Raw genomic sequence first — 72,089 nt, 5'->3', positions numbered from 1 at the left:
AATAATTGAATTCAGATCTGAACTTTTCTTTTTTTGACCATCATACTTCACACGGTAAACTTGTTTTACCACCCTCTTCTTAGGTTGAGCTCCGGACCGATTTTGATCAAAACAGTCTTTATAATATGATGATTTCTCTGAGTATCTAGGAGCTGCATACTCTATGTATTATGGCCTAAAATATGGCGGAACATGTGCCTCTTGATCAAACCAGCCCCAAGATGAATAAGGATAAACATATGTGGGTCGTGGTCCATATGATGTGGGAATTGGCTGCTCAAAAGGAAAACATGTTGCTGCCGTGTGAGATCTATCTCCTTGCCAATTCCACTCTTGAGACTCATGCTTTGGAGGCAATCTTGATGATTGGACTTTCTTTGGCCGTTTGGCGACATTTGTTTCTGCTTCCTTCTTGTATTTAGCTAGATGTTCCTCGAAGCTGAGCGTCGACCCTCTACTCTTCTGCTTGTCACGACCTTTACCTTCAATAGCTATGTGAGCATCCTCTTTCCTTTTCCCATCTTGATAGACGCACTCCAAAGGAGGATCTTTAGCCGATTCCCCTTGCTCAATGGGATCAATCGGCCTTTGTTTTAGCCGAAGAGATTTCACCTGCCCCCAGTGTCTTCTAAAATTGGGATCACTTTGTTGTCCTCTGAAATATCTTTTATCTGCAATTCATGGACAACAATCTTGTCTTCACTTGAGGGCTCCACGTCTTTCTCTTGAACTTTGAGTGAATCGGCCAATGCAAGCCGATTCGAAACCTGTTTGCCATCAAAACCAATTGAATCCAATTGGTCTATTTGTTAAGCTTCAGAAAATATCAATCGTCGTTTATCAATGGCCAATTGGATCACTCGACGAAACATATTGCAATTAGAAGTATTATGATCAGATGAGTTATGCCACTTGCAATATGTAAACTCTTCTAAATTTTGAACAAATGGCAAAGCATTGTGGTCAATGATTCTAATAAAATTATTCTTGAGCAAGATATCAAAGACATGATAAAAAAAGTAAAGTCAAAGGTGTACTTTGATTTCTTGAGCCGATTTTGTTGTGGAGTCGCTATAAAGCTTGGCAAACGAAGGGATCAGATTTAATATCAATCCATTCGGCCACACCTTTGCAATTGCTTTTGAGAAACATTAATTTTGACAAACTACCACTATCGGCCTTGCCATATGGCACAATGTGCTGGCTGATAGAATCTGAATTTATTTTATCATCCACAAGTAAAATACCTTCCTCAATCGATCTTTTAAAACTACTAGAAAGAATATCGCTAATAGATGTAGCATTTGAAACAATATGACTAGATTGGAAATTTGGTAAACTACTTGTCCCTTGTGCCTTGCTGATCAGGCCGGAGAAGTGTATATCCTTGATTTGAATGACGTTGCTCTTCATCTCTAGAAACCAATCAACAAGAGGGGTCAAATCACCCGGAAGCACCTCGACAACTGCAGGAACAGCGGAAGTCGGCCTAGCCGACTCAGGGCAAGCGGCAGAGGCAGTCAGCCTGGCCGACTGGGAAGTCAGCCTAGCCAACTCAGAGCAGGCAGGAGTCGGCTCAGCCGATTCTGCACAGACAGGCAGCCCTCCTTTGTTGCTCATAGGGGCTTGATCTCCATCAATGATGCGGTAATCACTAGATAAGTATACAACCCCTTCAGCTCCTAAAAAATCAAGTCTAGCTGATTTCTGGCGCTTTCCATGCTTTTCAGTAGCAAGACTTATTTTTTGAAATGTGATTGATTCGGGAAGGATATTGTATTGTTCGGCTTTTGTAGCTAAACCTTTGCTTACAACCGAATCAATTCTGACTTTACTCAACATGCTAATGGGCGAAGCTTCTTTTTTCTTACTCATGGCTGATGACTCACATGTGATCGGCGTCTTGCTAATAATCCCAAAGTGGGTACAAAGCTTAGCATGACTTTCTTCTACACCTTTAACAGGTGTTCTCTGAAACTCTAAAATTGCTTCTTTCAATTCAGCAATGTCTAATTGGGAATATTTTGTTGAGTTCTTATTGATTTGGCTTCAGTTGGAAGTACTATATGAAGCCGAATTATGAGCAAGAACGTTTGCATATAGTGCTGAATTTTGAGAGCAATTGGCTAAATAATTAATATTGTCATAGCCAATTCTCTCATTCATCGGCATGTCTTGTGGTGGAACCACATATTGTGAACTTATAGCCGATGAATAAGGACTTGTATGTTGTATGTTGCTAGTATTATTAAAACTCGAAGCATGCATTGGCATCGGCTTTTGCATATAATAATCAGAATTATAACTTGCATGATGAGAACCAATGGTAGAATAAACATTAGCCAATGCAACATTCTCATTACCAATACGACTAGCAACATCAACATGAGAATTCATGGAACTTGCAAAATAATTATTAAAATCATTAGATGTATTTGCAAGTTGTACCTTGGGGTTAGTATAACAGGATGCCGAACTAGCCCTCTGATATGCCTCCAGATACGTATGTTCAGCAAATAAACTGTTGTACTTCACGTGATGATTCCGAGTGGAAATTGGCTTCGTGTGTGTGCTCCTTCCTTTGAATTTAATAATCTGATGTTGCCATGGGTAGAAGCACGGTGTAGCAGATTTCTTTTCCTCTCGTAGATGAAAATACACGCAGCAGAACCTTCAATTGTCCTCCACGTGATGACAAGCTGAGCTTTCCAGTCAAGGGTTGCTTCAATTCGGAATCTGAACTTGATGACCAATTTAAATATAGCAGATGAAAGAGATGATATGGTCAACTAGCAAGTCGTGGTAAGCCTGTCAAACACAATCGGCCTTATTAGGGCCTGATTTGTCGTCGGCTATCGGGAGAAAACGGATGCAGTCGGGCTTTCGGCCAGATTGTTTGGCGATCACGTAAAATAAATAGCTGATCAATTAAGAGTTGGCTAGGAAAAATAATTCGGCTGTAATCGGTAGCCGAATCAATCTCCCCAGCGGAGTCACTAAAAAGTGTGTTGATGTCGGAATAATCCTGGATCACACACCAGCTAGATCGCCCGGGTCATCTTGGACCGAAGAACGCAGCAGATAACCAACACACTTTCGTGGTGAAGAGTGGCGAGGTTTACAAGCAAACTACAAAAGGATAACCAACGTGCTTACGTGACGAAGAACTGGCTAGTTTTCAGGCAAACTAGCAAAGAAACCGTCGAAGCTCTCGTCCATGAGGCACCCCGTCGGGGCAAGGACGTCGCCGGGTTACCCTAGGTCGGCCGGCAAGTCTAGGACGCCATCCTTGGTCGTCGGATCAAGGGATGAACAGCATGAGGACTGAAAAAGAGAGTAAATAGGTTGAAGTAGAATAGTAGATTGATTTGTTTTTTAACGATTATATAATTGGAATATCTCCATCGTCCGTCACCCTTTATATTTATAAGGGTGGCTGGTCTTTCTGTAGAGAGGCCAAAATAGCCAAACTCAATCTAATCTGATTCGGTTAGCCGTCCGCCGCGTGAGCTGTCTTTCCACCTTTGGCTTCTAAGTAATCACGGCATTCATTGTAGAGTCCAAAATCAACTTGCTTACGTACTTGCCTTGTATATGCATAATCTTTCTATCTTTATCCCCCACGACATGCATGCTCACGCCTTACATGCATATCACTGCTACAAAAAGCATTTTTTGGGGTGGCTGGTAACCCTTTGTAGAGGCGGTTTGTCCAGCCGTCCCTACGCAAGGGTCTCTACAAATCATGTATTTGTAGGGACGGTTCCCAGGTCGCCCCTATAAATCGATTTGTAGGGACGACTGGTGTTAATATAATTATAAATCTAATATAATTACATGAAGCATACAAACACACCATGGTAAAGGAAAATTAATTAATGGCCCATTTATCCATAAATAATTAAAATACATATTTATTGATTACAATAAACAATTTCAAAGACAACAATTAGCAATAATTATACTTTACCCAATATCTTTCATACAAACCCTAGTCCAATTTCATCAAACATAAATTTACAACAACGAAATTAATAAAAAAACCAAATCCTAGATCTAGATCCACATGCACATGAAACATCTATAAAACTAACTAATGGTTCACTAAAATCAAGAAACATGGACCAAATAAGGGTATGATCTTGTTCCCCTCCCTAATTTATCCTAGTACATTTAAAACTTGGGTCTAATTTGCTTCATAAGTAGCTCAAGCACCATAGAAGAGAGAGAAAAATAAAACTCTAATTATTTACTAACCAACCATTAAAACTTCAAAAAAAAGTATGGAATAGCATTTTAATACCTTCTACAACCTCTCCACCAAAGGATTTGAGGTCAAAACCTTCCCCCTTAGTAGAGCAATTTTTGGGAGGTGCCCAAGGCCTCTCCATCTTTCTTTCACGGGTTGGAGTGAGTGACCCGAGGAGGAAAAAGATGTTGCATCTGTTTTATATGGGGGCATTTGTAGGGGCGGCTGGTGATTGAGCCGCCCCTACAAATCGGAGCTATAAATACGGGGCCATTTGTAGGGGCGACTCAATCACCAGCCGCCCCTACAAATAGCATTTCCAGGGGCGGCTGGTGATTGAGCCGCCCCTACAAATCAGACCCCATTTGTAGGGGCGGCTCGTAACACCAGCCGCCCCTGCTGTTCCATTTGTAGGGGCGGCTGGTGTCTGAGCACCCAAGCACGTCACTGTAGGGGCGGCTCCATCACCAGTCGCCCCTAAAAAAAATCGAACCGTTGTTAAAAATCGTTTTTTACGTAGTGTATGAATTGACTTTCCGTCTTTGTATCGTTTTTTGTAATCACACCATGCATGCTAAATACTCGCACATCGTGGGATCCGAATCAAAACCTGCTGCCTGCATGCACATGTAGTAACGTTTTCCAACTTTGTCGCCTCATCTTATTACACCTGCACGTGTTGATCGGCCGATGTCCGAGAAACTCCTGAGCAGGAAAGGTTCCATCATGCAGCAGCCTAGACATGTTTATACAGCAACCCTCTTCGTCGCCGTGTCTTAGGTTGCTTGCAGCTTCATGTCTTCACAAAATAACCAAGATATATCCATATGCATGTGGACAGCTCCACCGAGTAAAAATGCATACTCGGCTAACCAAGCCGCGAGTCACCATAATGCATTTGGACAAATTTGAGTGTGAACAGTGTGGCTGAAGGTTGGAGGTGATGGTGCGGCATTGCCATGACGGCTGGCCGCCGGGGTGTGGTCGTGCTGGACTGCTGGTGCCTGGGCGGAGCGCGGCTATACGACGTGGAAGTTGAGGTCCGGCGACCAGACAGGTCGCTGGTGCCAAGATTCATGCACGGAGGCTCTCTGCGAGGCTGATCTGTTCGTGTGTGGATCGTGGAGTATGAACAATGGCATGCAGGCAAGTGCCAGCTCCTTCTGCAGTTCTGCATCAGCAGGTTGGTTTGGGCAGACATACATGTCTGCCAACGTACAAGGTCTACAGCAGGTTTCTGTGCCTCATCAGTTCAGACACTTCTCGAGCAACATCCTTGCAGCATGAGTTATGTCCCCATTGGTTGTATCGTAGTTCCATCCATATGTAGCTATGTGATGCAGGACAATTTTATTTGTTGACTTGACTCTGCAGTTTTACGTGTTATAATAGTTTCTCTAGAAAATAGACATTTATGATTTCAGGATACTTTGGTAGATTTTTAGCCTTAGAAAGTAGCAACTCTAATGATCTGTGTTGGGGACAACGGATGCCTTGACGTCATAGTTCATAAGTGCATACATGATGGCGGACAATGCATATATATATGAAGGGCGGGCCTGATGGAAGCAGTAGAGTCTTACCGTCTGTGACCGAAAGGTCCCGGGTTCGAGTCGCGGTCTCCTCGCATTGCACAAGCGAGAGTAAGGCTTGTCACTGACACCCTTCCCTAGACCCCGCAGAGAGCGGGAGCTCTCTGCACTGGGTACGCCCTTATATATATATATATATATATATATATATATATATATATATATATATATATATATATATATGTGAGACATGGGTATATATATATATACCCATATCTCCTACTAATTTTATTTCTGTTTTTCATTCATACATAGTGTTGTTGTGGCAGCAAAAACAGCTTCGTTTAGCATCTTTTGATGCAAATTACCGATTAGTAGTTTTGATGTACAAATACAACCACGATTTATGCATTTATGACATTTTTCCAATTAATTTTTGTGCCCAAACATCCTTTAAATCATCAACCTTCTCTAGCAGTTTAGCAAAATATTATACCTACATTTCTATAACAAACATATATGTGCATGCAAGACTCAAAAAGTAGATGGAACTGAAGTTACCTGAGTCGCAGTTAAGTGGACTGTCTGGCTCTGGATGAGCCATCAATGCAATTATGGCCCTACAAACAGATTGGAGGGTCCATGCAGGGCTCCATGCATTCTTCAAGATATCCAAGCAAATTTCACCAGTCTAGATGAATAAATCATAACAAATATAACATATTATTATTAAAATCATCATTATTTGCATCCAAACAATATGTTACGATCAAAAAAATGTGAAGAGCACAGAGCAACTTGGGAACAGCAAAAAGGAATGTACTTCACAACTAAGTGCATTTTTTGGCACTTTAGAAAATAACCTTGAAATGCACGTTTGGGTGGAAAATTTGGTCAGAAATCGAACTTGGGGAGGTAGTAGAGGATATTGCTCTGGGGCAGCAAAGGCAAGCTGGAAGACACCACCTTCATAAGGAGTCTCTGAGGGTCCCTAATAACAAAAGAGATAGTTGATAGAAAATAATTCAAACAGTTCCTTCGTCGGGTTCTGTTTATGTCACCAAAAACTATACCTTGATGAGAGCAGTCCATTTGAATATGTTTGAATCATCACAAATCAATTGGATATCAGGATCAGCTGATTTCTCCCGCTGTACCTCCTTATACTCTTTGAAAAGCCTAGCCCTAGATGCCTATTAACATATTATTGTCATAGTCAAAGCTTCGTGTTAGAGATTGGCACCATTTGCTATTCCTAAAAACAAGAACTTCAATTCAATAAAGAAAATGCAGAACAAGATTGCAAAACAATGCAATTATTATATGTACATATGCTGATATGTTACCTTATTCATCCTACGATACTAACAAGTGCCTTTCATATCATTAAATGATAGCACCAAATTTCAAGATAAGAATGTGTTGGATTTATTATGGGCTAGGCCCATTTATATATTCAATAAATCAATAACTCTATGGCTTGTAATTGTGGGTATTATTATTTGTACCGGATTGGAAGTTAAAAGGACGTTGACTCAACTTAAATGATTGGAATTAATCCGTTTAATTTGAGAGGTTGAGAAACAGACAAAGGCGTGCCACACGCGTGCGCACGCCGCCGCCGCCGGCCGGGCCGTGGCGGGCGGGCGTGGTGTGGTGTGGTAATTTTTAGCACCCACTAACTCGACCTGACTCTTGATCTCCTGGAGTCTCTCAGTCTTCCCGGCGCATGCTTCTGTAGCCTCTTCGTTTTCCCGGCGAGTCTTCCAACTCCAGTTAAAATAGAGAACACACGTATTCCGGAAATCAGTTCAGTTGCTTGGCTTTCCTCATCTCGTAACTCTGCGCGCACGGAGGAGCGAGAGGGCAGGTGCCTCCGAAGCCCTTGTCGTTCGGGACCTTGCACGGGGGATCGGCAATTAGGTTTTTGGGGAGCGTCTACGTGACTGCCCAAGAGTCTTCGTCTCCGTACGTCATCTTCTTCTCGATCACCGGCGTCTCCTTCCTCGAGGAAACATTTTCTTCTCCTACAGCATGTCGAATGCTAGAACTTCGGGAGGGTATGATCGTTTCATCTTCTCTCTGTTTTACTTTCTACATGTTTCAGCAATTCATATGTGTTGTTCCATATGTTGCCATCAGTTTGTTTCATATGTCCAGTCTTGTCGTTTTATAAGATGTCTTATGTCTGTTTCTGCCAAATATATGCTCTGCGTATGTGTTTTATTTTTACAGTCATGTTGCTTCATATGTAGCCTTATGCTTGTTGCAAATATGAAATGTATATCATGCCAGTTTCTCTCTGTTATGATTCATGAATCAAGTTCACATGTTTTTTATCTTCATATGTTTCACATGATACATGATCTAGCATGTATTTTCACCATGGATATAATCGATATCATGATTTCAATGATTAATATTTCTTTATATGTCATCATCATGCTGTTAAATTATGGAATTAAAATGACTTGGAAATTGCCTATTATTCTAACAATCCAAAAACCTAATTTTAGGCATTTTTCTATCAGAGGTTTTGCTGCTGTGTTAAAGCCTGATCCTTTTGATGGTAAAAACTTCTTGGTTTGGAAAGCTAAGATGGAATTGTGGCTCATTGCAATGTCATGTTATCATATCTCTGATGGCAAACCTGCTAACTTGCCTCCTGAGGATGAGGCTAAGTTTAAGGCTGATGACAACCTCTTTCGAGGTGCAGTGATTAGCGCACTTGATCCAAAATTCTAGAAAAGCTATATCATCCTTCCTGCAGGGAAAGAGCTGTGGGATGCACTTGTGGGAAAGTTTGGAGTTATCGATGCTGGTAGCGAGCTGTATCTCATGGAGCAGGTGTATGACTACAAGATGGTTGAGAACCGATCTGTAGTGGAACAGGCTCATGAGATTCAGGCACTAGCTAAGGAACTTGAGCTCTTTCCATGTGTCTTACCTGACAAGTTTGTGGCTGGCGGTATAATCGCCAAGTTACCACCTTCTTGGAAGGACTTTGCTACCTCACTCAAACATAAGAGACATGAGTTCAATGTTGAAGAGCTTATTGGTACTCTTGATGTTGAGGAGAGAGCGAGAGCAAAAGACAATGGAAAGAGTGTTGAGACCTCTACTGCTAATGTGGTACAGAAGAGAAACTCTGGATTCCGCAAGTATAAAAAGAATAAAAACCAGAACAAGCAAGAGAACACAACTAATCCTGTTCAAACAGCACAGTTTAAAAAGAAGAACAACAACAAGAGAGATGGAGGCTGCTTTGTTTGTGGCAGTGAACATCACTGGGCAAGTGAGTGTCCTGAGCGCAAGTTCAAGCAGGAAAAGAAATTAGCAAATGTTGTCACTACTGATACTGGAGAAGGAGCAACTGGGTATGGTAATTCTTTACCATTTGTTCTTTCAGTATGTAATTCACCTGAGTGGTGGATGGATAGTGGTACAAACATTCATGTGTGTGCTGATGTTTCTCTGTTTTCTTCCTACCAGGTCGAGAGGTCTGGCGCCATGTTGATGGGAAATGGGTCGCGTGCTCATGTTCTTGGTGTTGGTACGGTCATTCTGAAGTTTACTTCGGGAAAGACGGTGCCATTGAAGAGCGTGCAGCATGTGCCCTCCATCAAGAAGAATCTTGTTAGTGCGTCTATGCTATGTCGAGATGGCTACAAAATTGTTCTAGAGTCGAATAAATGTGTTGTGTCGAAACATGGTTCTTTTGTTGGTAAAGGATATGATTGCGGAGGCTTGTTTCGCTTATCACTGCATGATGTGTGTAATAAAATGGTGAATTATGTTAATATTTCTGATGAGTCGAATTTATGGCATTCACGTTTCTGTCATGCAAGTTTTGGTTGTCTTATGCGGTTAGCAAATCTAAATTTAATTCCTAAATTCAATTTGGTCAAAAAGTCTAAGTGCCATGTATGTGTTGAATCAAAACAACCCCGCAAGCCTCACAAGGCTGCTGAGGCGAGGAATTTAGCACCTCTAGAACTTGTCCATTCTAATTTGTGCGAAATGAATGGAATTTTGACTAAAGGCAGTAAAAGATACTTCCTCACGTTTATAGATGACTCCACCAGGTTTTGCTATGTGTATCTCTTAAAAACAAAAGATGAAGCGTTTAATTATTTTAAGACCTATAAAGCTGAAGTTGAGAACCAACTTGAGAGGAAAATAAAGCGGTTAAGGTCTGATCGAGGTGGAGAATATTTCTCTAATGTCTTCAATGAGTTTTGTGTGGAACATGGTATTGTTCATGAGAGGACACCGCCATTCTCACCACAATCCAATGGGATTGCTGAAAGGAAAAACCGCACTCTAACAGAGTTAGTAAATGCCATGTTGAGTACAGTGGGATTATCTAAGGAATGGTGGGGTGAGGCGATTTTGACAGCATATCATGTCCTGAACAGAGTTCCAACAAAGAACAAAGAGATCACACCATTTGAGGAATGGGAAAAGAGAAGATTAAATCTCTCATATTTGCGCACTTGGGGTTGCTTGGCTAAAGTAAATGTGCCAATCAACAAAAAGCGTAAACTTGGGCCTAAAACTGTTGATTGTATTTTCCTTAGTTATGCATTCCACAGCGTTGGTTATAGGTTCTTAATTATAAAATCTGAAGTTCCTGATATGTATGTTGATACAATCATGGAATCTAGAGACGCTACATTCTTTGAGAATGAATTTCCAATGAAGAATATACCTAGTGAAACAAGTCATGAGACTATAATTCCCCATGAACACGAACTGTCTATTCCAACAGATCATGCTGAAGATTCTCATATGCATATCCCTGAGGAGAATGACACTATAGTCACTCGAAAGAGCAAGAGACAGAGGGTTGCAAAATCCTTTGGTGATGACTATTTAGTGTACCTTGTGGAAGACATACCAACCACCATTAGAGAGGCATATTCTTCTCCTGATGCTGACTTGTGGAAGGAAGTAGTAAGGAGTGAGATGGATTCTATTATGTCTAATGGAACTTGGGAGGTCGTTGACCGTCCTTATGGTTGTCAACCTATAGGTTGCAAATGGATTTTCAAGAAAAAGCTTAGGCCTGATGGTACAATTGAGAGGTACAAGGCAAGGCTTGTGGCCAAAGGATATACCCAAAAAGAGGGTGAAGATTTCTTTGACACCTATTCACCAGTTGCTCGATTGACTACAATTCGCACCTTAATTGCCGTGGCTGCCTCTTATGGTCTTATCATTCATCAGATGGATGTTAAGACAGCTTTCCTGAATGGAGAGTTAGAAGAGGAGATCTATATGGATCAGCCAGAAGGGTTCATTGCGGATGGTCAAGAGAACAAGGTGTGCAGGTTGTTAAAATCATTATATGGCCTAAAACAAGCACCTAAGCAATGGTATGAAAGGTTTGATAATACTTTAACATCTAACGGGTTCTCTATGAATGAAGTTGACACGTGTGTGTATTATCGATATGGTGGGGGTGAAGCTGTTATGCTGTGCCTATATGTTGATGACATCCTAATCTTTGGATCAAATCTCAATGTGATTAAGGAAGTAAAGAAACTTCTGTCAAGCAATTTTGAAATGAAAGATTTGGGAGAAGCTAATGTTATTTTAAACATCAAGCTTATTAGAGAAGGTGATGGTGAGGTAACTCTGTTACAGTCCCACTATGTGGAAAATGTATTAAGTCGCTTTGGTTTTAGTGACTGTGATCCTGCTCCCACGCCTTATGATCCTAGCGTGCTATTGAGGAAAAATTGAAGAATAGCAAGGGATCAACTGACATACTCCCAGATCATTGGCTCACTCATGTACCTTGCGAGTGCGACAAGGCCTGACATCTCATATGCTGTGAGCAAGCTGAGCCGGTTTGTGTCAAACCCGGGAGATGATCACTGGCGTGCTCTTGAGAGAGTGTTGCGTTATCTGAAAGGTACTATGACTTATGGTATTCATTATACTGGACATCCAAAAGTGTTGGAAGGCTATTATGATGCCAACTGGATTTCTGATGCTGATGAGCTGTATGCCACGAGCGGATATGTGTTTCTGCTTGCAGGTGGCGCTGTTTCCTGGAAGTCTTGCAAGCAGACTATCTTAACGAAGTCTACAATAGAAGTAGAACTCGCTGCATTGGACACTGCTGGAGCTAAGTCCGAGTGGCTTCGTGATTTCCTGTTGGATTTACCGGTAGTTGAAAAAACGATACCGACTATTTCAATGAACTGTGATAATCAGACTGTGATCACAAAGGTCAACAGTTCCAGGAATAACATGAAGTCCACAAGGCATGCTAAAAGAAGATTAAAGACTGTCAGAAAGTTGAAAACCTCTAGAGTTATAACGTTGGACTATGTTCACACGTCGAATAATCTGGCAAATCAATTCACTAAGGGACTGTCACGAAATGTGATAGAAAGTGCATCGAGAGAGATGGGTATGAGACCCACGTGAAAGTCTACTGTAGTGGTAACCTGCTCTATGTGATCGGAGATCCCGTGAAGTAGAGTGGTGAAACAAGCTATAAGTAGATTGAGAGGAAAGTTCCCTATGAACCTATCTCTGATGCATATCTTTCTTTCTGTAAGGCAGGATGGTGTTTACCTTAATGTATTTCGAGAGTCTTATAAAGATGAGATGTTGTCCTACAGAACATCTTCTGAGAAGTACACCTATATGAGTCAGACTGCTGGTCACAGTCTATGGGACTGGGTTATCCCTAAACACTCATGAAAGGCATAGAAGTGTGACTTATATGCTTCAAACAGCGGGGGATGCTTGTTGCAACCTAGTACCAGCGAAGGATTTGAGGGAATCTCACCTCACACAAAACTGTCAATTCAAGGCATAGTCCATTGTTCAGTTGTGACTGAGTGAAACTCTTGTTCTAGGTGGATGTTTAACTTAACAGTCTCCATCGAAACACTGGTATATCAAAGAATTGTGATTCTGGAATTATACAGTTACAAACCCTAGAGTTTGGTGGGGATTGTTGGATTTATTATGGGCTAGGCCCATTTATATATTCAATAAATCAATAACTCTATGGCTTGTAATTGTGGGTATTATTATTTGTACCGGATTGAAAGTTAAAAGGACGTTGACTCAACTTAAATGATTGGAATTAATCCGTTTAATTTGAGAGGTTGAGAAACAGACAAAGGCGTGCCACACGCGCGCGCGCGCCGCCGCCGCCGGCCGGGCCGGGCCGTGGCGGGCGGGCGGGCGTGGTGTGGTGTGGTGTGGTAATTTTTAGCACCCACTGACTCGACCTGACTCTTGATCTCCCGGAGTCTCTCAGTCTTCCCGGTGCATGCTTCTATAGCCTCTTCGTTTTCCTGGCGAGTCTTCCAACTCCAGTTAAAATAGAGAACACACGTATTCTGGAAATCAGTTCAGTTGCTTGGCTTTCCTCATCTCGTAACTCTGCGCGCACGGAGGAGCGAGAGGGCAGGTGCCTCCGAAGCCCTTGTCATTCGGGACCTTGCATGGGGGATCGGCAATTAGGTTTTTGAGGAGCGTCTACGCGACTGCCCAAGAGTCTTCGTCTCCGTACGTCGTCTTCTTCTCGATCACCGGCGTCTCCTTCCTTGAGGAAACATTTTCTTCTCCTACAGCGTGTCGAATGCTGGAACTTCGGGAGGGTATGATCGTTTCATCTTCTCTCTGTTTTACTTTCTACATGTTTCAGCAATTCATATGTGTTGTTCCATATGTTGCCATCAGTTTGTTTCATATGTCCAGTCTTGCCGTTTTATAAGATGTCTTATGTCTGTTTCTGTCAAATATATGCTCTGCGTATGTGTTTTATTTTTACAGTCATGTTGCTTCATATGTAGCCTTATGCTTGTTGCAAATATGAAATGTATATCATGCCAGTTTTTCTCTGTTATGATTCATGAATCAAGTTCACATGTTTTTGATCTTCATATGTTTCACATGATACATGATCTAGCATGTATTTTCACCATGGATATAATCGATATCATGATTTCAATGATTAATATTTCTTTATATGTCATCATCATGCTGTTAAATTATGAAATTAAAATGACTTGGAAATTGCCTATTATTCTAACAGAATGTAGCAGCATGAAGAAGTATGAAGAAGTGGCATAACTATTTTTTCAGGGGGCAAAACTTTGAAATCAACAATCATAGCACTATATTTTCAGGGGGCAAAACAGGGTTTCTTCCCCTTTTTCTTAAAGATATGCAGCTCTCCTGCATGTTTGAGGAAAAAAGAAAGATGGACAGCAAACAAAGAAGAGTTCTCGGACAGAAGTAATTAACTAATTATATAACCTGTGTCATACTTAGATAAAATATTTGTTCAGTGCACCACAGGAAAATCTATTATTTATCAATATTAGTTTTTAAAAGATGATAACCAAAAGTTCCACTCGCTACGGAAATGAAACAGGCAAAAAAGAGTTGGTAAGGGACAATTGCAACAGACCTGCATATTTCTTCTTCTTGAACAACAACAAACTTGATGATATCCCAAAGACGCTTACCGAAAACTGCAACTAACAGCACAGAATTAAGTCAGAACTAGGGACCTGATTGGTTTGCGACCAAAATTTGCCATGCCATGGATTTGGCAAGCCAAAGTTAGGTAAAAAAATTGCCATGGATTGTGAGAGGTTGACAAGTTTTGGTAGCATGGCAAATTTTGGCCGCAGACCAATCAGGCCCTAGATACAAAGTCTTGAATGTGCCCAATCAATGTTCAAAAAGGCGCTAGGTGCTCTCTAGACAGTGACCCACCGCCTAGAGCCTAAGTGAGCCTAGGTGAGCTTAGGCGTTTCAAGGCGTTTTTCTAAGCGATAGCTAATACATGTATATATACTTAAAAGAAAAGAAGAAAACAGAAGATTAGTGGTCATAGAATGGGGAGAAAGAGGAAAAGGCCCATTTAACAGCCCAACTTTCCCACCACAGCCCCCACCACGTCTTATGCCCTCCCCTGCTTTGTATAGCTCCCGAACTCTCTCCGCTCGCCCGCGCCGCCGGCAGCGCCCAAAGTTGCCTCCTTCGCCACCGGCCATCGCCGCCTCCGTCAACGTTACCTCCTCCCCCACCGTCGCCCGACGTCCGTGCCTCCCGACCACGCCCGCAGCCCGCCTTCCTCCCGGCCACGCCCCAGACTCCGCTTGTCCGCCCTCCTCTGGGCCATGCCCGCACCCGCCGGATGCCACTAGCCTCCTCCTGGCGCGCTCACCACGACCCGTCGTCCCTCCCACAGGCAACGTAGCCCTGGATCTGGGGGCACACCGCCTTTCCTCCACCTACCCCCTTAGGCGAGGCGGTGACCCTCCGCCTAGCGCATAAGCACGCGTAGGCGAGCGCCTAGGAGCGCCTTTTTGAACCGTGTGCCCAATAGTTGCTAAAGGAATAGAAAAGGCATAAGTTGACAGTTTGGTAGGGTTAAAATGAAGAAAAAACAAACAGGAAAATATGTGGATAGTGAAAGCAGTTGCCTGTTTTATCTATCAATTTCCATGAGGGAAAGGTACTCTCACTGAAACCTTTTTTTGTCCTTACTGGCAGTGGATGGTACAAAAGTACAAATAATAAATAGAAACAAGATTTCAAATGTAGGCCTTGTTCACTTTGCAAATTTTTTGAACCCGATGAATAGTACCACTTTCGTCTTATTTGGCAAATATTGTCCAATCGTGGACCAACTAGGCTCAAAAGATTCATCTCGTGATTTCCAATTAAACTGTGTAATTAGTTATTTTTTTTACCTATATTTAATACTCCATGCAAGCGGCTAAAAATTGATGTGATGGAGAGAGAGTGAAAAAACTTGGAATTTGGATGGCATCTAAACAAGGCCGTAGTTTCCATGTCTTTTTATGCAATCAATGAATTTCTTGTAGCTTACGCATTCCAAGAGACCTTAGATAAGTGCAAACACTAATGTTTGCAACAAAGTCATAATAAGTTATCCTAAAATATATGATATCTGAGCGATGCCCCTCATTAAAGCAGTCCACCAAGGGTCTGTTTGGTTGGGCAGATATGCTCCATCCTAGCCAAGTGAATCCATATAATCGGAGAAAGAGAAACAAGCCTATTTGGTTGCCTGTTAAGGGATGGCCCAATGGATACGCTCAAAAGTGGATGCTAAGTATATCGTGCTGGCCCACACATCATCCTCAAGCAAAGAGTCTATATCTGCCCATACAGGTAACCAAACATCTCCATATGGTTATGGCATGCACGGATGCAGGGTTACTGCATCTGCCCATGCAGCCAACCAAACAATATTTTCAGGTCACTGCATCCACTCAACATGCTTACAGTCAGCCAGAATACAGCGACAGGCAAGCAAGCAACACACCCCAATTGATTGGCACAATTTCAGAAGGCCACTTTGACTAACACAGGCCTTGAATGGATGGTACTAATCATGTTGCACAAGTTACCAAAAAAGAGATTAGTGCCAATAGTTATTGTTTTGTCAAAATAACCTCCTGTTAAGCTAGAAGTCTGCACATTTTGAGACAATTTTTAAATGCTAGAACCTTATATTACGGGATGGAGAATATTAGTTAAGCACATGAAGAATCTAAGGATCAGCTTACAACAAAGATTAGTAAAATCAAGTTCCATTCATCAAACAATTGTAGAAATGTTCCTTCCAATGACTATTTTTAGAAATAAACAAAACTTAATATTCAACTTAGTTTGGAAGTTGGAACTGCCCATTGGAAATTAATTTTACATCATGATTAAATTTCAACTAAAGCATTGAAAAAATGAACATTTCTATTGAAGGTGTAATGTAGACATATTAGAGCACTAACCATGCTCCAGCTTGTGATCAATCCCTACTCCCTAGTCCATTAGATACTGATCAAAAAATAAATAGATACTAAAAACGTGCATCCAAAAAGATCATTAACTAATTCCTTATCAAAAAGTGCATCCAGAAAGATCATTAATTCCTTATCAACACACCTGTATGATCAGAAAAAAGGAAGGGATTGTTACATTTTGCTGCATCATCTGGCTTGTATTCTTCATGCAGCACTCAGATTACCAAATTCTATATTTACATAAAAAGAAATCTTTCTTTTTTTTAGTTTTCTTAATCTTCTTATTCTTATCTATTCATTTCAATATGCAGTTCCTTAGGAAGGACTACAAGAGATATTTTGGAAACAGGAAAAGTGCTTGCATAAGTTACAAACTTACAGTTGAGTTTGGTTCAGTAGGTAGAATGCTGAGAAATATTTCATTTGTGCTAGGTGTATTTGCGACGGTTACACATGGAAACAAAACATCGTCCAAAGTTAATCTTTCATAAAAGTGTAAGAGTAACCATATCTTCCTAATCTGCTATCTCATCCAGGAGCGGACCCAGCAAAGGACATGGATGTACAAACGTACACCCGAGAATTTTTTTGCATAAGAACGAAATCAGGAGGCATAATAATACATGTATACACTTACAATTAGATCAGATCCGATTAAAAATAGCCAAAATAGGTAGATTAGGTTAAGCTTGGGGGTGCTCGTTTCGCACAGAAGGCAGGGAATACAAGGGGGCAAGCATACCTGGTGGGTGTTTGGAGAAGGGCCTGATGAAGACGCGGGAACCTGGCGTAGAGCGGTAGTCGTCGCGGAGAGCGAGCGAGCGAGAGAACACGCGGGCAAACGGTGGCCGAGGAGGAGACAGCGCACCCGCAGTCCCGCAGGGTGCCAGGTAATTAAGTTAGTAAATTAGTTAATCTACTTTAGGTAATTTAGTTAGTAAATTTTTTAGAATATTTAGCAAATTTAGTTAGCAAATTTATTTACATAGGTTGAAAGTTGGATGCTTATTTATTTAGTTATATTATATACTTAGGAATATATGTATGTAGCTTATTTAGTTAGATTAGATTGTTAGAGACATAATTAGGGAGTTAATTACCTATTGATTTAGTTAGCTAGTTAGTAAGTGTAGTTACCAAATCTATTATCTTGTTATATAGATAGTTAGATAGTTAGATACTTATTTGTTTAGGTCGATACTTAAGTAACTTAGTAAGCAAATATAGTTAGATATTATGAGTAGCTATCTTATAATAATATACCCATAATAACTTGGTTGATGTGCATATCAACTAGATGGACGACGTAGTCACCCTGTATCATGGAGGAAATGTGGAGGAAGATGAGTTTGGTAATGTCAATTTTATTGGAATGTAAAGGGTGCCAGTGATATTCGATGATCGGCCATTGTTTTGTGAGTTGTTTGGTAGGGCTCGTGATGAGCTTAAATGCAATTCAAATGAAGATGCCATCTTAGTTGAGGGGGTACTTCACCATGGGAGGTCAGGGATAATTTTGAGGTGGTTGGTCCCAATTGCATAAGAGGCTCAATGGGACAAATATGTCAAAACTGTCATGAAGAATGAGTTTCAATGTTTGGATTCGGTTGTGCGGAAGTTGTCCAATGATCCCACCCCTAATGGGTATTCACCCCCTCATGGGTTGTCGCCAGCACCAGAGAATCTGGCACCCTCTGAGCCTCTGTTACCCAACCGTGAGGTGGATGTGGAAGATGCGGTTGTGGTGCCCGATGCTCAATCCGCCCCCAATGAGGTTGGTGTATGTCCTGGTGTCTGTGCAGAATGTGGGCCTGATGATGTTATAGGTGCCCCTCAGGAGATTCCTTTGACCCAGAATCATCCTAGTAAGTGATTTAGTAACACTTTTGCTTTCCTTATTCTTTGTTCATTCCATTCCTTTGTCTCAGTGCTATCCATATTTATGCTTTAAATGCAGGAGACAATCCTGATAATGATGGTTGTGCTCCTATTCCTCCATCAACCAACATGGACCCAGGGTTTATGGCCTCTAACAGTGTAGATGTTGATATTGCGGATGATGAGGAGCCTTATGGCACAGCAAGGGCCGTTGATTCTGATGATGACCGCCCAGTTGCCGCTTTGAGCGAACAAGAAATGGAGCTCATCGGATGCTTGTGTCCTGATCGTGATCCACTGGTTCATGAATTCAGCGACCTTAGTCATTCTCAACATGCTTATGGAGAAGGAAGAGATGACGAGCTGCTAGAGGCTCCTGAGGCTGATGACAGCGTGGAAATTCAGTTGGGCATGGTCTTCAAGGACTTGCCCACCTTAAGAAGGTGGCTACAGGAATATTTTGTGAGGCGTAAGAGACCATTCAAGGTGAGGCACTCCCATGTGGAGCGCCGTTACACGGTGGTGTGCGAGATGGAAGATTGCAATTGGAGGGTCTGTGCTCGCAAACAGAAGGCCACATGGAATTTCAAGATGACCAAAATTATAGGTCCACACACTTGTGCCTAGACAGATCTAAAACAGAAGCATAGACAGTTGACCTCTACCCTCATTGCCAGAAAGTTATACACAACAGCCCAATTTGAAGATCAGGACAATTATGGAGATGACTAAGGAGATATTTAAGTATGACATAAAGTATGGGAAAGCATGGAGGGCAAAGCAACGGGTCTGGAAGATGATATATGGGGACTGAGAGGAGGGGTACGAGCAGTTGCCTGCAATGTTCAATGCAATGAAAGTAGCAAATCTAGGCATGTATTATGAGTATATCCCGAAACCAAATGAATGGAAGGACGGGAGGCATATATTCTTTCGTGCATTCGGGTGCTTTCCCTAGTGCGTCGAGGCCTTCAGGCATTGTCGTCCAGTGTTATCCATTGATGGTACTTTTTTGCTTGGCAAGTACATGGGCACACTTTTGGTAGCCATTTCGTGTGACGCAGACAACGCATTGGTTCCTTTGGCTTTCGCTTTGGTGGAGAGGGAGAACAAAGATAGCTGGGGATGGTTCTTGCGGCTTGTTAGGATCCATGTCGTTGGCCCTCATAGGGAGGTAGGTGTCATATCTGATAGACACCAGGGCATACTCAGTGCCGTACAGGAGCAGATTCCGGGGTATGCACCTTTGCACCACCGTTGGTGCACTCGACACCTTGCCAAGAATTTACTTCGAAAGGATGGTACAAAGGACAACTTTCCTCTATTCGAGGAGGTTCCTTGCATGCTTGTGGTGCCGTTCTTCGAGGAGAAGTTGGAGCAGCTAAAAACGACAACAAACACAGAGGGTAGGCAGTGGCTAAGAGGATTGATGAGAGAACCTGAGAAATGGACAAGAGCCTACAACGATGGTGGATGGAGGTATGAGTTTCAGACTAGCAACATGGCGGAGTCATTTAATAGTGTACTCAAGGGTATACGTGCCATACCCGTCAATGTCATTGTATCATTCACCTTTTATAGGCTAGTTGCATGGTTTAACGATAGACATGCTCAAGCAATGGCACTACAGAGTAATAATCAGAAATGGGCACCTAAACCTAAGAAGCATCTCGACAAGACAAAGGAAAGGGCTGTCACACATGACGTCGATTGCTTTGACCACAGCACCGACAAGTACCAGGTCACAGAAAGGGGTGGTACAACGTCTGATGGTGAGGTCTGGCCATCAAGGAGTTATATTGTGGTACTTAGTAATTTCTCATGCCGATGTGGGAAAACCAGGCAGTACCACTTCCCATGTTCTCATTATGTGGCAGCATCTCAGCATCGCAACTTTGCCTATGAGACCCAGATACCATCGGAGTTTAGTGTTGATAGCCTTGTATAGACTTGGTCTCCCTGTTTCGAGCCTTTCCTGGACGAGGGTCAGTGGCCACTTTACACTGGGCTAAAATACATTACGGATCCAGGTACCTGTTGGAACAAACATGGAACCCGAAAGAGGACGAGGCACAAGATGGTCATGGACCAGGTTTTTGGTAGAACAAGGCGAGGGAGAGCAACCCCCTTTCTTACTGACCCCGAGCAGAACCAATGTGGCAAATGTGGTAGAGTTGGGCATAATTCACGTACATGCCATTGGCCGCTTAGTCAGGTGTAAATAACTAATGTTTCACATGCATGTTTACTAGTACCAAAAAGTTATTTATTTGTTCATATAAAACTAATATGTACTTTGTCATTATATTTTGTAGGATGGAGCCGTTCCACCTGCTGGAGCCATACTACGAGGAGAACCACCGAGGATGACTCACCGCGGAGGGGGAGGTAACAACTTTACTTCTGCATGTTATTTTTCCTCTACACATGTACTTGTGTTCATGAATTAATATAATAATTTCTATTCTTTGCAAGAACTGAACCCTCTTCGTCCTCGTTCCCACGATAAGTTCGAGGACATGCGGTACGACGACAGGTACACTCCTCTCCTTGAGAGGGCTGGACTTGACGTTGTATCGTTCCAGGTTCGTCGTGGGGTGCCTGCCTTTAACCCCGCGGCGATCTCAGCTCTAGTCGACAGGTACCAAAATTATGAACAGACTCACTTCCATTTATATTTTTGGTTGTCGATGTGCATATAACCTCAGTACTTCTTTTTTGTTTTGTAGATGGAGGCCGGAGACCCACAGCTTCCACCTACCTTGCGGTGAGATGACCGTTACTCTTCAAGACACGCAGAAGTTCCTAGGTGTCCGTATAAGTGGGCGTCCTGTTATCGGCCACTGCACTGCTGCTGGTTGGAGAGGTAGAGTGGAGGTCTTCCTTGGAAGAGAGCTTCCTCCAGAGACACCGGGTGCCTGCTCCTCTGGAGTACTCATTAGTTGGCTGAGGCAGAACTTTGGTCAGTGTCCTAATTATGCAGACGAGCAGACAGTTACCTACTACTGCAGGGCATGGATCATGCATCTTTTTGGTTGTGTTATGTTCCCCGACGCGACGGGAGACACCGCGTCATGGATGTACCTGCCCTATCTTACTGACTGGGACACGGCGGGGGGCTACAACGGGGGTTCCGCAGTGCTGGGGTACTTGTACCGGCAGCTTTGCGAGGCTTGCCGCTGTAGTTCGGCGAACTCTTCATTAGGAGGATGTGTTTACCTGCTTCAGCTTTGGATGTGTCTCGTCTACCGGTTGGTCGGCCCCAAGTTGGTGATCCTCGTCCCTGGTTTGAGGTGCATGGCCTTCGACGTCGGCCGACGTATGCCTACCTTTGGGACCAGGTTAAGGGTCCCTTCGCCCGGAGTAAACGCGCCAACATCGAGTTCGCGAACGAGCTCGACGCACTCACGCCAGGGCTGGTGAGTTAGCTGCATTTCACATACTAATTTATTTTTCCGATGTAAGCACTACGTGACTGAAGAATCAAATGCAGATTACTTGGGAGCCGTACGACGATGAACAGTATGAGCACATTGGGTTCAACATCATGTGCAAGATGGATGAAGACCTGTACCTGATGCGGTGCCCGTTGATCTGTTTCTACGCGGTTGAGTTCCACCTGCCACACCGGGTTGCACGCCAGTTTGGGTTGAGGCAGGAGTGGCCCGTGGAGCCGTTCTCGACGTCAATAGACTTGCACAAGTAAGCGTCTTTGAACTGTTGTATACTTTATCAGTAAACATGCTCATTCATTACGACATGACATACAATTAGTTGTGCAGTGTTGGTGGCATTACAATAAGCTAGCTGTTTTTCTTGGATTTAATTATTTTGTGGCTCAACCCTAAATCAAACAATAAGCTAGCTTTTGTTATTTTTTTTGGCTTTGCTGCCGGCTGCCCAAATATTCAGTGCCTTTTTTTCGGCCAGAGGCCAGACCAAAGCAGCAGTGCTTCCACCAGTGATGACTGATGATGAGCCCTGGTGGCCGCTTCATTTCGCAAATACTTTATTTGGTGACCATCTGAGAAATGCTGCACGGCTGTGAAACTTCTGGAGCTTTTCGATAGAGTGCTAACTGTTGAGGATAGTATCCACTACCTGCATTGCATAACAAAAAAGAAAGCACAATCAAAATAAAGCCATATAACTACTTTAGATGATACATTTTACTTAATAACTTATAATCTACAGCTGTGGTACATTCTCAACGACATTTAAAACGGCAAAGCACTATAAAATTTTTACATGGTTGCTGTTAATAAAAATCTGCAGTTGTGAATGCAGCACGACTGTGTGCATATAGCATCTTGGTTAAAAAAAGCTTTCCCCACCTGTTACTTGATTAAAAAAATAAAAAAGCTTAAAGTTTGTGCCGACTAATATGTGAAGCTGTGTAGACTGCAATTTCATTTCTGTCACCTTATAGGATCGATCGTCGGAAACAAAAGAAGGAGATGGACTTTGAGACCTTGCACTGTGACTACATCGACCACTGGGATCACTTTCATGAGAACTTGTATGAGAATGACCGGCCCCACACGAACGAGAACTTCAGAGCGTACCTATCTTGGTACAGACGGGCAACAAGGACCAAGCTGAAGGTGCAATGGACCCAAACAGACTATGCCGACATCGAGTCCTCCGACAATGAACAAACGTCTTACGACCTTGCGACGAGGGCCGAGACACAGGTGGAGCCTGCGCCGATCCTGAACCGAGTGGTAATGTCAACTATAACCCCATCATTTAAATACCATTCATAGACTTAGTTCTTTTGGCATTTGACTTTCAGTTGAAAAGTGCCTTGGAATATCTCAAGTATTATACTTCACACAAAGCTAACTTGTACAGTTAAATTAAGTAGTTGCAAAGGTACCATAACAACTATTAGCTGCAGCAATCTTTCAAAAAAAATATTAGTTGTAGCAATATAGAACAGGCTTATAGCTAAGCAAGCTCTGAGATAATCGACACAGTCAAGCAGCATATATATAAAAAAACAATCTGAGCTCAGTCATGTAGCAGTGATCTTATTTTTCTTATTGTTGTCAACCAATACTAGCAGCAACCTCTTCTAGTGAATGATAACGAGAACAAAATGGTTAGGACTGAGAAGCGGATTATGTGGCTGAATGTGAGTCTGAAATGACAGTGTGAAATGTTACCTAATAGTGTGAGTCTGAATGTGAAATGGTATTTTTGCTTGTTTTCTACTAGTGAACTGAATGATGACAAGTGGTACCTGTACTTGTGCATTTCACTTGGTTTCTGTTTCGGCGTTGCACTAATTTTCTGAAAACTATGAACTACTAAGCATGTTAGTGTCATCCTGCTATGAACTACTAAGCATGCTGCTGCTGTGATCCTTTGCAAAAAAAATACCTGAATATTTACTGGATGCTGCTGCTGCAGCTTGTCTGAAAATTTGGACTGAATACTTGTGAATATTTTTTAGTCCTCCAAAGTTATCAGCTTTCACAGCAGATTGCCCTACCTGCTTAGAGTCCTCCCTGTCATGATTTGTTAGTGTAAGCAAACAAATTTATAAAATGTCACTTAATGCAAAAAACTTAATCCAAATTACATGGTACTTGATGTGTTATGGGGCCATGGGCTTAGGGCCATCGGCTACACGGCAAGGTAGAAGCAGCATACAGAAGCAGTGCACCAACCAAAAGCAGCTCGCGTCCAGGAACTAGCAAGCTGGATTAGCATGCACACATGATTTACATGATAGTTGGCTTCAATGCATGGTTAGCTAATTATAGTTCACCCTTCTTGTAGATGTACCTTGCCCAGTTGGCCATAGCTGAGTCGTTTGCTCTGACAATGATTTAAGCAAGTTGCTATTCGCTAATTAGCCGGCCACATTACAGCAGACCTGCTACTTAAAATATGTGGTGTCAACGTATGGATGATTTCTATTTGCTCTTCATTTTCATCGTTTGCAAAACTAAATCTCATACTGCATTATGCTACCTATTAGTTAGTACCTGTTCCATCATTAGATTCTGTGATTCCCATTCCTTTTTACCTAGAGGGTGTCAGACACCATACCTGGGCAGGTATACAACTGCTCCCTAGCTTGTATATATATGTATGCAATGTGCAATGCATAGAACAGCTTAACAAGTAGGCAAATTAGAAATATATTTACTGCTTCCCCTACTGTTTTCGCAAAAAAATAAACACGTAGGGCAATTAGCAATATATGTAAATGATGCACTGCTGCTTCTTGGCATTTTGAACAAGTAATTTCAATATCAAAATTTCAGTAAGTTTCTAATTTCAGATTTTAAGCGCATTAATATTTTTTTTTTGCAGGGCAACACGTTGAGGCAATCTGTTATTGAGATCGAACGGTTTTCAAGGACAGGCGTGGACGACCACACACTAAACAACTTTCTTGGAGTAAGTCGACACTGGCCCTCTTGGTGTTTTCTTGGAGTATGCACTCAACAGCTTACTAATTGCGTCTTTGTATGACAGAGGCTAGCACGTAGGCTACGGCGTGCTGCGGCTCGTTGTGGTTGTGGTACTAGCGCTGCGATGGACGTACACGGGTCACACGCACGACAATGGGACACACCTGTAGGCCTCGGTTTTTCTTCTCACGGAGTTACTAGCACTGCGACTGTGGACACTTTTCAAGGCCACGGAGACGAGGAAGATGACGAGGAGGCCAAGGAGCGTGGTTATGATGAGCTTGCCGAGTCTCAGCTCTAGGACGCTCCTTTGACTCACCCTACGCAGGTTGCAGGAAAGGGAAGACATCGTCCGCCTTGCAAGTACACTCCAGGCACCGACGCTCTTGGCCACAAGGGCAAGGGTAAGACTAGGAGGCATTGACGATGACTTGTAGGTTAAGACTATGGTAACAACTAAGATTCGATGCCACAAACTATTTGGGCTGCATGGACTTTGCTTATTTTGCATGTGTGGAGATTTGGAAAGTACGTAGTTACTTTCCTATAACTATTTGGGACTGTATGGATATTGTGTACTATTTGGACTATGCAGGACATGTTATGTTGATTGTGATGTTCGATGTGGTTGTATTGTGGTCTATGGACGATTAAATGTTTAGATTATATAATGATGTCTCTGCTTGTAACCGTGGATGCTCCAGAAACAAGGTAAACTTTTACGATTTTTTTTCGTGAATCATTAATTATACTACACTGCTAAAAATGCACAAATATAGTACACAAATTTAATGTAAATTCATTAGAACATGTATAGTCCAATCGTATCGTGCAGACGCTTTGCCGATGAATCTAGGCTTTGAATAACAGTGAACGAATCTAGACTTTTTAGACAATAGTACACCTATAGAAATGGCGGTTTGCTCAAGGTAGGAAGGCATGCAAGGAAGCACAACTCCACTCCATCTCCACCATCCATCTTATTACTGTTTGATCCAAGGGCTGAGGTGAAGAGGCACACGGATCGCTGACATGGCACATTGAGAGGCCTCTATTCCTCCTCTCAACCTATAAATAACCCATCACTCCCTCTCATTCACACACACAACAAGGAAGAAGTGCACTCCTTAGCATTTTTTTTCGTTGCAGTACCAATGGCTGGAGGGTCGTCCAGAGGGAGAGGAAAGGGAAAGGAAACTACCATTAGGTGGGAGGGTCCTCTTGGTCCCAATTTCTTTAAGGAAGCTCTTTTTGAGAGGTTCCCAGTTGAGAGCAAAAGTGATTTTACCAAAGAGGCGCCACTGAGAGGATACGATGAACGGAAAGAAGAGTGGCCAAAATGCATGCATGGTGAGGACTGCTTAGTGCAGATGTTCACCGAGGGAATAGACAGAGGTCATCGTTCCTTCAAATGCCCGCGAGCATGGGTAATTGCTATTACTATTTGCTTTCTCAATATGTTCCTCTTCTATACAACTTACATGATATACTTATTGCAATCTTTCTTGGCTGAAGAAAACTGTGGGTTCACTAGGTGGGTCGATCCTCAACCTATTTATCCGCATGCGGAGTACATCTACTACATGCAGGACCGTATCTTCGATCTAGAAAGGGAATTTAGCAGCGGTTACAAGGACGACGAACAGGGAGATGACAACAATGGTGCTAGTTCACAGGAGACACTCTACAATGATCCATATTACACCTGCCCTAATCATAGGAACAAGGGTCCTCTGCCGCCACCCCCGCCGCCACCACCACCAACATTGGGAGGATACTTTGGAGAAGGTGCAACACAATTTGCTATGTGGCCACACTACTAGGACAAACCAATCTTTTTAACAGGCCACATCCATGTGTTTGTTTTTTTGCTTTAATCACCTAAGACATGTTAGGGTTAGTCGAAGGAAATATGTACCTTTGTTTGGCACATGTTCTCACATGCCATTTCATGTGCTTGTTGTTTGCTTCAATTACCTAAGGTATGTTAGGTTTAGTCCAGGACCTCTGTACCCTAGTTTGGTACATGTTATCACATGCCATTTCATGTGTTTTGTGTGTTGAATTAGGTAATCCACTACTTCGTTACGTTTTATTTGCACTACGTGAGCTCGTTTCACTACCTATGCAATATTAAACTCAATATTATGACAACAAATAATGAAACCAACAATACTATGAAAGGTCCAATAATAGAGCACATTAATCAACATAACAACATTTGAAGTACATGACGATAAACTAAAAGTGCATTACATGACAACACAATGCAAAGTCCAAGATTAGACAATATTGTTCGTGAATATACCATAGAACTAGCAAGTTATGAAGACTACTGAGTACAACGAGGCCACTTTCCCTTCCTCTAGGCATCGGGATTCTCCTCCATCGCTGTCTTCGCTCGCTGCGCACGCTCAAGCTTCCTCTCCGTCTCCTCCCTGTGCGAAGCAACACGCCTCCTTTCCTCCTCTTCCTTGTGCTCCTTTTCTAGAGCCTCCTCTCTGTGTCTCTTCTCTATCATCTCCTTGTCCTCTGTCTCCCACCATAACAGTTTCTGCATCCACCCCTTTCTTCCGGCTTGATCTCAATGTCAATCCACTGCTCAAAATCACAGAGCGGTGGAGGGGTCTGCAACAAATGCAATTGTTACAAAACAAATAAATCATGCAAGACTTCATTTGACACAAAATAAATATTAAACAACATCAATTTCTCACCATCTTGTTAATGCGGCGCTGACGAAGTGTAGGCTCAAACGCAAAATTGGCACACATCCAATACCTCTGCCTATATGTGTCCTCTTCATCGGACTTGGCTACCTTGCAAGGATCGCCGCAAAAGCACATGGGCACTGGAACACCACTAGGCGGAGGCAACGGGTCGAATGCATTTCTAGTCATCCGGCCATAACTACAATTGAGCCAAATTTATTCTAAGAACCGAAAGCAATGAACATTAAACCCTAAACCTAGCATTTTTCTATTTGTTGCACATAAATGAAAACATAATATAACACGATGATAAAAGATTACCTTGGCTTACTAGCTTTACCATGCCTTGGCATCCTACCGTCACATAATACAAAAAATAAAAAATCACTTCAAACATTAGGTACTAACGTATCTAGGGTTGCAAAATAGACGTAATATATACCAAATCAATGCGTAAAATTTGATAAGAGGAGAGAGGATACCTTGCTCGTGAAGATGTATGGATCAAATCCAAGTATCCAAGGTCAAATCCGTCGATTCAAGATATTGGGCGAGGTAGGGAGTGGAAGAAACCGAGAGGGGGAAGAAGAAATGAGAGCAGCGTCAGCAAGGGAAACTTGGTTGCATGCTTTGAATCAATGCTCGGCGCTAGAATACATGGCGCCGAGGTACCGGCCACGTGAACGCCACCTAGGATGGCCTGCTGTGCTCGGGCAGGCACCTCGGCATCAAGATCTGTGGCGCCGAGACGTGTTACCTCGGCGCCGAGACGTGTTACCTCGGCGCCATGAGTCCTGGCGCCGACCCTCAGGGTCCAAAGATGAGTTTAAGTCTTCTAAGGGGTCAAACGTAATTTTTCTTCAAAAAAGAGCCAAATTATAAAAAAATAGGCCGGCCTTCTCCTGGGACATAGGGGTGATGGGGTGTTACCCTTTTTTTCAAACAGTTTTTTTTTTTGCAATTTTGTTATTTCTCCTTTCTTTCGGTTTTTATTTTGACAATGACTAGGGGAACGTTTATCAGTGAAATCATAATAATTTATTGGATCATTTTTATGACCCTATTTAAGATTTTTTTGAGAAATTATTACTCTATTTAAGATGGAACCTTATTCTCGGGAAGCTTCAAACATTTCTCTCTTTGAACAACATTTTTCCCTTTGAACCTGAAACAATATTCGAGAAGCTAGAATATTTTTCTTTTGAACTAGAACTTTTTTCTTTTGAATATGGAACAATGTTCTCACTGTTGATGTCTCACCGACAGATTGATTATGAGATGGTGGCCCCGTTCGTTGGTCTGAAACTTGGCTGAAACTAGCTGAAAAACATTGTTCTGGCTGAATTGTTGTGAGAGAAAAATACTGTTCCGGCTGAAAAAACAAGCCAAATATGGGGTAAACCGAACAGGACCGGTATGCGTGTAATTTACCGACATGTTTGGAAAGTCAATCTAATTTTATTGGAGAGTCAAAACATCTTAAGTTTAACCAAAATTATAGAGAGAACTATAAAGATTTATAATATTAAATAGGTATACCATAAAAATATAATTAATAAAGAATCTAATAATATTTATTTGGTATCATAAATATTATTATTTTATTATATAAATTTAGTCAAACTTGAGATGCTCTGACTATCCAAGAAAGTTGGCATGAATTATAATTTGGGATGGAGAGAGTATATACGAGATAGATGTTGTTTGTTCTTCAATTGCTTGTAGGATAGGTGCCCTCCGATAATCGTTAAAACAAACTAAGATTTTTTGAATAAAAATATAATCCTCTACACAATTATGATATATATAGTTCTACTTCAGGAAAATGGCACCTAGCAAGGGCTATACTACCTTCGTCTCTAAATAACTATCGTTTTTCTTTACAAGAAATAACTTTGACTATATATATATATTAATATTTACGGTATAAAATTAATATCATTAGATAGATTATTAAATCTATTTTTATAACAAATTTATTTGAAGATATAAATGTTGTATGTATTTTCTATAAATTCAGTTAAACTTATGGTACGGAAACCAAAAGCGACAGTTATTTAGGGATGGAGGGAATATATGATTGGGTGTGTCTCCACAGTAGTTGCCTGAAATTTTGCATAAGCTTCAGTCATTTTCAACCTCTTTGCTTTGCCGAGTGCCCCGAGCTAGCTAGCCTTGGTGGCGTCCTGCCTCGTCGTGTAAGTGTGCAACAGCAGCCGCAAAAGCATCGCTTGCTGACCCGTGCGCCGGGCCGCCGGCCCTTCCTTGCTTGCTTGCTTGACCTGGCTATACCTACCTGCCTGTGCGCCCTGGACTGCACCGCACAGGAACCCCCGATGTGCAAGCGCCCCTGAGCTATCTAGCGGCGTCAATGGACCGGCACGCGGTGCCTGGCTGGCTGGGAGAGATCGCCGGCCGGCCGGTGCCTGGCTGGGCACATCGTCGGAGTTAATTAGTCGATCGTTCATCTTCTTGTGAGCTCGTCGACTGACGGATAAGGCAACTGTGCTTGAGTATTTCTCTATATGATTATGGTAGTTGATTGACTACATCATCATTTGGACTAATATTGTTGCTAGTACACTATTATATTATACAAGGTATTTAGTCTATCGAATGCAAGGATAGACTTAGACAAAAGGCAACATGAAGATATAAGTGATCAACACCTCAAGGGCACGAAGCTGTTGTTGAAGATTTACAAGCAATGCAACAAGTCAAGACATCAAGTGGAATAAATCTGAACGGGAAGACGCCAAGGGAGTGGCTCACTATGCACACAGAGGAGCATCAGCAGCGACGGAGCCAAAGGTGGGGCTGAGGGGGCTCTAGCCCCCCTACCAATCCTGGGCACGTGGAGCCCCCCTAAGCCCTCTATTAAAATTTTATGCATATATGTATTAGGTAGGAGGGGCTAAAGTTAATAGAAGATAAAAAAGCTTCTATTCTTTTGTTCAGCCCCTCCTAAATTTTTTTCTGGCTTCGTCCCTGAGCATCAGAATTATCCGGTGCCATCCTGCACACACCTGAGTAAAGGGCCACGCCTTTTGATCACATCTCTAGCACTCAGACGGTCTCCAATAGCTCATGCAAAGGGCGACGCAAACCCAAAATAGATCATGCACAATATTTTTGCTGAAGAAAACCGGCTCCAACAGAAGATGCAAACAGAGCATGCATTTTGGGTACGAGGCCAACCGGGACTCTTATTTGCGTCGTCCTTCTCCAAGATGAAAAGTCTTCGGCGCGGGACCGCTCGGAGGAGGAGGCAGAGGGCTCGCCGCGTCGCGGTACGCCTCGTCGACGACGAGAGGAGGTGCAGGGCTCGTCGCGTCGTGGTACGGCTCGTCGACGACGGGAGGAGGAGGCGGAGTGCTCGCCATGTCGTGGTACGGTTCGTTGACGATGGGTGGAGGAGCCAAGGGCTCCGACTCAGACGACCCCGCCTCCTCTGCCTGCGACTGCAGCGACGCGAGGGAGGGCGGCATTGGATCTCCCGCGACGAGGAGGGGAGGGGGAGGCGAGGGAAGGTCGAGCCGCGTGGTGAAGAAGGGGTTGAGGACGCGCAACGACTGGCGGGTCTCCTCCGACGCCAACTCCATGCGGTTCTGATGCATGGACGGCGCGGTGTGGAGGCGGGTGGTGGCCGTCATCGTGGACGGGTAGCGGTGGTGGGGACCATGGCCATGGTGCTGGAGGTGGAGATGCTGGGAGTGGACGGCGGCGGTGGAGAGGAGCAGAAAGGCGAGGAGGAGGGTTAGGTGGAACGGTGAAGATGTCATGGCTGCTCTGCTGTGGGCGAGGGAAAAGGCTGCTGCGACTGAAAGCCTGAAACAGAGTGGGTGGTGGGTGCCAGGCGGGACCACGGTGGGGCATGGCCGGCGAGGCGAGGCAAGCTCACCGTGGGAGCACCTCCGGAGCCACCGGCCTTGGTTGCCTCACCAGATCTGGGACCCCTCCCCCACCACCGGTGATGAGCAGCGCCGCGTGGGGGCGGAGGTGCTCGCGCAACGCTCGTCGGATCTCGTAGGGAGGGAGGGAGGCCGTGCAGGGGAGGGAGTTCTCCGGCGAGGCAGGCCCGACAACGATGACGACGACGCGCGAGGCGGGGAGGGAGGCGGGCGGAGCTCGGCGGGGAGGGAGGCGGGCAGCGCTCACCGGATCTCGCGGGGAGGGAGGGAGGCCGTGTAGGGGAGGGAGCTCGCTGGCGATGTGGGCCCGATGACGACGGGGAGGCGGAGAGGGAGGCGGGCTGTTGGAGAAGGAAGATTTTGGGTCGGTGACCTACTTACTGAGCAGAACCCAAATCCTAGAATGGGTCGCTGATTTAGGTATCGGCTGTTGGAGATAGCCTCACAGAAAAATTCGGACGGTGAGGAGGAGACCAGCACCGGAGCTTAGGCCGCAAGGCCAACAATCGAGCAGCACATCCTCTGTAGAAGGTTTTCATCCTCTGTAGAAGGTTTTCAAGGCCACCGGATTTCTCCGGTGATGGTCAAGTGGAAGCATCGGAGAAAGCGTTGTTGCCCAAGGTTTATACAGAAGATTTAGGAGCCCTGGATTTCTTTGGTGATCACCAAAGGAGCTGCGTCGGAGAAAATGTGTCTCAACGGTCTGCAACACAGCTAGCCTAACGACTAGTACACGTGGCACCACCAAATTTCTCCGGTGGGATGCACCGAACATTTCCGATGCCCTCTGCACGAATGCAGTCCAGTCACAACAACTATATCCGCATGGAGACCATATATACCCCCCAAAGCGTGATGAAGTTGCTAGTGAGTTTATGCTCTGTCCAAGTGCCCTAGACACCAAAAGTGTTGAAGGAAATATTATGTGTTTAGCGAAGTGCTTAGACTAGTTAGACTACACAATTGACGTCTTGCTCTAGGCTTAGGTTAGTGTTTTAGTGAGGTTTGCTTACCGCTTTTCACTCAGTGCTTACGCACACCATTGTTGTATACTAGGAGCTTGTAATCTTATGACATCACACCAACCATGTTTATGGTGTGACTGTCTAGCTTGTGCCAGAGGAAACGAGGCCCACAACGCTTGAGCTGGAAGCTTAATAGTGAAGACGATAGTGAGTGATATGTGGTATATGGGAGAAGGCCACACAGAGACCAAGGCTATCCACGAAGTTACACGACTGGGAGACCCTTGCGAGACGTCTTTGCGATATGCTCCAATAAGGACTAGGGGGAAGCATGAGCTTCTCGATATCTCGGAAAAAATACCATCATCAATGGGAGTTTGAGAGTTTGCATCTCTAACCCATTTAAGCTTTCGCGCTTACATAACTTTTCTAGGTTATGTGGTTATCTTTCCTAGTTTAGTTTGCTATTCTAGTTGATAGGATTAGAACCTAGGTTGCATAACGCATTTAACCGTAGTACACATTTAAATAGAAATCTTGCATATGTTTTGATAATTAGAATTAGAGGCCAAGTAGAGTTTTAAGTAGCTTAATTCAAACCCACCTCTTAGGCGTTGTGAAGAAGGAAAAAATTATTTAGATGTTGACCAAGAGTCGGCCAACACCTTTAGAGGATTTTATTTAATTTGCAAATAATTTTGTGGGGTTTGTTTTTTTAAACATGGTAAGGGAGGTGGAAGGTTGACTTAGTTTGACTTCCAAACTATATGCAACACAGTTCCCAACAATGTTTAAGAAAAAAATTATCACGCCCCCCCCCCCCCCCCCCCCCCCCCCCCCCCCCTCATAAGCAATCATTGGAGTTGTATCAGTCGCTAAGGCGTAGCACACTCTCACGCCTGTAGTCAAGCCACGAACATGAACCCCGTCCACCAATCAAATAATTTGTCCGTACTAAAAGATCGAGACCAATCCACCATCAGCTTCCCTCTCATGCTCGTGAATAAAACAGGAAGGGTCGGTTTGGTTGCCCGCACAATCTCTTACCAGGTTCCCAAAGTGCAGTTCGTGCTCTTTAGTTACCTGCAGAAGCCATATATAGGCTAGCACTATCCTCAAAGCAAATGCAGCTTGCATCCTACAATTTAGCCAAATCCTGAATAGCTTAAGCAAGCTCAGTCTGCATCTTACAATTCAGCCAAATTCTATATATTGAGCTATGCACCCTTCCTTCTACTTCTGCTCTGCACCCAAGACACAGGAAACTAATCACATGTATAACACTGTACATCTTCCTATCTAGATAAACAAAACAACAACAAATTGTATTGTTTTTTACTATGAAAATGTGAATAAACAGATCTTTTAAAAATTCATGGAGATTAATAAAGAGCGTACCCAGTGCAGAGCGCTCCCGCTCTGTACAGGGTTTAGGGAAGGGTGTCAGTGGCAAACCTTACCATCGCATGTACAATGCAAGGAGACCGCGACTCGAACCCAGGATCTTCCGGTCACAGGCTGTAAGACTCTACCGTTTGCACCAGATCACAATAAAAATATTTGTTTTCTTAAACAAAACAATAAAACATTTGTGAAATGTGAATCCATTAATACATCGTCGTAAATATGCAAAAGTTTGAAGATTCAACTTTATTAAATCACAATACCTTATATAGATATATTATAGAAAAATAAGAGAAGCTAATAGCGTAGAGGTACAGATTCGTGGTCTGAAGAGACGGTAGTTTCACAGCAAGCGAGCAAGGGCTTCCGAGTCCGAGAGACTAAATGGCAAACCTAGCCTGTATAACATGTGTGATCCTTTTCGAGAAATTCCATAAAATGTCAAATTACTAACCTTTTTGAAAGATCAGATTGACGATACGAATATGCGACTGAACGAATTTATTGCATTGTAGCTCTAGAGTCTAGAACCAAAAAAAAAAAGATTTACTTAAGCTACTATACTCATGTCGACTCACTAGCCTAATACAGCAAATCAGATGATGTACAACATTTTGTTTCCCTGATATACCCAGCGTTACACTACATCCTTTTGATTTTTTGAACAAGGGTCCCAGGGGGCCTTCGTTCTGGGACCCTTCACCTTCCTATCTAAGCTTCTGATAAGTTAGTACAATGAATGATACAACTTACAACATGACAATCAAATGAATCAGACTGAACAACAGAAGGGGTAAACCATTTGATTGGGGAACACATCTAACTGGGGAACCCAGACTCCTTCCATCTGACCCCCGCAGATAAATGAGTATACGTCCTATTGATATTCACAAAGCATGAGTCACTGAATTGGGCTAGCAGCTTTCCAACCGGAGCATGACTAGCAGTTTTCCAACCGGAGCATGACTGGAAATGAACTCTTCAACCGATGGGCCTGCCATGAAGACCGTTCACACTAGAAAGACCTTGTACATCATGAGACAATGCAAACTTGGGTGGAAGCACCATGAGAAGGTCATCTCCAGTCACTACAGGAAACTGGCTCTTTGCCGACTGCAATTTTCTTTGCCAACTGTTTTTTTTCGACACTCGGCAAAGAGGTCCCTTTGCCAACTGGAATTTCCTGCAGTCGGCAAAGCAGGATTTGCCGACTGCCAGGCAGTTGACAAAGAATTACAGTCTGTGTGCATAGTGTCTTTGCCGACTGCAATGGGAGGCAGTCGGCAAAGAGGTCAAATCTTTGCCGACTGCAACTCCGAAAGCAGTCGGCAAAGAACATTTAAAAAAAAATATTTTCTTTCTTTGCCGACTGCCGAGCTGGCGGCTAGTCGGCAAACAATTTTCGAAAAAAAAATTCTTTGCCGACTGCCGAGGAACCAGCAGTCGGCAAAGCCTGCCGTCAGGGCTGACGGCGCCACGTGGCTATGCCGACTGCTGGCGTGGCAGTTGGCAAAGGATTTGCCGACTATGTGCCACGTGGCAGTCGGCAAATCCGCCTTTGCCGACCCAGGCTTTGCCGACTGCTCTTTGCCGACTGCCACGTGGCTTTGCGGTAGGCAAAGCCTTTGCCGACTGGGTTTATGCCTTTGCCGACCGGGGCAAGCAGTCGGCAAAGAGGCGTTTTCCTGTAGTGTCTTGTTCAGATAGGCCATGGGCAGGGCATACCCAACTACCCAAGTGCACGACCGACAGGTACAGCCACTGCATTTCCAATCTGGCGGTATCTGCAACCAGGTTCATCACATTATAACTTAATCTACTAACTGAACAGCTGAAAGAAAACAAAATGGCCAATGCTACAGTATTCCAGTTACCTATGTAATAAGTCAAAGCAATTTGAGCCATCGATTTATTAGATTTTATAAATTAATTAATTAAAAAACCTAAGAAATGAAAAGAAAATCTTCCAAAATCCCATAATCACAGAAAACAAAAACAGGGGGGGGGGGGGTCTCTTTTTCCGTTCGTGCGTGGCGCATAGCGCAACATGGACAGCAGCTGCCGTGCACGGTATAGGAAGCAGTCATGTACAGCGGGAATGGAAAGTTACATGTTACATGCTAAATCAAATTAAGGCGGGAACAAAAAGTTACATGCTAATCAAATTATTTTAGGTACTAAGCTGTCATGGCGGTGGGAACAAAAAGTTAGATGCTAATCAAATTATTTCATGTATATATCTGTCATGACAGTTTATGCTAATCAAATTATGTCATGTCCAAAGTTACAAAATTAAAAGATTTACCATATCAATTAGATCTAGCAAAAAAAAATCTATAACTTTTCTTATTTATCCTATTTTACAAAATTAAAAATTAAATAAATATATATTTCACATATTACCTCCTATGAAGTAATAGATCCTAACCACCAGATCTAAGTAAATAAATGGAAAATGGCTCACATTCATTTGAGAGTACCACAGCAAAGCCCAACCAAAAATACCTGTGTTTGACTGTTCCAAAAAACCTGAAGCTGTCAAGAAAACCTTGCAAACGAGCACTTTCATGAATAGTTAGCAGTCTGTCTTGTGCAAGAGTTATATTTTGAAATCATAAGCAAAATGAAAGAGGGGAGAAGGGGGAGAGGGGGGAAGGGGGATGTCAGAGTTACAGCTCACCTGCATGCGAGCATTTGGACATGTCAGCACAGTTCCCACTACCTCGTCCCACCAGAGTCGACCATATATGGTCTGCAACATATTACAAGGGAACCACTAAAATATGAATGTGGAAACAGGCATATAAATAAATATATAATATAAATCGAAATCCATGAAACTAACCTTAACGATTTACCATTCTCGTAGGCTAGGACACAATCAATCACCTAATGTACAAGGGAAATTTATCAAAACTTACATGTAAAGAAAAGTACAGTGCATCTCAGAGGTGTTTTGTCACAAGCATCTTACCAGAGGATTACCAGATGGCAATAGTATTCTCTCCTTAGTTGGATATAATCTAGCTATGTTGTCAGGACCTACTATGACTCCTGGAAGGTCTCTAAAATTAGCTCCCTGAAAAAAGACTGATGAGATTGTAGAGATTTCTCTAACCCAGAGTTGAATTATGTTCATACAAGCATGTTAGACAACCTTTTTCTTGGGAATCTGCAGTACTCTTAAGTAGTTATCATCATCCAGTGCCCTTGGTCGATGGTCATACAATTTTGATTTAGACACTTTTGTGACATGAGCTCATCCAAGCACTTCTGGGCATGGAAGAAACACGATTTCATGTGTCAGTTTTGCACCATAGGTATCATGAAGTAATGCCGACAAACATGGTCACTGAAGTTGAAAATAGCAGTGGTCACACAAAAAAAGGAGTCATTATATCTTTCTTTTTCCAAAATTTTGACACTTTTGACTAAAGTTTCTCCTCTTAGTACTTTATCAATCCCAAGGATTTTTTTTGTAAAAACCCAAATTGACATATTAACAAAGAAAATTTTGGTAACACTTTTGGCAAAAATTTGATTTCCCTGATATATGGTCACAGTAACAAGTACTTAGAACCGAGGGCATATCTCGTGCATGTTGTTTCCGGTTTCTTTTTCAACTATATTTATGAATTTATACTTATTTTATTAAACAAATTCCTACCATTTATAGTAAATAGGTTATCTTCAAAACAATTTTAGTAAATGCAAAATACCATTAGAAAAGCATACAAGCTAATTTATCGTCCCTCAAAAATGGAAACCGTCATCTTAATATTACTCTAGTGTACAAAATAAATATTTCTAGCCATCAGAACCTATTATTCAATGACATCGAATAAAAAGAAAATCCAAGTCCTTTCCACACCAATGTAACACTACTGGAGGTGGGCTCTTTGCCGAGTGCCTGTTGCACTCGGCAAAGGCAGCTTTGCACTCAGCAAAGCCTTTGCCGAGTGCAACACTCGGCAAAGAGCCTCCGTCGAATCCCCTTCCGGTAAAGGCTGCTTTGTCGAGTGCCAAATTTCGGGCATTTGGCAAAGGCTTTGCCGAGTGCCGTGCGGGCACTCGGCAAAGATTTGACGCCGTCGGCCGACGCCCGACGCCGTCTAATTTTTTTTTTAAAAAAAACTCTTTGCCGAGTGCCACAGCTCCGGCACTCGGCAAAGAAATCTATTTTTTTTAAACCTCTTTGCCGAGTGCCACAGCACCGGCACTCGGCAAAGGGTGTTTTTTATTTTTATTTTTTAAATTTTCTTTGCCGAGTGCAATGACCATTGCACTCGGAAAGCGTGTTTTTTTTTATTTTTTTTTAAATTTTCTTTGCCGAGTGCAATGGTCATTGCACTCGGCAAAGCCACCTCTAATTTTTTTTTTGTTTTTGGTTTTCCATTTAAACAACAATGCATATATATATAATAGAAACCACAATTCAACAGCAATAAAATTACAAACCACATTTATATATTACAAACGACCAAATTTGTCCGAAATCCACAACTTATTATAAACCACAAGTTCATAGTCCACAAGTTCACAAGTTCGATACATAGAAACTACTCCGCAAGCGGCTCACGGCGACTGCGCCCCAGCGTGCGATCCCGGCGATGGTCCGGGTGCGGATGGCCCGACTTGCGATGCCGGCGACCCTCCGACCTGGTTCGACGCCGCCCTCGATGTCCGCTGCACAAAAAAGAAGATATTGCACTTGAGTGACAAGATAAAAATGTAAGGAGTTTAAAGAAAAGTTGAAAATTTCGGTAGCACCTCCCCTACACGGGGACGTTTCCAAAACCTGCAAGAAAAACGTCGGCACAAAGGTGAAGGGTCGAGATGGCGGACTAGAGGGAGGGTGAATAGTCTTTTCTAAAATTAATCGCGTCGGCTAACTGAATCAAGTGCGGAATTAAGACGATCGGTCTAGCCAAGACTACACCCCTCTATCTATGTTCTCTAGCACCTTCCAAAGATACTAATCAAGCAATAAAGGTGCCAGGCTAGCTAGAGCTCACCTAACCAATTCTAGGAGCAAGGTCACATAAACATATGCCGCTAGTACTTTAAGCAACAAGGGAGCTCCTAGACATGCTAGTAAGTAAAAGCACAAAGCCAACTAAGCTCACTAGCAATGCTCAATAACAAGGCAACCAATGCCAAATTAGAGAGCGCAATTACTTAGCTATACAAACTAAGCAATGTGACTATCAAGGTTACACAAACCAAATTAGCCATGCAAAGGGAGCTACTTCTATGCTACACAAGCAAGAAGGTAACTAGCAAGCTACACAAGCTAACTAATTACAAAAGCAACAACACAAGCTCAATGTATATGAAAGTAATCGCAAGCTTGTGTAACGGGGATGCAAACCAACGGGAAGAACAAGGTTGACACGATGATTTTTCTCCCGAGGTTCACGTGTTTGCCAACACGCTAGTCCCCGTTGTGTCGACCGCTCACTTGGTGGATCGGTGGCTAATTGGCATCACCCGCCAAGCCCGCACGTCGGGCGCCGCAAGAACCTACCCCGGAAGTGAGGGTAGCTCAATGGCACGCTTTACTAAAGTTGCTCTTCGCGACTCCCGCGGGGCAAGCATAATGCCCCTCACAAGCTCTTCTCCGGAGCGCCGCACAAGCTTCTTGCGGGCTTCGACGGAGACCACCACCAAGCCGTCTAGGAGGTGGCGACCTCCAAGAGTAACAAGCACCACCGGCTTGCAACTCGATCACCTAGTGCCACTCGATGCAACCTCATGATGCAATCGCACTAGAATCACTCACTCACACAATCGGATGATCACTATCAAGTATGTGTGAGATAGAGGGCTCCTAAGCACTCTCAAGCATGGACACAAAGTCCCCCGAGGTGCTCAGCTTGCAAGCTATCGGCCAAAGGCCGACCACGGCTTATACTTATAACCCCACGAACAAATAGAGCCGTTAACCCTTCACTGGGCGTTTTTTTGGGTCAACCGAATGCAGCACCAGACGCTGCACCGGACGCACCGATCGCGAATACCGGACACGTCCGGTCGCTATACCAAACGTGTCCGGTAGCTGTCTGACCGCCACGTGTCCTACCATTGCCTCCAACGGCTCTTTGACAAGACGACCGGATGCTCAACGTGAAACGACCGGACGCTCAACCACTGCGTCCGGTCGAGTCCAGTAAGCCCCCAGGGCCGACCGGACGCGACTGTCGAGTACAGTAAGCACCCACGGACGACCGGACGTTTCCAGTCACACCGGACCGGACACTGCCAGTGTCCGATCGACTGCTCTACCGAACATTGCCTTTTCTGATTCACACCGGACGCGTCCGGTGTGGCGACCGGACGCGTTCGGTCGCTGAGTACGTCGCCGAATACCGGACGTGTCCGGTCACCATACCGGACGCGTCCGGTAGCTCTGTGACCAGCGCGACTAACTCGTTTTCAACTCTATCTTCTTCACCCTTGCTCAAATGTGCCAACCACCAAGTGTATCACCTTGTACACATGTGTTAGCATATTTTCACAAAATATTTTCAAGGGTGTTAGCCACTCAACTTGCCACGCCACTCGATCCTAGCGACGATGCAAAGTTAGATCACTCGAGTGGCACTAGATGACCGATATGCAAACAAGTTTACCCCTCTTGATAGTACGGCCATCTATCCTAAATCCGGTCATAAACTTCTCTACACACCTATGACCGGTGAAATGAAATGCCCTAGGTTATACCTTTGCCTTGTGCATTCCATTCCATCTCCTCCAATGTCGATGCAACACATGCACCTACACGATCAACAATGATATGATCCACTTCATATCATCACGTGATCATATTGGTTCATCGATCTTGACTTCACTTGCTTTTCACCGTTGCCTTCATCCATCGGCGCCAAGTCTTGCTCAAGCTTCACCGCCAAGCGGTCCATTGCTCCAAAGCCTCTGACTTGCCCTTCATGCTTGCAACCGGTCCATCAAGCCAAGTCTTGTCTTGATCTTCTCCACCTTGATCACATGACTCAATGCCATGTCTCATGTGCAATAAGCTCCTTCATCATCGCATGTGTGAGCTTTGCAACATCTCCAAGCCATTTTCACCTTCATGGCATATGTTGCTCACACACATGTACCTGTGGACTAATTACCTGTGTATCTCACATAAACACAATTAGTCCACCTAGGTTGTCATTCAATTACCAAAACCAAACAAGGACCTTTCAGAAGGCCGACAACCACATTTACGGCACGAAGGCCGACACATCAACTAACCCGGCACGAAGGCCCACACATCAACAAATCTAGCACGAAGGCCATCTCTAGGTTTGACACTAAGCATGAGCACAGAAAGTAAAACATACTCACCGGAGTAGACTGTGGTGGTGGCTGTGGTGCAAGCAGGTGTAGTGGGATCTGCCAACCTTGTTGCTCCCCAAGTTGTTGCACGAACCAGAGCAAACCTTCCTGATGGGCCTCAATAGTTTGTAGCCTCTGACGCTCGGCCCGCTCAGCCGCCCGCTCAGCTTCCTGGGCCTCCTGCTAGGCCCGAAGTTGCTGCAGCTCGGCCTACAACATTTGACCCCAATGTTTCAATATTGCAGAGCTAAGGAACGTAAAAGTCAAAGAACGACGAATGAAACTAGAATACTTACCTGGAGTACCGCCATCGTTGTCGGCTGTTGGCTTATGGGCATGCTAGAGCTCATGCTCGCTGCTTAGAGGCGGTTCAGAGGAGGAGTAGAGCCCATGTTGAGGACCCCGTCGCCAAGCCAGAACTGCCCATGCTTCTTGCCTTCCCCCACCCGCATCACGATCTCAGGATCAAGGCGCTCCTCGGTCCTCGGATCGTAGGCCGGCTCGTGGACTGACCTTGCCGCCTCCGTGTAAGAAGTGAGGCGGGTGTGGACGTTGGAGTAGGTGTATGCCTCTAGGCTCGCATCCGGGTTGTACTCGATGTTGGACCTTGCCGGGCCCATGTGGGCCAGAGCATACGCCGTGAGTTGGCCAATTGGCTAGCCACCGTGCGCCACCGACTGCGAGAAAGACAACAACATGTGGTTAGAAATCATGTAGAATTGAGCACGGCTAGATTAGACAAATGGTGTAGACTTACATATGTCTTTGCATACTTGCTGAGGCTGGCGCTGCCCTGATGGTGAGGGGCACCTGGCATCAGCGCTCACTGGTCGCTTTTCTCCTGGTGCTCCTTCTGCCAGTCCACGTCTAGCCATTTGTCCACTATAGCAGCCCAGCAATCGGGGTGGGTGGCGCACCAGCTTGGAATCGCCTACAAGCCATCAGAAGATAAAATTAGGCATAGTTAATCTCAAAATAAATCATCAGGAGATGTTTTCTATTTACCTATAGGTACTGCTCCCTTGTCAGAATCTCTATCTGTCTCCTCGCCTGTGTTTTGTTGATTCTTCTCTTACGGTAGGTGGCGTTGTAGTCAACGTGCGCCTGGAGGCGGGCCTCATAATACAAGTCCGAGACACGCCTTTTACAGGAAGCGTAAGCCACCTGATACGCCCTTGCCTCCTGGCCTGGCTGGCATCTAAAGAAGTCCTGCATAAAGACATGAGTTATCCATTATTTTATTTGAAGAATGTCCAATGAATGCAATGAATTGAGGCTTACCCACAACTCCGAAATCACCCGATCCGCCAAGTTTCTGTGCGGAGCATCGGTGGCGACGAGGGCATAGTGGTCGAACGAGGGTACCTCTGGGTCCTCATCCTCTGACATCCACACTAGGCCAGGGAAGTGTTCCCTGCATAGAAGTCCTAGGATCCCATTGACATTGCGAGCCAGGACCCCCTCCTCCACAAGCATCCAGTTCCTGCACAAGTGATCCCATTGACATTAGCTCTTATTATGATTTTTCAACATATCAAATGAAGAACATATGAAGTTACTTACTTATCCCCCTCAGGTGCAATCAGTGGGCAGCGTTCGGGTGCAATCGGTGGCTTTGGGAGCTGGCTGGGACCTTGCAAGTAGGGTTTCGAGGCTGAAGAGGAAGTCGAACCCCCTCCCCCCTCCTCGGACGTGTGTGGAACCCCCTCCTCAGACACGTGTGGAACGGCGTCGTCGTACATCTGTGGACCCGCATCCTCACCCACCGTGGGCAGAGGGACGTCGTCGTCCCTAGAAGTGCGCGAGGAGCCAAGGTCGTGGTCAGTCGATGGCTCCTGCCTGGGCCTGCCCCTCGACCTCCTCTACCTCTCTGACGTCTCCGCCTCCGTGTCCTCAGCCGGTGGCGTGTCCCTCGGCCTCGATTAAGTCCACTGACACCTCCTAGTGGGCCCCATCACCTGCAATTAAAAAGAATAAACTAGTATTAGTACAGATAAACGAGAAGTACTTAGCAAGGGATGCAAAATAAAGAAAATGTAATTACAAAATAACATAGTATTACATGTATTTCTAATATTCTTCATGATCGGGATTATCTGGATGATAGGTATCGTCATCACTATCAAGAGCCTCCAAATCGTCAACAGCCTCATCCTCATCGCTATCATTGTCAAGTACAAGTCCGTCAAGCATTTTCAAGTCTCTTGGATCATGCACCTCATCTGTAGCTTCCTCGTCAACAACCCATTCCTCGTCTACTTCCATTTCAATCTCTCCGGTTAAGTCTATCTCAAGCATCCCTGGTAGCCCCTCGTCTTGTTGATAGAACTCCCCGTCATGCGTGGGTGGGTTCAAGTTGTAATCATCATCGTTTGGGGGAGGACATTTGAATATGACTGGCTTAGCTGCTTTTTCACCATGGAATTCGAGCTCGTATATTTCTTCAACTGTGCCATAATAGTCCTCCTGCTCCTCGCCGGTCGTAACTACTCCGGGCGTAAATACTCCGGTATTGGTGGTCCTTGGATTGGGCCGACTCTTCTCGTAGCTTATTGTGTGAAAGCGATATCCATTCACGTCATAAGCATTAAATGACGAGACCTTATAGTCAAAGCCTCTAGCCACTTGTCGTAATTCAACACTTATAGACAAATCACTTTGGCACTGCAAGCTCAAGCAGGAGAGAAATGAAATTAGGCAACTAGGAACGCCAAAATTGAAACGACCTAAGTTGGTCAGAAGGTACGTTTCTTTGGAACCATGTAATGAAATCAGGCGAACCATGTTGAAGAAGGGTCTCTCGTTCATGGTCAGAAGGTGGCCTTGAAAGATGCCAGTATTGATCAAAAAATTCCCTGCACCGACAAGCAACAAGGTTGTTGGATGCAGAAAATTTACGGAGTATGTAACAAGTTCATTGAGAACTTACCCCTGATACTTGTCAACTTCATCAAGGTTAGTCAACACGTAGAGCATGATCTTGCGCCACTCTTCATTGGTCACCCTCTTTTTGGCCGCTCCACTTGATCTCCCGCGTTGCCCTTTGAATAGGCTGAGGGTCGATTCATTTTCGTCCTTATTGTAACGAGGGGGTGGGTTATGCACGCTAGGAAGCTTCTCACTATAGTACAATGTTGTGAAGTTTGACACCTCCTCATGAATGAATGCCTCTGCTATGGAAGCCTCAATCCTACCTTTGTTTCCACATTTCTAGCGAACGGTCTTTAGACATCTCTCGATTGGATAGCACCAACGGTTCTGCACGGGCCCCCCCATTCGTACCTCGTTCGGGAGGTGCAAAATCAAATGCTGCATCGACAAGAAAAAGGCAGGTGGAAAGATCTTCTCCAACTTACAAAGCAACTCGAGTGCTATTTTTCCAACTCCTCAACCACTTTCAGAGATATCTCCTTGGCACAAAGCTGGCGGAAGAAAAAGCTCAGCTCTGCCAGCACCTTCCAGACATTCTCAGGGACATAGCCTCGAACCATCGATGGAAGAAGCCACTCAATCCATATGTGGAAGTCATAACTCTTCATCCCTAAGACTCGGCCAGTATTTGGGTTCGCTCCCCTCCTCAGATTCGCTGCAAACCCATCAGGGAAACTTAACGTCTGCATCCATTGTATCACTTCCATCCTGTGCTTCTTTTCCAAGACGTAATCGGCCTTAGGCCTTTTCCATGGTTTACCGTCTCTTGGAGGCAGCATCTGCAGCTTTGGTCTATCGCATAGTGTTGCCATGTCTACTCTAGCCTTAGGGTTGTCCTTTGTCTTGTCAGAAATGTCCATGAGTGTTGCCCAAAGTGCTTCGGCGACATTCTTCTCAGTGTGCATTATATCTATGTTATGTGGAAGGAGAAGGTCATCAAAATAGGGAAGCCTCTCCAATCCCGACTTATGAGTCCACATATGTTCCACACCATAGCCCACAAAGCGATCTTTGTTTGGATTATCTTTCTTTGGATTAACTTTCTTACTTTTACCCTTCTTTGGATTATCTTTCTACGTTGGGAGCACGAGAGCATCTATCTGAGCATGAACCTGTGCACTAGTCATCTTCTGAGGTGCAGGGTCGGTCACCGTGACACCTTTCGTGATGTTCTTGGTGTCTCCTCTGAATGCATGGTCAAGAGGGAGGAACTATCGATGCTTGTCGAACGACAAGAACTTCCCACCCTTCTTCAACCAAATGAACTGTAGAGCTGCCTTGCATACTGGGCATGGAAACTTCCCGTGGACACACTAGCCGGCGAATATCCCATATGCCAGGAAGTCATGCATGGAGTACTGGTACCAAACATACATTCTGAAGTTCTTCTTTGTAGCTCGGTCGTAAGTCCATACGCCTTCATTCCAAGCCTTGATCAATTCATCATAAACAGGCTACATGTACACACCCATTTTGTTTCCCGAGTGCCCAGGAATTATCAATGTCAAGAATATGTTTTGCCGTTGAAGTAGGGCCCCAGGGGGGAGATTGAGGGGAATAGCGAACACGGGCCAACAAGTATTTGGGACCGACATCATTCCATAAGGATTGAACCCATCCGTTGCTAGCGCAACACGTACATTACGGGCCTCTTCATCTTTGCCACGATGGTTGCCATTAAAGCTTTTCCATGCTTCATCATCTACTGGATGTACCATCTTGTTAGGATTGTATCGAATGTCATTCTTGTGCCATGTCATCTGTTTTGCGGACTCCTCGGACATGAATAGCCGTTGGAGCCTCGGTATGATCGCAAGGTGTCTTAGGACTTTCATGGGGATGTCCTCATTCTGCTCCTTCTTTCCATCACCTTTGTCTACCTCCACATACCTAGAGGATTTACACTTTGGACATTACTTTGCATCCTTGTGTTCTTCCCTAAATAGGACACACTCCTTCAGACAACAATGTATCTGCTCATACGGCATCTTCAGTGCCCGAAGGAGTCTCGTTGACTCGTACAAGCTGCTCGGCAGATGATGACGCTCCGGAAGCAGCCCCCCAATAATTGCCATCATAGCATCGAAGCAGGCTCGAGTCATGTTGTGCTAGGACTTCAACCCCAGTAGGCGGCCAATGACATCCAGTTGAGAAACCGTTGTCTTCTCATGTAGGACCTTCTGTGCCGAATCCAACATGGCCAAGAACGCCTTAGCGCTTGGCTCTGGCTCCTCCTCCTCATCCTCCTGCTCGTCCTCTGTAGGCCTTTCAGCAAACGTCGCATCCTCATAGTCACCTAACCATCCTGGTACCCCACCATCACCGTCAAATGCCTCCAAGCGTCGTCTCATGGCCTCCTCTCTAGGACGATAGGCTTCACCATGGGACACCCACTGGGTATAGTTTGGCATAAATCCATACTTGCAAAGATGCTGCACCATGACTTCCCTTGTTTTTCTTGTCTTGTTTTCACATTGGTTGCAGGGACAGAACGTGTCTCTCGCTCCCTTAGCTGCCTTAAATGCATGGTCCAAGAATTTCTTGGTCTTATCCATCCATTCACGGGTGATTTGAGCCTAACTTGGGCGTCCCATGTACATCCACTCACGGTTATCCACCCTCTAGCATATACACATAACGGAGTAATATAACCATCAGTTGCATCTGCACGGCATGCCTACTGTCTAATAGGTGAGGATAGGTCCTAATCCCACCCGCAGATGCGTAGATGAGGTTAGTTTCCATGCTCTACTCCAATCCGAGACAGAATTTCGGCAGCACCTCCCCGCTGTTCTCCCGATACACGTCCTGGAAGGGAGAGTGTGTATCTAGAGAACAACAGTGAGGTGGTGCCGAAACTCCGTCTCGGATCCGAGCAGAACATGGAAACTAACCCATCTACGCATCCGCGGGCTGTCCAAAAAATGTGGACAATCCAAAATAGATACGGTCATAGATATGCAGAGATCCGCATACCTCCAACCATATCTGTTTCGGATGGGACATGCCTAACTAGGCTACACCGATCTACGTACTACAACGGTAAGGAAGAGAGCTCAATTATACCTAGGGTGGCGGTGGAGACAGGCTAGTGGCGCAGTGGCGAGTCGGCGCTGTGCAGGCAGGACCGCAATGCCGACGAAGACGATCAGGGTCGCCGAGGTGCTCCGGGTCCCCTCCGACAGGTCCTGCTCTGCAAAAGAAGAAAAACATCACTAAAAGTTAAAAATTTTGGCAGAACCTCCCCTACACAGGGAGGTTTCCAAAACCTGCAAGAAAAATCGTCGGCACGATGGCCGACGTCCACATTTGGGGCATGATGGCCAACACAACCACAAACCCGGCACGAAGGCCGTCAACGACATAAACGGCGCAATGGCCGACAACCCTGCGGCTTTACCTTCTCCTCCGGCGAGGGCGGGGATGACGGTGTGGACGAACGGTGTGGACGACGTGGACGAACGGCGTGGATGACATGGACGAACGTGGACGAATGTTCGTCCCCTCCACCTTGGCTTCCTCCCCCTCTCCCCGTCTCCTCCTTCTTCTTCCTCCTCCTCCTTCTTCTTCCTTTTTCTTCTCCTTCTTCCTCCTCCTTTTTCTTCCTTCTTCTTCTTCCTTCTTCTTCTCCTTCTTCCTCCTCCTTTTTCTTCCTTCTTATTCTTCTTCCTTTTTCTTCCTCGTTCTTCTTCCTCCTTCCTCTTCCTGCTACCTTCTTCCTCCTTCTTCCAGGGCCGCAGCGGGCTCGCCGGGGCCGCTGCCTTGGGCCGGCGCCAGGCAGGCGGGGCGCGGCCGGGCGTGCCGCTGTGGGGCGCCGAGCAGCTAGGGCCGCCCGGAACCTTCTCAATTTTTTTACCATAGACTCTACATGCGATAACACGACGCCCCGACAAGTTTCGTCATTTTCTGACTTCGTTCGGATTTTATATAATTTAAATACACTTTTCTCGCAGGTACCTCGTCATGTTACGTCAACAAGATGCTCGAAATTTCATGTGAGTTCCTGGATATGGCCTCAACATACACCAAATATCATGAATATCATTTTTTGAACGACCAAATTCGATTATTCCATGCACCTGCAGTTCAAATTTGAAATATTCCATAAAATTCAACGAAACAAAAAAAACTAACAAAATATAGCAAAAAAAGTCAAAATTGTCCCAAATTTGAACATGGAGTTTTAAATAATGTGGGAAGGCCTCACAAAAAAAATGGGTCAAAAAAAACCAAAAAAAAAAAAATTTACCGAGTGCCACCCGGTCCGGCACTCGGCAAAGAATTTTTACCGAGTGCAGGGCCTTGGCACTCGGCAAAGGCCCTCTTTGCCGAGTGCCAGGGCCGGCACTCGGCAAAGAATTTTTTTTAAAAAAATATGACGGCGTGGGTCGGCTCGGCCGTCAAGTGCCATTTTTTGCCGAGTGCCACTCTTCGCCGAGTGCAACACTCGGCAAAGAGGGCTTTTGCCGAGTGCCAGGCACTCTGTGGCACTCGGCAAAGCCACTCTTTACCGAGTGCTAGACTTTGCCGAGTGCCACCCGGTCCGGCACTCGGCAAAGAGTGGCTTCGCCGAGTGCCCGATTTTTGGCACTCGGCAAAGCTGGCGGCACTCGGCAAATCTGCGTTCTCCCGTAGTGTAAGCAATCAACACACCAGAATTAAAAAGGGCAGACCCAGTGCCGGAGGCTCCCACATAAGTGGGGTCTGGGGAAGGGATAAACCGAGACAAGCCTTTTCCCCGTAAAATCTACGGAGAGGCTGCTTCGAACCCACGACCTGGTGACTCAGTGAGACAGCTCTCACCACTGCATCAGGCCTACCCTTCAACACACCAGAATTAAATGACCGAATATATCTTTGGAATTCCGTCTGAGGTCCCTTCACATATAGCATTTCTTCTCGTTTTTCTCCATTCTCCACATACAAGAGATTTACAGAACAGCTTCTGAATTAAAGGACTGTTAAATTAAGTGAAAATTGCTTATATCTAACCCAAAGTCAGCAAATGTACCCTCACAAGTAAACTACCATTTCATGCTGGAACATAGTGTAGCCCCAGGCCCCAGTCCTACCCACTTGATTTATTTTTCCTTTGGGTGATGTGGACAAGGCAAGGTAGAACATGGACAGATAGGTCTGGAATCTTTAAGATTGTTACTTACTTCTGGAAGATCAGATAGAGCATCTTCGAGAACAATTGGTTTTTCTAGTTGCATTGGCATGCTGTCGGACCATCCAACCAAATTACGCTACAAAAGAGATAATGATGGTGTTGTTACTTCACCCAACATACTAATTCTCAGTATTAGGGGAAAAGATTAGCATAAAGAAGTAGACTACAATAAACAGATCAAGTAGGAAATGAATTTTCAATAGAAATGGATGTCCAGAGAAGAAATAAGCCAATCCTTAGATCGATCAAGTAAAGCAGGTCATATTTACCTCAAAAGCCAAGGGGCAACCATTCTTCACAATTGCCTCATGAGTAGGCAGAGGAAACGGGGGTAATTTCTACAGGGTAGAGGTATAGAAATATGGGGAAAACAGAAGAAAGTGACTTCATAATACAGGGGAACTATTACTTGCCTCCTTTGGATGACAGCCCACCAAAAAGACACGCATTCGGAATTGTGGGAGGCCATAACATCCAGCAGCCATGATCCCTAGTTTTGCTTGATAATGCATAGCAACTAGCCGACTTAGAGCATATCTTGCAAGTGTTGCATCAGCAAACTTCAGTATATCAAGGACATTTTCCATATAAATGTATTTGGGCTTCAAAAATTGCATTACATCCATGAAGACAATGATCTGCTTATTTCTCTCACAGTTGAATGGTGCATCAAATTCCCTATTGCGGTTGTAGCCACTAATGCCTTGGCATGGTGGTCCACCACATATGACATCCACATCACCCTGAATTCATACAAGATATCAGAAGTGCTGAGTAACTGTAGCAAGTCACAACAATACCACAACGGTTACATTAAATAACCAGTATTAACAAGAAAGACTGTAAGGAGTATTACTTCCATGCAGGAAGCAGCATGTTGGCAGCTTGATAACACCAGCACAAGGAATATTATGGTTTATGACTGAACCGACCCCCCCCTCCCCCCTTGTGGCTCTAAATAATCTGTAGGCATGGTTGCCTCAGAAGTGGGTGGTGGCACCGATGCGGGCAGCAGAGGTCCTATGGTCGGATACGGTAGGGGCAACCAGGGAGAAGGTGATGCAGGTGGTGCTGGCAAGGAGAAAGATGTGCATTCATGCTACCATTAGTTCGCCTTACATCTTCACTATTAATTTATTTTAATCTACTTTCAACATGTGTGGAGGCGACTTCCAGTTTCCCACATATGATTTTTTTTTGGTTCACATATACAAGTTTGTCACCATAAATATACTATTTATCATGATTTTTGGTCAAAGAAATTCACATAATGTTATCAATAGAATTAAACTATAATTTTGAGTAAATGACCATTTACTAATGCTATCAAAACATTAAGATATGCAAGTAGCTGTCAAATGCCAAAAGTTCCACATAAATGAAAAACAAGATATTCCATCAAGCCTTTAAGAGAACCATGACAGCACTGAGTGGGGCATGGTCACAAAGTACAATTCTGCATTATTGCAAAATTGCTCACCTTAGTCCTGCTTTAATTTGTTAACATCTATTTATGACAAATTGAGATTAGAGTATATTTTAAATCTAGAGTCTGTTATGACTTTTTTTTTCTTTTCTTCCTTCCTTCCTTTTTTTCAGCTTCGAGAGGATGTAGAGTTCAGTTGACAAGTTAACATCATATGCTCTTCTGAGTCATGCTAGCATATTGTTCAAAGCATCAAGGCTGACTGGCTGAGATTCATACTAAACTCAACCATGAATAACACTTACAGGAAGTGGTAAGATCTTTTTCTTATGCCCTTCAATAACAAAATCCCTAATTGCATCTTTGCAGTTCCTGCAAAAGCCAAATTGTTCAAATCATGGTGAAATTGGTAAGTTTTAAAACCTTTTATTCTTACTTTAGCCCTTCCATTGGCTCCCATGTGTCATCATTAGGGCCATAACCTTTCCAGCGGACCTACACATGATATCACAATTGTTTCAGTACAGATCAATACAACGTTCAATGGAAAACCAATGATATGCACATGTAATTTGTAAGCATACAGCCTGCACCAGAGTTGAGGCAATAGAGCCAAACTAATTATTGGATCAAATAACAAGGAAATTGTTTACATATTTAACAGCATTGAGTTATATCATTAACCTGTAAAGTAGAAGGGCAAATTCCCATTACCACGTTATGATTCTGACAAGTAATTAAGTTGGTACTCTTAACTACAAGACTATAAAGCAAGCAAACCATCACAAACCTTAAAGTATAAGCCACGCTTTCTGACACCATTTGGATCACCGAAGCAAATATCAACTAGCTTCCATAGTCCATACTTCGAATTCTTCAGTAGAAAATGTAGAACAATCTGGAGTTCCATTACTGGATTGTGTTGGAATGTTGGAATGAGACTTTACTTTACTGCAGGGCTTCACATAGGTTTTGCATAGCTTTTCCCATTCCTTCAACAACTCAAGGAAATCGTCTGTGGTTTCGTTTCGGACCTATGCAATGAGTAGATGTGCATAAGTGAGCCAGAACTGACATTTAACACAGCAGCAGATCCAATTAAACTAAGAGGAAGATAGGGAAGGAGGAGGTGAGGGCAGAAGAAGGAAGAGAGGAGTTGAGGAAGGAAGAAGCCCCCCCCCCCTCAGTTTGCTGCTGGGTCCACCCCTGGAATTACATAAAGCACGAAGGTCAGTACCTGAGTTTCTGGATGATTTAGCCTGAAGCTTTCACATGCAACTTCATCGCCATCAATAGCCCATCTCTACTAATGGTAAGGAAATCATTAAAAAAAATTTACTATACTAAGCAATAAAAAGCCATAGCACATCTAAGATGTTAGCATATAAGTACCGCTACAAGATTCACACCACCACCACGAGCCCCAAGACAAAGACCAGTAGACATTCCCCCACAACCACAGTACAGATCTAACAGGTAAAGCTCCCTCATCTCTGGTGTGGGAGACTTCTGCTTTTCAGTGAAATCAATCCTTTTTGCATTGTTGCTACTAGTGTAATGTGAATGTAACGTGTCATTTGGATCTCCTGCATTTTATAAACCTTAAGTTAGGCTAATAAGCTCATAATATTATCAAAATACATAAGAGAACAAAAGCTATAACAATTACAGACTACAAGATAATACACATTAGAATTAAAGTATGATCAACATGATAGAAAAATAATAAGAGAAAGGTGCTTCAATATAAATTATAAATTATAAATGTGAAGAGTAGATCTCAAATCCAAGTGGGATTGATTGATTCACCAATATTGCGAATAATTTGACATCACATGCGAACCACTGTGTTTTAAGAGGACTTACCCATTTCCATGGTAGAAAATGTACTATAGTCCAGAGAGTACTTCATGTCATAGTAATAGTGGAATGAAGGAATTGACCGAGACTTTTCATTTATCTGTAGCAAAAATTGAAAATATACTTTTCATACAAAGAAGTATCATTAAACCAATACAGGAAAATGTATAATTAAAAGTGAATACGTGAATGTTTTTTTATTCCTATTTCTCAACTTATGAAATGTTCGATTGAAGCACTTGTGTGAATTATTTTGGATCCTAGTATGCTCATGCTGTAGCAGTTGTAGCAGCACATATAGGTTCGCTTGGAGGAATTCTGGAGGAATCTGGATGAATCTGGAGGAATTTGTGAGAGTAAAACACGGTTCCGGATGAAAAAAGAAACGAGACGGGTTTAAGGGCACGCGAACGGAGCCATAATTTAGTAGTAGTTCCCTTGCCTGTTGCTGTGACGAGATCCTTTTAGCATCTGATAGTCTCCTGGGTGTCAAATTAATTATTATACAGTGTCATGTATATATATATATATATGTATGTATATATATATATGTATATATATGTATATGTATATATATATATGTATATATATGTATATGTATATATATATGTATATATATATATATATATAGTGTATAAAAAATAGAAGTAATTGGAAAGTAGGGGTCCTATTTTGGAAGCTTCTGCTGGAGTTCAGTCCAGAAAACAGACCTCTCAAAAATAAAGACACCACTCAAATAAAAAGTAGGAACCCTATTTCTTTTTTTTCTTTTTTTTTTCTATGGCTGGAGTTGCTCTTACAGCCTGTGCGAGCGATAGTGCCGGCGTTTTGTTCCGCATCGTCGTGCTTCTTCCACACCGTCCCCATCTACACCAGCCCGTAGCCATTGTTTTGCTTGCGGCATTAGAGAACCTTCCATTGTTAGGTCGCTGGAGACGCCGCTGTGGTGGTCTTGCCCGTGCTGCCGGAGACCGGAGGAGGACGCCGACACGGCGGCCGGCCGGGGCGTAAGGCTGTGACGGCTGTCCACGGTCGGGAATCGCTAGAACGCCGCTGCTCCAGGTTCCTCCGGGGGCCCTCTTTGGATCTTTCTTTTCTATTTTCCTTGAATGCGTTTTGTCTGCTGCATTGAACATACGAGCTAAGCTTCCATCGCTTTCTAACGGAAGCACAAGATTATTTGCTTTCCTAATGCTGAATTTATGAAATAACTTTGTATCACACAAGTGCTTTTTTTTTTACTCTGAAAAAAGGCTTCAGACCTTTGGGATGCGACCCAGTGTCCCAGTCGCATAGTCATATTTCGTGTTCCAGATGAGAGACATGTTCTAGGAGCAAAATAAAGCTTTTTGAAACTAACCAGTTATATGTTTCTTTAATCAGTTATTTCTTCTGCTATTCTGTTGTTTTGGTACATATGTATGGATGAACACAATTGTATGTGTTTGACAAAATGGCTACAAAGATATGATGAAGCCACAACTGATGAGATGCACCTACTAGTATTAAATACTGAGATCTTTAAAAGAAAAGCCTAACAGCCAACCTAATTATAGCCCGCTTATTATACAGGTATATGTTGATGAAGGCTTCAAGTGACATGGCATTTGTATGCAGCCGGCAGCTGGCTGGGTTATTATCCTTGCTCTTATATGAAAATGTTTCCGGCTATGATCAGCGCGTTATGAAGGGAGATCTTCTTTTATATCTGTAGGACGATCGTGTCTCTTTGGCCCCGTTCGTTTGGGGGAATCTGAAGGAATTTGTGAGAGAAAAATACTGTTTCGAATAAAAAAGAAGCATATCAAGTCGGGTTTAAGGGCACGCGAACGGGCCTTTGTAGTAGAACCTGAAACTAATGTGTTTGTATATTCAGATTAACAATTAAGCAATTCATACATGCAATAATTTGTTTGTATCGTACCAACTGCCAATCCATTATCCGTTAGGGTTAGGATCCATTAATGGTACTCCTTTCGTTTTTTTACATATCGTATTAGGTTTATCGTCCTAAATAAAATATTTCTATGTTTGATCATTATTTAAAAAAAATCTATATAATTTTGCAACGTATGGACTATATATATTATAAAAGTATTTTCTATAGTGAATCACTTGGTTGTGTTACTTGTGGTGGAACTTGTCTCGGGTTTAAGTCATCGACTTGGCACGGTTGCTAGTATTTTTCTGAATTTATTTCAGGATTTAACGGTGCTATGTTTTCAGTGGTAGGCGACGTTCCCGTCGACAGCGAGGTGCCTGTGGTGATTTCGTGAATCTCGAGATATATCGGCTCGGTTCTTCGAAGGTGCTCATAGGGGTAGGTTTACATACATGTATTCATAGGGGTGAATGTGTGGGCGTGTTGTGGGCGTCTATGTTATACTGTGTAATTCTAAAAAAACATAAATCTTATGTTGTTAACCAATAGATTTTTTAAAATTGATGATAAAAGAGAAATATTTGACTTTGGACAACTAATATCACATATATATGAAAATAGGGGAGGGAGTATAAGGCTGTTAGGGAACCTATTTGTTGAGCCCAGTTTGTATTTTTCATCTAACAGTTATTTCTCTTTTTATTCTTTCGATACCGACTTCATTCCTTTCTTTCAGTACGCCTAGGAGAAAATTCTTTCAATACTATCAAAATCTATATTTTTTCTTATTTGCCATTGAAAATTAGAGTTTGATCTCTTTGCCATTGATTTGTAACTTTTGTTCCTTATATGCCATTGTCGTTACTTTTGAGTCTCCACCATGCACACTGTAAGAACCATGGCCACCTAGTCTCTCTGGCACTCGGAGCCTGTCGCCCGCCTAGCCTCGCACCCCCCTCCCTCGCACCTATTGCCACCGAATGCTCGCCGCCCATGCATCCACAACCGTTGGGCTGTCCTCGCACGCGCGCCATCGTCGGCAGCAGGCATCCTCGTCTCCACCACGCTCGATAGTCAACACCACTGAGCGGTCGGCACCCGTGTGTGCAGGCCACACTCGCCCATCGTCGGCCTCCCCCACTCTATCCGCAACCACATGCGCATGCCGTGAATGCTGGGCGACTCATTGTCCGTGCACGCATGCAGCGAACGCTAGGCCACGCTCGCAGTCCATCCTCCTCGCCACCCGAGAGTGCCACAAACACAGGGGTCACGCTCGCTGTCCGTGCATGCGCTCCATCGCCAGCCTCCCTCGCTCTATCTGCCACTGCCCACGCATGTTGCGAATGTCCGGCCGTACTCACCATTTGCGCATGCACTCCTCGAACGCCAGGCCACACTGGTGGTCTATGCATGTGCGTCATGGCCAGACTCCCTCACACTCAATGCCATCGATTACTCGTCGCTCACGTGTGCCATGCCATGACCGCACGACCGCGCTCGCCGTCTGCGTACGCACAGTGCGGAAGCGGGTTAACAACGGTATTGAGGTGGCGGAGGAACCCAAAGATGTTGTCGACAGAATATCATCGGCAGTCCACCAAGGGGTATCCCGCGATGGTAGATTTGTCGGTGGAGGTGCGCGTAATCAGGAACCGGATGGTGACACAAGGTGCGGAGACAGCGATTTAGATAGGTTCGGGTCGTCTGATCGACGTAATACCCTACGTCCTGTGTCTTTGGTGTATTGTATTGAGATGTAGTAGATAGATCTTGATGGATCGTGTCCGCTAGGGGACCCCTGCCTCTCCTTATATAGTCTGGAAGGACAGGGTTACAAGTAAAGTATCCTATTTAGTACTATACAATAGCTTGCGGTGCACGCCGAGCAGCGCCGTGCACGCCTTGATCTTGTGGTCTAGGCCACCTCTGATGGTGCGGCCCATGTCTTGTCTTGAGGATACCGGGGGCCATACCCCCACAGCTAGTCCCTAAGCCTAACAGTAGGTGATGCAGTCATGTGGTGCTAGGGTTAGAAAGTAGAAGACCAGCCGAGCAGGCAGCCAGTCCTCGGGCGTAGCCTCGAGATGAGAACAAGCACATTCACCGCAAGATGAAGTGTGCCCACTTAGTCCTCGAGCCTGCTAGAAGACGAAGAATGAATCTTATAGCAGGGTCAAAGAAAAAGAAGTCTAAAAGCTTGCCGACGTTGTCTGACATGCACGTATCAAGACCCCAGACGTGCTGCCCAAGATCAGCACCCTGATTCGAACAGCATGGAGCAGCTTGATAGCACATCGATGAGACGTAGCAAGATCCGAGCAGCAAGGGAGTCCCTGGCATCACTGGCGATGACCTAGCACCGAGGAGCGAGGAGTCCCCGGCATTGCTGGTGATGTCCAAGCATCGAGGAGCGAGGAGTCCCCGGTGTCGCCGGTGATGACCGAGCATCGAGGAGTCCCTGACGTAGGCGGTGATGCCCGAGCACCGAAGAGTCCCCGGCGACGCTAGCGATGACCGAGCACCGAGGAGCGAGGAGTCCCCGGCGTCGCTGGCGATGACCGAGCACTGACAAGCGAGGAGTCCCCGGCATTGCTGGCGACGACCGAGCACCGAGGAGCGAGGAGTCCCTGGCGTCGTTGGCGATGACCGAGCACCGAGGAGCGAGGAGTCCCCGGCGTTGCTGGCGATGATCGAGCACCGAGGAGCGAGGAGTCCCCGACGTTGCTGGTAATGACCGAGCACCGAGGAGTCCCCGACGTCGCTGGCGATGACCGAGCACCAAGGAGCAAGGAGTCCCCGGCATCGCTGGCGATGACCGAGCACCGAGGAGTCCCCGACGTCGCTGGCGATGACCGAGCACCGAGGAGCGAGGAGTCCCCGCCGTCGCTGGCGATGATCGAGCATCGAGGAGCGAGGAGTCCCTAGCATCGTGGGCGATGACCGAGCACCGAGGAGCGAGGAGTCACCGGCGTCGTTGGCAATGTCCGAGCACCGAGGAGCGAGGAGTCCCCAGCGTCGCTAGCGATGACCGAGCACCGAGGAGTCCCCGGCATTGCTGGCGATGTCCGAGCATCGAGGAGCGAGGAGTCCCCGGCGTCGCTGGCGATGACCGAGCACTGAGGAGTCCCCGGCGTAGGCGGTGATGTTCGAGCATGGAGGAGTCCTCGGCATCGCTGGCGATGTCCGAGCACCGAGGAGTGAGGAGTCCCTAGCGTCGCCGGTGATGACCGAGCACCGAGGAGTCCCCGACGTAGGCGGCGATGTCTGAGCACCGAGGAGTCCCCGGCAAAGCTGGCGATGTCCGAGCACCGAGGAGTCCTCGGCGTAGGCAATGAGGTCTAAGCACTGAGGAGTCCCCGGCATCGCGGGTGATGACGGAGCACCGAGGAGCGAGGAGTCTCCGGCGTTGTTGGCGATGACCGAGCACCGAGGAGTCCTCGGCTTAGGCGGCGATGTCTAAGCATCGAGGAGTGAGGAGTCCCCGGCATCGCTGGCGATGTCCGAGCACCGAGGAGCGAGGAGTCCCTAGCGTCGCCAACGATGACCGAGCACCGAGGAGTCCTCAGCGTAGGCGGCGATGTTCGAGCACCGAAGAGTCCTCGGCAAAGCTGGCGATGTCCGAGCACCATGGAGCGAGGAGTCCCCGGTGTCACCGGCGATGACCGAGCACCAAGGAGTCCCTGATGTAGGCGGCGATGTCTGAGCATCGAGGAGTCCCCGACGAAGTTGGCGATGTTCGAGCACCGAGGAGTCCTCAGCGTAGGCGGTGAGGTCTGAGCACCGAGGAGTCCCCGACGTAGGCGGCGAGGTCCGAGCAGCGACGTAGCTGACGACGTCCGTGCGGTGAAGTGTGCCCACTTAGTCCTCGAGCATGAAGTATCTGTGCACCGAGGAGTAACTGGTGTAGCTAGCGATGAAGCATGAGCAACAAATAGTCTGGTCAATTGGTCGGCGACGAAGTGAGCATTGAGTAGAAGCGACCGACGAACAGTTCGATCAACTGGTCGGCGACGGAGTCCATGAACCAAGCTGTCCGACCAGTTGATCGGTGGAGAAGTCTGAGCACCAGGTGGTCCGATCACATGGACGATGATCCTGCAAGACAAACATGTAGAACGGGTAGTACATGATGTAAAAATATATGAACTCTAAAGAAAAATCAGCAATGGCAATGAAATAGCATATGTAGCTCAGTGATCGGTTGGCGTGAAGATATATTTATATTTAATATAAATCGCCCGAACAGTTAGTGTGTAGCTGAGTCTCTAGCCCTAACTAGCCCATTAACCATAACGTCGAGCGTGGAGCCCGTGCACGTGTAGGAGAAATAGGCGTCGCTAAGGAGCCGCTGCCGACCACCCGTAATGCAGAGGGCAGACGCTTGTGCACATGTAGGGAGGAGCCAGAGACAGGGCCATCTCTGGAGGCGTCCAAGCATCAACATGACTGTTCGGGGGTTCAGAAAATCGTTTGGAGAGCAAATATAGAGAAAACAGTTCATAAAAACATTATGGCGATATACAGAGATTGGAGAATATTTAGAAGAATATTAAAGCGTGACTTAGCTTTAGATAGAATGTCTGGTCAGTGGCGTATGGCGTTATCTGGTCGGCGTTGATAGCGAGCACCTAGCGGGTGGTGAGCTTCCGTTCCCTTCTGCTTTCGGTGGAGGCAAGACCCCCGAAGATTGTGGGGACCACCTTGTCATGGTCCTAGAAGGCATTGCCATTGCCCCGAGGTGGTCGGTGACCTTTGGCTCCATCATTGGCGTCGTCGTCCAGCTTTTTGTTTTGGAATTCCTTAGCCAACCCGAGGCAGTCCTTCATTTTGTGCTTAGCGTTCTTGTGGAGCGGGCATGGGCCATCGACGATCTTCCTGTACTGCTCATCATAGTTGCGCTTGGCGCGAGGTTCGTTGACAGCAGCAACGATGTGGTCTGGCCGGCGGCGGCGATTTTGGCCAGACTTGGGCCCTTCTTGCCGATCTCGAGTGCTGTTATAAGGATAACTATGGTCGTCGAAATGGCAGTCGCTGTGGCATCGGTCAGTAGGGTGGTCGTCATACCGGTGTGTTGGTCGTTGGGTGCCCGTATACTCGTTGAAGCGCACCTCAGCCTCCTCAGCATCGGCATACTAGTTGGCGGTTGTGATCATCTCGCCAATCCCAATAGGCGGCTTGTGGTTGAACTTGGAGCGGAGCTTGCGGTGGTGGAGTCCTCGGATGAAGGCGGTGATGACCTCAGCTTTCGTGATGTTGGGGATAGAGTTCCTCATCTCGAAAAAGCGTCAGATGTAGCTGTGGAGGAGCTCAGATGGCTTCTGGTCGATGCGGTTTAGGTCGTGCTTGGTGCTCGGGCGAGTGCACGTGGCCATGTAGTTATTGGTCAAGACTTTTTTTCAAATCCTCCTAGGATCCGATGGAGTCCGGGGCAACGCTGGTAAACCAGCTCATGGCGGCAGGCATCAGCATGACAGGAAGGTAGTTTGCCATGACATTAGAGTCTCCTCCGGTGGTGTGGACAGCAGTGGCATAAGCCTATAGCCACTGTGTCGGGTTCATTCTTCCTTCGTAGGGCTCGACCCTAGTGATCTTGAAACCACAGGGCCACTGAAGCATTCAGAGTGCCCTTGTAAATGCCGGAGGCCCCTCAGAGTTGTCGATGCCGTCGTCAGCGGTATTCCCATCGGCCAGTGGTTCGACAGCTGAGTCTAGGTTACCATACTCTTGTTCATACTCCTAACGGCGGCGAATTTCATCTTCATGGCGACCTAATCAGCGTTCGTCGATGCGCCATCGTGCATCTCGACGATTGTTGAGATGCACCCGGACATCCTGGTCAACCTCCTGGTCGTGTTGGTGGTGATGTTCGGCACGATCACCCCTAGCTCCACCTTGGGGGGGGCTGCCTGTCGTCGCGATGCTGGTCGATGAAGCGACTTTGGTGGCGGTCGATTCTTGTGGCAACTGATCGGCGGATCAAAGTGGTGGAGTAAGAGGGTCTCTAATCCTAGCGGATCTCATTGACCTGACAGTGCGCTGCTTTAAGCATGGCAGCGACCTTGGCGAGCTCGGGCGTCTATGGGAGGTTGGCGAGCTCATTGGCGGCTACTACTAGATTGGCGCTCAGAGTCCTGAAAACGTCGTGACCATCAATGCGGAGAAACTCTTCATTGAGGTTGCACTGGAGTGGCCTCCCTTGAGAGTCGAGCTGCTGCTCGGCCATCACGAGGGTGTGCTCATTTGCTCGGCATTGTGCACGGTTGACGTTCTAGTTCTTGCGAGCGGCGCGTTCCTCCTCGGTCTCACCGTTCCGAGGGGGGCTATCGATGCTGACGTTGAATATTGTGCCCCTCGGAGAGGAGGGAGAGGAAATTGCTCAGCGGAGGTTTTGGTGAGGGTCTATGTGGAGTCTTTGGACTCGGAGCCTAGACTCTCCTCTAGGATGGTGTGGAGGGATGCCCTAGGGTGCCAGCTGACATGGAGCATGTTGACGGCCGGTGGAGGCTGGTCAGCGAACTAGTCGGTGAAAGGATGAGCGTCTCCCACCTGGTCGGTGAATTTGCCCCTTAGGGCATCTTGGAAAGTGGCGGTGGCATTGGCGAGCCCGAAGGGCAGAGCCATAACTCCCAGAGTCTTCCGAGCAGCCTCTGGGAGGTCTAGATTGGTGGGTGGTCGGCACTGAATAAGGGTGTCTAGAGCCGATTCGGCGATGGAGAGGCAATCGGCGAGCTTGAGACTGACCTGATTGATGGATGCGATCAGATCATTGCTGTTAATCTACCTCCTCTGGTAGCGAGGAAGTAGGCAGTGGGTTGTTGACGAAGGCGACCTCGGAAGTGGTTTTGAGATCAGATTTGCAGTCATAGGTGCGGGGGTGATCGGCGCAGAATCGATCTGCATCGGCTCAAGGAGCTCTCCGACTTCATCAGCATTGATGATCCACGAGATCGATCCGATCGTGAAGATCTAGTCGGGCTGCGAGAGGGACGAAGAGCCTATGGAAAAAACCATCTTGTTCGACAAGAAAAATAGCATGCACAACCCCTACCTGGCACGCCAATTGTCGATAGAATATCGTCGGCAGTCCTCCAAGGGGTATCCCACGAAGGTAGATTTGTCGGTAGGGGTTGTGCGTAATCAGGAACCGGATGGTGACACAAGGCACAGAGACAACGATTTAGACAGGTTCGGGCCGTCTGATCAACGTAATACCCTACGTCATGTGTCTTTGGTGTATTGTATTGAGATGTAGTAGATAGATCTTGATGGATCGTGTCCGCTAGGGGACCCCTGCCTCTCCTTATATAGTCTGGAAGGGTAGGGTTACAAGTAAAGTATCCTATTTGGTATTATACAATAGTTTATGGTGCACGCCGAGCAGCGCCGTGCACGCCTTGATCTTGTGGGCTGGGCCACCTCTGATGGTGTGGCTCATGTCTTGTCTTGAGGATACCGGGGGCCATACCCCCACAGATGTGCACGAGAAGGATCTACAGGGAGAGAACGAGCGGTATGAGGCCATGCTGATATGACCATAGGGGCGGGTTTGGGGGTGGCTGTAGGGCGTGGTCATGCTCCCATATTCGACCTACAGGAACCCAACCTCTATGCACAGAATCAAGGTGCACGAGGCCAGATCGAGTGGAGAGGGTAGTGTTAGACTATAGGATCATGCATAGATCTAGTCGGGTACTTGTTGTTGAATGGGTAGCATGTCCTAGTGCATGTTCTAGACAGAGATTAGAGGGAGGAGTGGAGGAATCTATTGAACCTGACACCGTAGAGGAGGATCCGCTCACATCCGCCATGGAGTCAGTGTCTGCGCTAGGGCAACGATGGTTGGGGAAGAGGACAGTGATGAGTAGTGGCGACCGGCGGTGAAGACCGGTGGTGGCGTAGTGTAGTCCGACGTCGTGGGAGCCCTTCGGTGTTGATGTAGAGGCAGCGCCGCTGGTGGCTTCCCATCATTGGCTGTGCCCCTCTAGATCGGATTAGGGTGTAGGGATTTCGGTGGGGAGCTCAGCTCAGGCGAACCTCGTGACTTGAGCCATCGGCCCTCACCTCTATTTATTGTGTAGTGTGACAGGGGCCCTCCAGCCATAGTGGACTGGGCGCCCCTGATCAGGGCACGGATCAAAGGCCCAACTGGGCCGTTGGGCCCAGTTTGGGATTAGAGATCAACCTAACAATCTCCCCCTTGATCTCCTACCATCTTTCAATTTCATATCATTTACTTTTGTTCATTCCATTACAGATTAGCGCATAGAGCATGTTTCATCGTCACGGTCAATTACCGATAGATTTAACAGCTACAACACACCACTCTTTTCTAAAATAGATACTTATATTTGGGCCTTCTTTTGTCCAGGAATTATAGGCTTTCCCTTAAACCCATGTCGGCTACATGTTCCCTGAACACATTGGGTGGTAAGCCTTTTGTATGTGGATCCACGAGTATCTTTTCAGTACTTATATGCTCAAGACTTATGACATGATCCCGGACTTTATCTTTCACAACATAATACTTTATGTCAATGTGTTTGGCAGCACCACTTGACTTATTGTTGTGAGCATACTGTACTGCTGGATTATTATCACAGTATAATTTAAGTGGTCTATAGATGTCGTCAACCACCTTCAAACCGGGTATGAACTTCTTTAGCCAGTTCACCTGCCCCGTTGCCTCATAACACGCTACAAACTCGGCATACATTGTGGACGATGTAGTGATGGTTTGCTTTGAGCTTTTCCATGAAATAGCTCCTCCTGCGAAAGTGAATACATATCCAGACGTAGATTTTCTATCATCTCCCGCATAATCAGAATCTGAATATCCCACTATATGGAGTGAATCAGATCTTCTATACATCATCATGAGGCCTTTCATTCCTTGCAAATAATGCAAGACTTTCTTTACTATTTTCTAGTGTTCTGTTCTAGGATTGCTCTGGAATCTACCAAGTAACCCGGTAACAAATGCCAAATCAGGGCGCGTACATACTTGAGCATATTGCAAGCTTCCGATAGCTAAAGCATATGGAACCACTTTCATTTGATCGATCTCATATTGGTTCCTGGGGCATTGAAAATCCCCATATCTATCGCCCTTGACTATAGGAGCAGGTGAGGGACTACATTTGTGCATACTGAATTTCTTTAAGATTCTTTCTATGTATGTCATTTGTGACAGTTCTAATACCCCTTTACTTCTATCTCGGTGAATCTTGATCCCTAGAACGAACGAGGCTTCACCAAGATCTTTCATATCAAATTTTGAGGACAAAAACTTCTTTGTCTCTAGTAGTAGACTGACATCACTACTAGCAAGTAAGATGTCATCCACATATAGGACAAGGAAGATAAACTTCCCATTCTTAAACTTTGCATAGACACAATTGTCCTCAACATTCTCTTTAAACCCAAAATTCCTTATTGTCTGATCAAACTTCAAGTACCACTATCTTGAAGCTTGTTTTAATCCATAAATGGATTTCTTTAGGCGGCATCCCATTCATTCTTTTCCTTCCATGACAAAACCTTTCGGTTGTGCCATGTAAACATTTTCTTCCAAGTCCCCGTTGAGAAATGCTGTCTTTACATCTATCTGATGTAATTCTAAATCGTAATGTGCCACTAATGCCATTATGATTCTAAAGGAATCTTTACATGAGACTGGAGAAAAGGTCTCATTGTAATCAATCCCTTCTCTTTGCGTAAAGCCTTTTGCCACAAAGTCATGCTTTTATATCTCTCTATATTCCCTTGAGAGTCAAGTTTTGTTTTGTAGACCCATTTACAGCCTACTATTTTGGCTCCTTTAGGAATTATTTACAAGTCCCAAACTTTATTGGTATTCATAGATTTCATTTCATCTTCCATGGCCTCAAGCCACTTTGAAGAATGATCACTTCTCTTGGCTTCTTTAAATGAGGTGGGATCATCCTCCATTTGAAATTCCTCAGTATTGTATACTTCATAGTCAGCAGGAATAGCTGATTTTCTAACTCTTTGAGACCTTCTAGGGGCCTCCACATTTGGCACATCTTCTGTTTGAGGCTGTTGTTGCTCCCCCTCATGTGTGGTAATAGGTTCTACAGGATCCTGAAGAATAGGTTCCTCATCGTCATTCATTGTTGCCACAGGCAGAATAACAACAGGTGCTGGCACCATAGTGTCTTGCACTGTCGGTGCAGCGACAATAGGTAGTGAGAAAAATGGCTCATGAATCATCAGAGTGGGCGCATACACCCGCTTCTCTTCAAGGTCAATTTCTCGTGCTACCATGCTCCCCCTCATCATTTCATTCCCTAGGAAGACAGCGTGTCTCGTTTCCACAAACTTTGTATGTCCGTCTAGACAGTAGAAACAAAAACCTTTTGACTTTTCTGGGTAGCCAATGGCATGGCAGCTTACTGTTTTGGGATCTAGTTTCCCAATGTTTGAGTTAAATACTTTAGCCTCAATAGGACTCCCCACACACGTAAGTGGTTTAGTGAGGGTACTCTTCCTATCCACAACTCATACGGTGTTTTGGGCACCGACTTACTTGGTACTCTATTGAGAATATGAATGGCGGTTTTAACGCCTCCATCCATAGGCTCAACGGTAAGGTGGAGTAACTTATCATACTACGCACCATATCCATCAGGGTACGATTGCGCCTTTCAGCTACTCCATTCTGCTGAGGTTCGCCCGGTGTAGAATACTGGGCTACTATGTCATTCTCCTGTAAGAACCTTGCAAAAGGTCTAGGAACTTGGCCATATGAGGTATGTCGACCGTAGTACTCCCCCCACGGTCAGACTTGACTATCTTAATCTTTAAATTGTGTTGGTTTTCAACTTCTGCCTTAAATATCTTAAATTTATCTAATGCTTCTGTTCTTTCTTTGATTGGATAAATGTAGCCATAATAGGACTAATCATCTGTGAATGTTATGAACGAATCATAACCATCCACACTCTTTATAGGAAACGGACCATAGATGTCTGTGTGAATAATCTGTAAAATTCCTATGCTTCATTTGGCATCTTTCTTAATTTTCTTTACATACTTTCCTTTTATGCATTCTTTGCATTGTTCTAAATCTGAGAGCTCTAATGGAGGAAGAATATCATTCTTAACTAGTCTTTCTATTCTCCCCCTCAAAATATGGCCTAAACGACAGTGCCATAATTTCGACAATGCATCATGAGCTCTCTTTCGTTTTCTGTTTATATCCGCAGATGAGGATACATTCTCATTGTCGCACGCAACGTTCCCATCATCACATACAACATTCACATCATCACGTAGTGATAACAAATAAAGCTCATTTTGTAAGAGAGCAAGACCAACACATGCATTATTAAATGTTATCTTACATTTGCCATTTCCAAAACGGCAATCATATCCATCATTGTCCAAGCATGAAACACTAATCAAGTTTCTCTATAGGGAGGGAACATAAAGTACATCTCTCAGTAAAAGTGTGAAACCATCAGCAAGCTCTAGAGAAAGATCGTCAATGGCTTCAACATCTGCTCGGACTCCATTTGCAACTTTAACGTGTCTTTTGCTTCTTTGCATAGTCCTCATCGAACGGAATCCCTGTAAAGAATTAGCAACATGAACAGTTGCACCTGAGTCAATCCACCAAGTAGATTTCGAATACTGTACATATAGGGATTCATTTATGAACGTAATAATGTTCTCACCTTTCTTTACCATGATCATCTTTAAGTAACCGGGACAATCTTTCTTATAATGTCCCGTCTTCTTGCAATAGAGACACTGGTCTTTCTCTACTGTGAACTTGTTCTGCTGAGACTGATGCAGCATGAGACCCTTTCCCTTTGACTTTGAGGAGGAGTTAGCATTAGTATTCTTTTTCTTGTTGTCTTTAAGATAATTGATAGTGCCACCATTGGTAGCTTTCATTCTCTCCTCCTATTGCACACACATAGCCATGAGCCTCTCCATGTCCCACTTCTTGGGCTATATGTTGTAGTTTACAACAAAAGTGTCAAACTCTTTTGGCAAGGAAGCAAAAATCAGATGGATAAGGAACTCTTCCTTGAGAGCCAGATCCATTGGTTTTAGCTTGGATGCCAAATTGTTCATCCTTAGTATGTGCTCTCTTATGCCACCATTACCAGAGTACCTCTCTATTACCAGCTGCTTTCTCAGCTGGGTAGCATATGTCTTTGAAGACCCAATGAACTGACTCTTTATTCTATCAAGGTACTCGGTGACCGTGTCACACTCTGGGATTGAGCCCACAATTATAGGCTCAATCGTGTTCTTTATCACAGCCAAACATTTCTTGTTGGCAGTGATCCACTTCCTATGCTCAAGGTCATAGGGCATCTTTTGGGATGCAAAATCCCTCTCTATGGTTGCCCAAGCGGCATCAGCCTCATTTGTCTCCCTCACCGACGCCACAGGCTCAGTGGGACATGGTGAGGTAACTACCCAGTCCACCTTAGCCAAGATGAAGGCCAGGTCAATGTTTTTCTTCCACTTCCTGTAGTTATCACCTTTGAGAGTGGGGATCTCTTTGATACAACCCATTAAGTTGTATCCGCCTGAAAACACAATTCATATAGAGTGAGAACATAAACATAATAATAACAATTGCATTCCTTAGTTCCAACATTGGTCAAAATTAAAACATACAATTGTCCTCTACACTAATTCTACATCACTATTGGGCAAAAATAGAATTAATGTAAGACAAAACTCATCATAATATTGTCATTAATCAATGTTGGTCAGAATAATAACAATATTATAATAAGATAGAAACATATCCATGTTTTTAAAATTAAATTCTCTTGTTGGTTCGAATTTAATAATGAAAATAACAACTTTAAAATACGCAACAGAAAAATGAACTCATTTTCTTGATTTTTTACCCACAGGGAAAAAATACTTTATCTATTTTCTTTTGAGCCAATTTCCAATTTTCAATTTTCCTAGAAAAAGAAAAATACGAAACCGGGATCTTGCTCTTCCTTTCTCGGCCCAAACTGGCCAAAACCGGCTCGGCCCACTGCTATGCGTGGCGCTCGGCCGCACCCAGGCCACAACGTGGCCCTGGGCCGGCAAAGTGTCGTGGCCGCACACGCCCGCCTGGGCCACGAGACGGCCCGATCGATCTTGGCCGCTCGTCTGCATTGGACGCCTACGCGTGCGCGTCGGTCGAACAAAATGGCGACGGCAGCAGCCCCCTAAAAACCCTAACCCCATTCTCTTACTTCCTCTCTCTTTCTTCACCTTGCTCCTTCTTCCTCAGCACACCAGTAGCGACGGCGACCGAGCGAAAATCGAGAGACCATGGAGCCATTGCCGGCCCCCTCGCCGGAGCACGCGCTCCCCACTTGGGTGAGCGCACTGCCGTCAAGCGGACTAGTGGCGGTGCCCTGATCCCTACGGTGAGGAGCTCCCAAAACCCCAAAACCCTAGATCTCCCAGCCTCTTCTCCACCTTCTCTCTCAGCCCCACGAGCACGTGCTCGGTGGCTCGCCCCTCCTTCTCATGAGCCGACGAGGCGGCAGTGCGGTACAGTGGTGAAATTTGCCATTTCCCTTTCCTGTTTCTTCTTTGATTGGATTTTTCTTCTTTTCTTCTCGGATATATCCGATTTCTACCTTTTCTTTTTGGATCTATCCGATTTAGGGTTGGGGATGGAATTAGGGTTTGGTTAGGGTTAGGGTTTCACTGTTGTTCTTCTTTCTTTTACCTAGTTAGGGTTAGGGTTAGGAAAACCCTCTTCTTTCCTCAGATCTGAATGGATCTACTATGTGTTTTATCGTTCACCCATTCTAGATCTAAATCTCTAGAAAACCTGTCTCTGGTACCAATGTTAGACTATAGGATCACGCATAGATCTAGCCGGGTACTTGCTGTTGAATGGGTAGCATGTCCTATCGCATGTTCTAGATAGAGATTAGAGGGAGGAGTGGAGGAATGTGTCAAACCTGACACCGCAGAGGAGGATCCACTCGCGTCAACCATGGAGTCGGTGTCTACGCTAGGGCAGCGATGGTTGGGGAAGAGGACGGTGATGAACAGTGGCGACCGGCGGTGAAGACCGGTGTCGGCGCAGTGCAGTCCAGCGTCGTGGGAGCCCTTTGGTGTAGATGCAGAGGCGGCACTGCTGGTGGCTTCCTGTCACTGGCTGCGCCCCTCTAGATCAAATTAGGGTTTAGGGATTTTAGTGGGGAGCTTGGCTCAGACGAACCTTTTGACTTGTGCCGCCGGCCACCACCTCTATTTATTGCGCAGTGTGACAGGGGCCCTCTAGCCATAGTGGGTTGGGCGCCCCTGATCAGGGCGCGGATCAAAGGCCCAACTAGGCCATTGGGCCCAGTTTGGGATTAGAGATCAACCTAACAGGTAGAAATCGGGAGGGGTGCATGCAGGCGGATCGACCATGCAGAGCGCCGACTTGAGTTTGGGGAGAGGTGGATTTTTGGATTAAAAAACTCTTGTTTTGATAAATAATGCCAAGGGTAAAAATATGAGTCTTTTACTCGTGTGCCGTTATAAAAGATGATCGTGGCGTGACCTATAAGCCACTAAAAAATTCGAGCGCATCTAGATGTCATCGATCGAAACTTTTTTTGTCACACAAGCTATTCCATCCACCTTCTATTAGGTTTTCACCGTTGGACAGCCTTACATATGGGCCTGTCTGGTGACAATATTCAAAATACCCTCCTCTCACAGTCCTGTCCTCTCACTTCTTCTCTCTGCGTGGTGTGGCCGAGTTGTAAGGGACCCAGGGACCTTCCTCAAGAAGAGGAGCACAAGGGGACCGGATGGTTGGGAAGAGCACGACAGCGCAAGGGGAGCGCGGTTGGCACCTCATCACCCACGGCAATGCTGGAGATGACATTCGGGGTGCTGGAGTTGACGCCCGTGAAGGGGATAACACAGTCGGGGAGGGAGCTCGTTCACGCGCCATCGTAGTGGCCGAGGTGGTGCTTGCCCGCATGCCGTCGCGGTGGCTAGGGCAGAGCTCGCCTGCGTGCCATCGTGGTAGCCGGGGCAGAGCTCGCCCGGTCTAGCGCATCATTGGGCCACCGTCATGCTGACACGCGCCGCCGCCATTGAGCCATGGTTGCCTCCCTTGCCACACACCGCTGCATTGAGGATGAGCTCCCAACCAAGTGCCGCCGCCGCCGCTGTGCGCCCGCGCTGTCGCCATAGTGCCTCCGCTCGGTGCGCAGCCGGGCACGTGCCCCTGCCGCAGCTGCCGTGCACTCGACCCAGCCGCCTCTATATAGCCTACCGTTGGTGCCGCACGAGATGGGCCCGCGCAGCCTTCGCTGCTCCATGCGTGCAAGATTTAGGAAGAGAGTGGTAGGGAGACAGGGGAATGGATGCTACACGGGAGATAGGAAAGTGACGCCTCCATGGATGGCCTTCAGAAATACTTCCTTGAGATATACTTGAATTCTTTTTTCCTTTAGAAAAATAAATTTAGAAATACTTTGGAAAAAACACTTATACTCACAATGGACCTTCACCGTTCATCTCTGGATCTGTGACCAAGATTAAAAGATCGCATGCACTTATACCAGCAAAACCGAGGGTAGTTTAGACTTTTTTCGATGTAGTTTGACATTGTTAGATGGAAAAGTGGATGGAATGGCTTGTGTGACAAAAAGTTTTGGGCAGTGGCACCTAGATGCGCTCGAACTTCTTAGGGGCATGTAAATCACGACCATCTTTTATAATGGCACATAGGTACTCACAAGTTTTTAACGATGGGACCCTTAAAACTCATGTCAATGGCACACAAGGGATTCAAAATATATATTGACGGCAACAAGGAAATCTATATTTTCTAGTGGCATATAAGGAATGATTATAAGTTTTGATGGCATTGAGGAAAATTTCAGAAATTGTGTAACTGCCCCTCTATGTGTTTTAAAGGTGAAAACTATAGGTGAGTTTCCCACTGTATGTCATTTTTTTATTAAAAGGGTGTAAATACATACTTACAAAGTACAGGGTGGGGACACAAACATTAGCTAAAAGCATCTAGCCAAAGGCAAAAAGAAGACCTAACATCTTCCTTGAAGTGAGCTGACTGAAGGATACATTATGTTTTGGAGTTGGAGAACCAAGTGTTGTGACTTAAACCATCAAGATGCCCAAGAGACCAGATGAATTGAGCTAATCTAAAATTCTCATGAAATTAAAACCTAACACTTAGCTCATTTCACCCCTTCTTCCTAATAGTGTTTCTATAATACGCACAAGTATAGATGGGCAATGGGCCAGCTTGGCCCGGCCCAGTACGGGCCCATGCCTGGCATGGCCCGATTGGGGTCGGGCCAGCATGGCACATCGTGCCTCCCGAGCTGTGTCCAAGCAGGCCTCGTACCTAACCAGCGGCCTAGGCACAACCTGCTAGGCCAATTCTCGAGCTAGACTAGCCCGGAAAGCATGGCCTGTAGAGCAGGACGGGCTAGTCTGAGGCCCATGTCATAGTGGAGCCATGGAGGAGCACCGCCGTCGGCCACATAGAGGAGCTAAGGGTCGAGGCCACGTAAGGGAGAGAGGCGAGAGGCGGTGGCGACACGAGTCAGGGGAGGTGGCGACAGCGAGAGTCGATGTGGAGGTGGCAGCCACTCGGCGGGGGCTACATCAGATCTACGATGTGGAGGTCAGTGGGAGAAGAAAGATCCTAGATGCGGGTCAGGCCACTGGTGGCACACTGGTCAGAGAGGAGTGCGAGATGGGACAAGTCAGTGTCATAGGTGGCCGTGTGAAGGGAGAAGAGGAGCACAAGATGGGTGAGCGAGTTCGTGCGGCAGAGCGGGGAAGGAGGAGCATACTCATGAGTCATGGTGGGGAATGGGATATCCATATCGTGGCCAAGGTAGTCAATGACTTAATGAGCAGGTCTACTGTTAGAGATAAGATGTTGGGCTGTGGTGTGGATGGATATTAGTCTGTTTAGCAGGCCAAATACCAGGCTATGTCTATTTAGTGGGCTGGTTCATGCTGCCCGACATGCCTGAATAGCGGCCCAAGCACGACCCTAAGCATCGGGTCGGGCTAGCCCGGGCCCGCTCAACACCGGTCTGGGCCGGGCTTGGGCTCGACCAAAATTGTGGGCCTCGTGCCGGGCTGCTGGGCCTTGGCTGCATGCCTGTATATACACGTAGCCACGACGGGCGTAGTAGGGAGCAGGGAGAGCCAGTGCTATCCCAAAAGCACATCTAGGTGTGGGCGCACATGGCAGAGTGCGGCTATAGCGCGGGGCCGTGGGGGCAGCAGTCGGCCTCGGCGTGCACAAGAAGGAGCACGGGGAGAGGGAGCAGCGGGGCGTGGGCATGACAGAGCAACAACACGGTAGGGACGGTGCTGCATGTGCTCCTCTAGAAACAATGTGCACTAAACTGGTCAAGCGATGGGGAGGGACGAAGCAACGAGAACAGCGGCAGCAGCTCGCTGAGTAGGTGGGATGAACGGTTGAGAGCGAGAGGGGCGAGGTAGTTGAGGTGAGCGGCTGAGATCGCTCGCTACAGGTGTCGGTTCACGAACAGAGCGCCAACGACATGGTTCAATGCGTTCT

At 45.3% G+C, this 72,089-nt stretch overlaps 1 protein-coding gene and 3 pseudogenes across 1 annotated transcript; 2 read left to right on the top strand and 2 right to left on the bottom strand.

Moving 5' to 3' along the window:
* The first annotated feature begins 17,895 nt into the window (after positions 1-17,895).
* LOC136515569 (uncharacterized) lies at positions 17,896-20,697 on the top strand (annotated as a pseudogene).
* A 95-nt stretch (positions 20,698-20,792) lies between these two features.
* LOC136515568 (protein MAIN-LIKE 1-like) lies at positions 20,793-25,328 on the top strand (annotated as a pseudogene).
* Positions 25,329-34,876: 9,548 nt separating this feature from the next.
* LOC136515567 (DNA (cytosine-5)-methyltransferase CMT2-like) lies at positions 34,877-41,550 on the bottom strand (annotated as a pseudogene).
* A 7,645-nt stretch (positions 41,551-49,195) lies between these two features.
* On the bottom strand, positions 49,196-51,842 carry LOC136517185 (DNA (cytosine-5)-methyltransferase CMT2-like). The gene is made up of 6 exons (XM_066510713.1): positions 51,560-51,842; positions 51,206-51,264; positions 51,075-51,141; positions 49,757-50,086; positions 49,613-49,681; positions 49,196-49,419 (listed from the first exon to the last, which is right to left on the bottom strand). Exons 1-6 carry the CDS (start codon positions 51,677-51,679, stop codon positions 49,252-49,254), a joined length of 813 nt encoding a protein of 270 aa, XP_066366810.1. The 5' UTR covers positions 51,680-51,842; the 3' UTR covers positions 49,196-49,251.
* Positions 51,843-72,089: the final 20,247 nt, after the last annotated feature.

This window comes from Miscanthus floridulus, chromosome 17 (assembly GCF_019320115.1).
Source record: "Miscanthus floridulus cultivar M001 chromosome 17, ASM1932011v1, whole genome shotgun sequence".
NCBI classification, from domain to species: Eukaryota; Viridiplantae; Streptophyta; class Magnoliopsida; order Poales; family Poaceae; genus Miscanthus; species Miscanthus floridulus.
Note: the sequence above shows the minus strand (reverse complement) of the source record. Positions and strands in the feature narration are given on the sequence as shown.

Coding starts and splice junctions, on each gene's coding strand:
- LOC136517185 (XM_066510713.1), bottom strand. CDS start 51,679: ATGGAACTCCAGATTGTTCTACATTTTCTACTGAAGAATTCGAAGTAT. Junction 51,142..51,205: donor GAGCCAATGGAAGGGCTAAA/GTAAGAATAAAA, acceptor TGGCTTTTGCAG/GAACTGCAAAGATGCAATTA. Junction 49,420..49,612: donor GTTGCCCCTTGGCTTTTGAG/GTAAATATGACC, acceptor TCTCTTTTGTAG/CGTAATTTGGTTGGATGGTC.